This window comes from Typha latifolia, chromosome 15, assembly GCF_019914945.1.
Source record: "Typha latifolia isolate L0001 chromosome 15, TyphaL0001v2, whole genome shotgun sequence".
Taxonomy (NCBI): domain Eukaryota; kingdom Viridiplantae; phylum Streptophyta; class Magnoliopsida; order Poales; family Typhaceae; genus Typha; species Typha latifolia.
In genome coordinates this window covers 3,379,912-3,452,000 of record NC_133100.1, presented here as the reverse complement: position 1 = coordinate 3,452,000, position 72,089 = coordinate 3,379,912, and the positions used below count along the sequence as shown (strand labels likewise).

At 37.2% G+C, this 72,089-nt stretch overlaps 2 protein-coding genes across 2 annotated transcripts; one reads left to right on the top strand and one right to left on the bottom strand.

Annotated features, from left to right (window-relative positions):
* The first annotated feature begins 41,581 nt into the window (after positions 1–41,581).
* Positions 41,582–51,441, top strand: LOC140801591 (probable calcium-binding protein CML22). Its single transcript, XM_073156767.1, has 5 exons — positions 41,582–41,757; positions 50,181–50,429; positions 50,593–50,795; positions 50,910–51,084; positions 51,168–51,441. Exons 1-5 carry the CDS (start codon positions 41,742–41,744, stop codon positions 51,275–51,277), a joined length of 753 nt encoding a protein of 250 aa, XP_073012868.1. The 5' UTR covers positions 41,582–41,741; the 3' UTR covers positions 51,278–51,441.
* A 1,535-nt stretch (positions 51,442–52,976) lies between these two features.
* Positions 52,977–55,782, bottom strand: LOC140801910 (receptor like protein kinase S.2). The gene has a single exon (XM_073157278.1). It carries the CDS (start codon positions 55,589–55,591, stop codon positions 53,135–53,137), a length of 2,457 nt encoding a protein of 818 aa, XP_073013379.1. The 5' UTR covers positions 55,592–55,782; the 3' UTR covers positions 52,977–53,134.
* Positions 55,783–72,089: the final 16,307 nt, after the last annotated feature.

Sequence of the window (72,089 nt, the reverse complement as noted above, 5' to 3'; positions counted from 1 at the left end):
TCTAGAGAGAAGATAGGAGGCAAAAAATCAATAATCCAATTCCATTCTGAAGTTGGGTGCCATCCACATAATTATAGAGGCAAGCCAACAAGTCCTAAAATAATAAATAACCCTAATTCTAGAGGATTTCCGGGATAGCGTTCAAACGCCTCCGATCGGGGGCGTTTGAATGCACAAAATACATTCTCTATATGTGCGAACGCGATGCAGGCATTCGAACGCGGGCGTTCGAACTCGCCCGACTGCGTTCGAACGCACGATATGCGTTCTCTGTATTTGTGAACCTAATGCAGGTGTTTGCAAGGGCGTCCGAACGCGACCCCTCCTACGTTCGAATGCGACATAATACATGAATTTTATTTTAATAAAAAAAAATAATTAATGCAATAAGAAAAGATCCTAACTAAGTGTATCACTGTGTTAGTATATATGACCATTGATGAGTCTGATTACGATGAATGTAACAAAGACTACTTTGATCCTATACCGATATAGTTGATGGACGAAATTGTTTAGATATACTCTAAGGTTATGATAGCAAATTATTGAGCTCATAAGTTAAACACATTTATCAGATTACTAGTAGGAGATTGTTGGATTAATTTATATTAATTTCAATAATTGAGCCACATATATAAATAATTAAAATATGTATGCTATTATTTAAATAAACCTAAAATTAAGTGATCTAATTAATTATTAATTAATTGGCTTAAGGGTAATCATAGAATTTATATGTATATACCATTATATAATTTCTTATTCTATGAGGTACAAAATTAGAGATAAAAGAAAACTATAATTGTCAAAATGTGGTTTTCACTTTTAGGGGTAATGGTCCCTATTTTTAGCTTAGTGACTTTTCTCTCATGTATCTTCTCTTCGGAGAGAATTTTGTGATATTCAATACGAACAAAAGAGAAAGACTATTACAAGGATTATCTCCCGCTCTATTTCCTCCTTTAATGAATTCTGGTACACTTTTGCAAATCTAATCTCCTTCTACTCATGGTTTTAACATGGATATAAAACATATTACTTTTAGGAATTGAATTAAAAATATTTTAAGATTTGTGATCAATCTTTAACAACAGCTGCATCAAATGTAGGAAAAAAAATGATAGCAATCACCATAGAAACCATTTTACTTACACATAACAGTCCGACCAGGAATGAAAGAAGTATGTCCTCCTTCCAATGCACATGACATGACATAGTATTTCTTAAAAAAGTATATATATATACTACTATTATAGCAAAGAGGAACAAATTAGTTGACAAACTGAGCTAAAAAAGTCAATTAAAGTTGATAAGAAAAAAACTTACCTCAGCCCCTTCCTTCTGACAACTGAACTCTAATATCATTTTTAAGTTGATTACTATATATTTATTAGATTCTTCTCTTAGAGGCAAGTGCTATAATATTACATCTTGGTTTTCAAACGATTCCAACTCTTTCTACCGTATACAAAATTATATTATCTCCTTATTGTTTATAAGAATAAAATTGTACAAGATCGTGCATGCTATCACAATTCTTGCTTGGAACTTAGAAGTGTATAGTTGCATTTGTCGTAACATCTTGAGTTGTTATTTCCATATGCTAGATTAAACAGAGTTGGGTATGATGATGATTAAATAGGTCTATTAGGTGGTATGTGCTATGTGCATGTTTGTGTAAGCTTATGATATCATTTTCTATCACGTTTAATTAGCATTAATGTTGTATCTTTAGGCATGTGTACTACGTTGTGCATTAAGTACTTGTCAATTATCCTATATTTTACTTGCCCATCATTGAGTTCATCACCTTCAAGTGAGAGTTTTACAAACTAGATGACATTGCCAATATCATCGAAGAGGTTTCATATTTTCAATATATGGATTAGATGAGTATGTTGCTCATGTGTGGCTGATGAAATTTTGAGTATTTATAAATGTGTATTCCGGAAGTTTGTTGTGACGTGATTATCTTGACTTATCTTTCTCTTACAAATTATCTATGGTAAACTTTGTAAAACACTAGTCCCTAATCACGTAAATGTCACGAGCCTACATGGCACGTGCAAGGCATAGGGCAATGTAGTTATAAGTTGCCGAGAATCAAAAACCTCTTGTATCAATACTATATTTTAACCATCAACATCTAAACAATGAATAACTCACATAAGGGTATCAACTCCAAAAAGTCTAATGCATTATATAACAATAACTCATCTAATGTACGAGACTAACAATAGTCTACTTCTCGAACGCTACCAAGATCCCTAGTGGAGCATCCTGCTCAATCTACTCACTTGTGTTTTTTAAAATGAAAACAGGAGGTCATGAGCTAAATGCTCAATGAATAGACATTATCCCAAATTAGTAATGCTAAATCGAAAGAAAATTATATACTCAATAATATAAATAAAAAATGAGCATTATGTCATGAATGAGTATATAAATATATCATCAATAATTTATAAAGGTATAATAGATATCATGTCATGATTGATCAAATATGTAATTCTTGTCAATATATAAATAAATCTCTAGTCATACCATTATCATAACTCACTCAAATATAATATGAAGGATGCATGTCAACCATAACTATGCTATGATATCAAATGCAACCACATATAATGCATGATGATCACTCAATAGTTAAGTATATGAGACGACAATTGAATCATATGCATTTCTCAATACTTAGTCATTAATTTTATCTATAAATAATATTATTATACTAGATAACCTCCACCATATACAATATGCGGTCTCACAAACATGCCTGAAACCTCAATCACACACCATCAATCATATAGGTACATTAGTTATCCATCCAAACTGGTGTACTAATCTAATAATCTAGCTGATAGATAGTACATGCGATACCCAGCATCTCAATAACAATATAAATATATATAGCTAACCATCGCTTCCAACGAGCAATGTATATCATATAGCTAACCCTTGCCTCCATTGAGCAATATATATCATATAAATAATCCTCTCATTTAGCGAGCAATATATATCATATAGCAACATATATCCAGTATCCCTGTGCTTTCTATCAACTACTTCATTATGCTGATTTATAATTTTCTTCTAAATGATAGATCATATATATTTATCTAGTAATGTAACAAGTCATACAACTCAGAAATTTAAGTTGTGAGGAAGTCAAAAGAAGTACAATGTAATATAGTTTCCAATTATATATCTATCACATACATACTCATGCTGCAGATCAACTCAACATAAAATATAGATAATCTATTCATCTCTGATTATTTCTATATATCATCAGCATATTTATATCCAAGATCAGTTTAATCGAATAAATAATAAAATATGCTTAAATATAATTTTTTTATCTAGAATCATATAATTGTGTTGGAGGCCAAAACCGAATGCGTACATATAAGTATAATATATCATAATATAAAAAAGCTCTCTAGAAAGTAAGATTACTCACCATAACTGTCGTTACTAGACAACCACCATTCACATTTGCTACACCGATGACCAGTCCTCGGTAACAAGGTCCACAGGGTCTTAAACAAGGGGGTTGGGATCTGAAATTATTTATAATACATAATGTTAGTCTTTTTACTAATTATAATTAATTCGACTATAAGATAATTTCTCATTATACTCACTAATTCATTCTAAATATTCTATTTGCTTTACAATCGATATTTCACCCTCATATTACCATTATATACTGCACTTATTTTATTATTTATTAATCATAAATATATAATGATATCATTCCAAAACATAACAATTGATTATTGTTTCTTTGATAAGTACCAAAATGAAATAAATAAAAAATGCAACCACCTTCATATAGGAGTAAATATATATCTGTTTGTATTTAATTTGATTCTAATTATTTAGAATCAAATTAATTTAATCTCAATAATTATTATATCTAGTGATACGACTCATGTCGGATTGGATCCAAAATTGCGACATTGGGTTCTTGGGGTGGGCCTATTTATCTAGTTTGTGTTTACTTGAGAGAATAAGGCCTTTTGCCAGGGTCGTTCGAACGCTAGGGATCTGCATTTGAATGGACCCGTTCGAACGTCTGCACGTGCTCGCAATGAAAGAAAACAGTATTTACATATTCGAACGGGATTGGGCGCGTTCGAGTGCACCGCGGCAAGAATTTTTGGTTTATTAGGGTTTTAATTTGGTTGTTTGGGTCACAAGGGTGAGCCTCTATAAATATGTGGAGGAAACCTTAATTGGAGTTAATCTGATAATTGGAACGACATGTTGCCCTTATCTCCCTCCTTGCTTTAGCCATTGGCGCTCTCTCCTTACTCCTTTCTTCCACCGCCCAAGTCCTTAGTCGACTTCCTCTAACTCCTAATCCTCTTCTTCTACAGTAACTTCTACCCTTTTAAACCAAAAGAGTTTTTCTAGCACCTATCTAGCCATTGAAGGGCTAACAAACTAGGGTTCATCCGACCTTCAATCACTATTCGGTTGATATCTGAAGAACTAGCCATCCAAACCCTGCGATCTTAGATTCATTGGAAAGCTCTCTTCAAAAGCCACAACATATCCAAAATTCACTTCGAAAGTCACATCATCAAACCAATCTAAAACCATTACAGATTAGATCAAGCCGGTTTGTAACATCTAGCTATGATTAATGTAGTAATTATATTACATACTTTTTGCTAATCATGGTATAACTAAGCGGCCATATGGGATTGGAATGGCCACTGTTGGCCTCTTGTCGGTGACTTAGTCCGCTAAGGGCCCCGAGTTGGATAGAAAGAGAGAGAGGGATATAGAGAGAGAGAGAAAGAGGGTAGGAAACTCATCAACGGGTGAGAGGGTCCACGACGTTTCTTCCCAACAGTTTGAGGTTGGTGGCTAATCTAGAGGGAGAGAGAGAGAGAACCGAGAGAAGAGAGAGAGAAAATGAGAGAGAGGGAGAACTAGGGTTGTGGTGTGGCGGCGACCAAGTGCCTAGTGGGCTTGGTCCCACCTCCACATATTGTCGTGGCGTCGGCCGGTGAGGGCTTGGTGGGGGTGCATGGCACCTCCACTGTAACTCCATTCATGTAGCAGGCTGGGCAAGAGGTTGGCCACACAGGTTGGCCACGCAGTGGCTAGTCCCAACGTGCCCAACCATAGATTTTTTTTTAGAACTTTGGTTATTACATTTTGACTTATTATATAAATACTATCTTGAAATATTAACTAATATATCACATGAAAACTAGGTAGATTCTATCCTAGTGAAGATCACATGTGATTTAATAATGGATGTTTCATTTAGATTTCAATCTAATATTAGATATGTGATATATAAATTATAATGTCAATAGTGTTAACCATATCGAGCATGATCCTCATAATCCTCTCAATCCAAGCTCTTTTTGTTTTAACAGATTACTCAAAATTGCCTCAGAAGAATTAGGCAATAATGATATTGCAGAAAAAATAAGAATGAATGATAATCATTCCATGTTAATATGTTTCATGTTTAGATATTTTGTACAACCGTAAATTTACTGTAACTAAGCAAAAAAGCTTGTATAGGTAAGGACTCAAGACAATATAAGATGTGAGATTATTACAATCAATCCTCTCTTCCTTATTTTCTTTCAAATAGTACGTGACAAGTTTAGGTGCATGCGAGGTAAAATAAAAAATAAAAAATAAAAAATAAAAAATTGTCAACATACATACGAGTCCGACACCTAATTTGGAGGCCACTAAACTCACAATCAAAGACAATCATGTGCTTCAAGAGTAATACCACCTTCATCACTGGACTATTTGGGTCCACATGAAACAGCGCAACCGGTACTTAAACAAAGAAAGAGAAGTTTACGGTGAAGAAGTCGTGGAATCGAAATCCCACTATTAAACACGTCTTCATCTCCCACCAATTAGACATTTGATTTGTACAAAACCTACCGTCACACAGCACCACAATAGAATAGTGCTTGCGGTGGTTGGTGTGATATATCTCAGTCGGTGCTTACACCACCCTTTAAGCATGACTTTTCCAAAGAATTCATCCAATCACGGAACGCTGGTCCCCACTGTCATCATAATGGAAGATATTGACATCAGCATTTGTCATCTTCCTGATTAACATAAGGTAAAGTTTTTTCTTTTCCAAACTAGTAAACTGTTTTTGTCAAGATGAACCATATCTTAAATTTAATATCAAAAACATTTATATCATTAGCTTAACAATTACATGTTAAATTGATCTACAATTTACTTATAAGATGAGCCACCGATACGTTCAGTGTTTCCCTAATGTTCAGCAATTTCTTTTTTTCAAGAGGTGCTAAATAAAATAGCATTTTATATGATACTAAAGTTGAGTATACTGAGTCTATATCTTTGTAATTTTTTGAAATGTGTTACCTTATAACAGTAATGTTAAATTTTTAAAGACTCCCCCTCCCCCCGCCCCCCGCGTAAATTGTTGGGGACTTTTGGATAAGATGCTAAAATTGAAAAGACTCCGTGCCAATCATGTGTATTCATGTCGCGACATGATTCTAGAATCTCATCTCTGTCGGTCTTTTTACCGAACTAGCCCTGCTCGAAACTTATAGGTCAGTATTTTACTTATAGGTTTGCACTATTAGACATAATCTTTTCAAACGAGAACGTGCATAAAACACATCAAATCATGTACAATAAAATATATCTATCTAAAATCTAAAATGAAACGTTCCTATAATTCAATTGATATGAACCGTTTTAAATTTAATATTAGTTACTCTACTCCAAACAAAAATATATTATACTCAAATTATAGATAATAAAATTGATCGAAATATACAAAAATCAGGCACTTTCCTCTAATATATGATTTCAAATTCTAAATTCAACCAAAAATCTATTATGTGCCACTATGTAAATATAGGTCTACTTAATTTAGAAATTAAATCTAACATATGACAAGATAAACAAAAGTATTTAAGATTTGCAATGATAGCTTTCACATTTAAGGTAAGTTAGACCGATCGTCGAAGTATGCCTTAAAGAGTCAGTTTTCTGAAAGATTAACATGACTTTAACGTTATCCATCAAGGTAGCACTTTTCAATTGCAATAAGGCTACGGTCGATCTAATATGATTAAATATGGAAAATATGCAACCTACAGGATATTTTGGATGTTTGGCCAAATTTTAGATTTCAAATGTGTGCATTGTTACGAACTAAATTTGGATTGATATGGAGGTAAGAAAATTATAGAAATTTTTGTAGTGGTGGCCTCACGAGTTCTGGATCTAATAACTTTAGTTTCTTATAAATTAGAAAACTAGATAAAAAGTTAAAAATAAAAGTGTTGAGAAAGGTTATAACAAGACAGAAAAGGAAATATCTGACATTGCGGCAGTCGTCGGAGGGTGGTGCATAGCTAAGGGTGGTAATGGACTACTGCATAGTAGGGTGGCTCATGTTTGATGATGGTAGCTAATGTTTGGGTGATTTGAAGGGATTTAGGTCTATGATCTATTCCTATAAAGATAAGAAAGATCTAACAACTACTATGGAAGATAAAGGCAATATTAATAAATTGGCTAAACTTAAGATTCATTCGGTCATAATCAACTTAGGATTACTCCTATTTATAGGAGTAAAGTTATAGCGGATTGGATTTACATACAGATTATCCACTTTATTTAATACATAAAGTAATAAGGTAAATCTAACTAAGTTAATTTGACTCGACGTGACTCAATTGATGCAGCTGACTTAACCTATGTGCTCAGATCATAACATGCATTCTGTGCTTTTAAACTAACAAGTAATAATCAAACTATGACATGTTCTACCCATGAGAATAATGTATGACTTATTCATACTACATATTAATATGACCCCAAATAGTAAGTTTCTAAAACAAAATCCTTTTAGTATTTTTTATTTTTGCTTTTATTCTTTTGAAAATAATAAAAAATAAAATAAATTCAAAATGAAGGAAAAAAAAATAGAATCTCGACCACATTCATATGAGAGCAAAATCCGTCGAAGAATATCAAAATAAAATCTAATAAAATCCATGAAACCCAAATAGTGACCAAAATATGAAAACAATAAAATCAACCTAAAAACTCAAAGCTAGGGTTATAGAATTTTCATGAAAACCCCATAGCTCCATTTGCCTTTAGTGGATCACTCGCAACGATCACCCTAGTGCATTTTCTCACCCACACTGCTCATGTCTTCATAATCTGCTTACTATTTACATTTTGTGGTCTCGCTAACACAGCTCATGATTGACTCTGACTTTTTGACAACTTTTTTTGCCTCTTTTTTATTTAATTCCCAAGATAGAACTACACTTACTATACATGTAGTCATAACCAAATCCTAAGTGTATATGGCAAGTATTTATGTGAATAAAGCATCTATCCCTAGTGTGACCTTTAATGCCACATTTATGGCACATAGGACTAAAACTTATTCTAACTTGATCATTCCTATTCACCTAATGGTCTCACAAACATTGGGGTAAAATATACATCACCTTACTTTTCTGAAGTTGATGGTGTATCCACGATGGTGAATCCAATATAGCCAAGTCTCTCAATGTTGGTCTTCATTTGTGATCTAAAGAGTTGTTTTAGCTTGACCGAGTCATCCTAAGATTTATTAAGAGTGGAGTTAGTCTTACAGATTTCATATTCAAGTCTTTTTATTTTATTTTTCAACTAAATTCTCTTTTGACTAACTACTTCATGCATTTTACTTCAAAAAAAGAATTCAAAAAAGGATGAAATTTCAAATTTAAGAGAATGAGAAAGAGAGAGAGAATCGTTTAAGTTTTCATGTAGAGTCTTCTTCTTGTCTTTCATCTTCTCAAGCTCTTCTTTAAGATTTTCAATTTGGTTTGTGAGATATGTTTGTTTAATGTTGGCCACTTTAAGCTTCTTCATCATTTTCACGTTGGAAATATTCAATCTATATGATTCATGAAAGAGAGTATTGTATGCTATCTGAATATCCATCCTGACATCCTAATCATCGTCCTTATCATCCATATTTGTCTAAAATAATCTCACAAGATATATTAGTAGCTAACAAAGAAGTAAAGGCAATATATTTGTTGTCCTGATCCAAGTCGGATTCTTCTTCCTCAAAGTCATCCAAGTCATCCCAAGTCGTTTTCATGACTTTAATCTTACTTTTCTGGATTGGACACTCATAACACTTCCACAAAGACATTCACGAGTGCAATATCAAAATTTTTAATAATCATAGCACTTTACTCATTAACTTTAAGATTTTCTTTTAGATTTTCCAATTTTGGAAACTGGACTCATAGGAGTAGAAGTTTCTTTATTTGTCGACTTTCCTTTTTTAGAGTGCCTTCATTTCATGTTCCCTGCCATATAGAACTGATAACTGTCAATTGACTTTAAGAAGACTCTTATTCTAGTTTTGTAATAAGGATAGTTCGAACCATCACAAAGAGGTCTAGTAGTAGATTGACTTTTCCTATATAAATCTATATCTCAATAATCTCTCTAACTTTTCCTATATAAATCTATATCTCAATAATCTCTCTAAGATAAGGGATCGAAACCAGCTTTAATACTAACTAATAATTCAGGGAGAGATAGAAGTACTTCTAAACCGAGTGGGTTTATAGATATGGAGATAGATATCTAAAAATTCTAGGGTAAACCCTAATTTACATATACGACCTCTTACATAAAAACTTAATGATAGATAATAAATCATAACCACGGATCATTTTTACTAAGATTAAATCAACCACTAATAAAGAGCAAATACAAGAATCGCTTACAGATCATCCATTGAATCCCACATTTATATTTGAAGATCTCTTATTCGCTAAATCCCGCAATGAATTGCTTCATGTGGTTGGTTGTACCGATCTCTTTGACCCTTGATATCATACAAACTTCTCTTAGTATCCCTCAAAAAATAAGTTGTTTCAAGCACAATGATGAAATGATTAAGAATAATATTTAACTACTCAAATCCTTTATCTTTTTGATCAATGAAGAACTCTAAACCCAATCTTGAACTAGAGCTTCAATTCACGTTCTTCAATCAAGTCTCCTATTCTAGAGTTCAAGGACTTATATAAATTTCCAAAATAGATGAAAAACCTAGTTTACGTCAGTCTACAGTAAGTTAGCTCCGTCAATGCGGTTGAATGTCCTTAGGAACTAGATAATTCATCAAAGGTTGTTCGACTTTTGAATGCCTATAATGTGTTTCTACTCTTAGAGAAATGCGTTGGAATGCCTTAAGAGCCATTTGAATGCCCGAAGTAGCTCACTGTTCTTGGACTTTTGCATTTGAACACCTCCAAAAGTCATTCAAACACCAAATAAGTGCTTTTGCTCTTAGGATTTCACGTTATGATGCCCAAGAGGCCATTTGAACGCTTAAAGGGCTCTTCGAACTCCAGAAATTGGCTTATGTCCTCAGGTAGGACTATTTGAACAACTCCAAAGGTCGTTCGAACACCAGACCACTAGAATATTGGTACAAAAGACTTCAAATCAATCGTTTATATTATGCTCTTTACACAATCTATCAAAACAATCAAAATAAGATTTGTTTACATAATTGCCAACTAAATAATGTTACAATCTCCCCATTTAGCAATTTAATAACAAAAATTTGTAATCTTAATACAAGTGTCTATAATACAATCGCCTATTGAGCATGATAGAAAAGACAAAATGCCAATCACTCTCAACATTGAAGAGAAAAGTATCGATACATGTTGGTGTAGAAAGCCTAGAGGTATGCAAGCTGACGTTCTTGCTCAGCTTTAACTTGTTGAATTTGAGTTATCATATCTACTAATGTGTCAAATTTTTCTTCAAGCTAACCTAGTCGAGAACTAACACTAGTGGCATCCTCAGCTTCTTTAGATTCATGCTCAACATTAGGATTTTTAGCACTCACCAAGGGACCCAAGGGACAGGCCATAGGCTCTAAGAAATCAACAGTCACTTCATATCGTGTACATAACTCTGTGACAAAAATTATGAAAGACAAACTCTCCACTAGAGTCAAAAAATGTGTAGCAGCCTTAATGCAACGATATATCATAAGAGGTAAGTCAGTTGGAACACCAGTGCAATAGCATGTATTAGATATGCATGATGCTTGTAAAGTTGTGTTTTTTGCGCTTTGGAAGTAATATTAAAAGAGCAAACTAAAGTTAAAATTCTATATATTTTAGTTAAGGATGCATGACTAATCATATTTTTCCTTACGACATCCTGAATATTTGGTTCAGTGATATGCTCATATGGGTAGCCACCCGATGGACATGGGAGATTGAAAATATCTACAATATCATTTAGCTTTTAAAACAATCTCTATCCCACATACAACTGTCTTGATGCCATTGGTCACTTCACACAATCTCTACACATGTAGTTCTAGAAATTTTCAAAACATTCAATCATTTTCTCTTCCTAAAGATCATACCCAAATAGACCTAACATAGAAAATTTAGAAATTTGAACCAGCTTGTTAGGTTTTTAATTGTTGGCAATTGTGTACAAAATATTTTAAGCGTATTTTTTCATGTATATGAGCTTTATACAAGTCTAGAATATCTCTGGTTTGAAGAATTGCAAAATTATTAGAGAAAAGCTGTTGAGTTCACACTGCGTTCACAAACGCGTTCGAACACGGGTACTTGCGTTCACATAGACCAAGGGCTGCATTCACAAACGAGTTCGAACGCGGGTATTGCGTTCACACAGACTAAGAGCTGCATTCACAAACGCATTCGAACGCGGGTACTGCGTTCACACAGACCGAGAGCAGCGTTCACAAATGCATTCGAACGCGAGTACTGTGTTCACACAGACCGAGAGTTGCATTTACAAACGCGTTCGAACGCAACCTGAAGAATTCAAGTTGTCGCGTTCGAATGCACTCGGGCCTGTTCGAACGCACCTGAGATCAAGTCATGCCGTTCGAACGCACTTGGGCCGCATTCGAACGCACCAACGAAGTTTGAAAATATTGGACTTTCATGAGTACGGATAAGACTTGGATTTGGATCTATCTTAGAGATCATATATAAGGATTGTGATGCCCTATCTCTAGGGTGGTTGAAGAAGCATTATTAAAGGAGACTTCTTAAGGCTACATCAGTTCTTCAACTATAAAGTTGTCGCATTCGAATGCACTCGGGCCCATTCGAACGCACCTGAGATCAAGTCATGCCGCTCGAACGCACCCGGGCCGCGTTCGAACGCACCAACGAAGTTTGATAAAATTAGACTTTCGTGAGTACGGATAAGACTTGGATTTGGCTCTATCTTGGAGATCATATATAAGGATTGTGATGCCCTATCTCTAGGGTGGTTAAAGAAGTATTAAGTGCATCTCCAAAAAGATTTTTGATTTTTTTTAGACTTTTTATTTTAAAAAAAAGGGCGTTCGAACGTAAATTTTTGAGTTCGAACGCGGTGACTGGCGCGTTCGAACGCGCAGACTGGTGCGTTCGATCGCACTCGAGGATTCTTTATATATTGCGTCTGAACCCAAGGGTTTTCATCTTCCATCTTCCAAACCCTAGAAACTCTTCATTTTCTCCCTCTTAAATCTTCAAGATCTTGGTCTTTTTCATCAAATTTCTCTCTACAAACCCTTTTAAAGGGTAGTTCTCCTCCGGATCTAGCATCTTTCGGCCGAATTTTCTATTTTTTATTCAATTACGTCTTTTGATCTTGATTGATTTCGTGCGTTTTCGAGTTTTGATCACGTTAAAGTTACTATCTTGATGTTTCTTGTATGATTGAACGTGATATATTAGTGTTTTCAAGTGGATGATGGATTTCATTTAGGGCCTTCATGATTTCTTGCATTTTTTGGATTTCTTGCTATCTTTTTGTTTGCTTTGGGCATGTATTGAATCTTGCATCTTGTTTTTTCTCAAGAATGCTTACAAAAGCTGCAGTTTCTAAGAAACCTAGGCCGCCTTTCTCACCTACTTTGGCTCCCAAGTTTTCTACATCTACGGCTGCAGGGCGATACAAACACAATTTTGACACTCGACTTGTTATTTCTGAACGGCCCGTGGTCATTTCTGATTTTTCTGCCTTGGGATCGAATAGATCTTTACTGAGCGAGGATGGTTATCCGTGTGTCGGATGAGCGGGACTGCGTATGTGGAAGTAGTTAGGGAATTTTTTACTAATGCCACGGTTGTAGAACGCTGTATATGTTCTACTATCCGAGGGGTTTCGATCTACTTAGACTCCGATGTTATTCGTGCAGAACTCCAACTTCTTGATGGTGAGTTCCAGTATCCATCGTCTGCTCCACTTCTTGATGTCAACGAATATGCTAGTACTGTGTTAATCAAAGGGGAACGTTGGAAGGGCAACATGATGCCTCATGCGAAACTGACATCAGTGGCTCGCATGCTTCACCTGCTTTGTTTGTACAACGTCACCCCCAAGACTCGCCATTCTAGTATTAGTCCTGATCGTGCCTTCCTCCTTCATGCAGTGTTGTCGGGAGTTTCTGTTGATTTGGCTGCGGTGATCTACGATTTCATTCTAATAGCTGCACAGAAAGAAGCGCCCCGTGAAGGGTTGCCGTTTGACATATTTATTACCAATTTGTGCACTCAGAGTGGAGTGCGAGTGGATGCCTCGGAACCTTCTCTTACTTCGCAAAAATTGTTGGATCAGATTACTCTTCCACCGTTGGACGTTCCTCACACCTCGACATTTCTGATGACAGTTCGGATGATGACTCATCTCACACTAAGGGGGAGTTACCACAGTTCTCTGACCGTTTCGATCAGCTTAGCACTCAGGTGCAGGACCTCCATTCGGTCGTGAATGATTTACGAGCTGAGCAAGCTCGTCAGGGGACCATACTCTACTCCGTGTTGTCATTTCTTCATCGTCAGTTTCCTCCGAGTTCCTAGTCTTTGGCATTTGTGTCAAAAAGGGGGAGAGTGAGTTTAGACGTGTGTTTGGAGTTTAGGAGTTTTCTAGTGTAGGGGGAGCAATGGCGTAGGGGGAGTTTACTAGTTTATGTTTACTGCATTATAACTTTGCGTGAATACCTGTGAACTTTGTTTGCTTGAGTACGTGTGAACTACTTGCTTGATAACTTGTGTTTGGATTGTTATTCATTTCAAGTTATTTTCACTTGATCTTGGTTTGGTATATTTTTATTTGCAGGGATTGATGTGCTAAAAGAACTAGACTTGTTGAATGCTCATTTTGAATTCTTTGTAATATCTTGTAAACTAGATGTTTTGTCACAAATTGCCAAAAGGGGAGATTGTTAGGTTTTTAATTGTTGGCAATTGTGTACAATATATTATAAGTGTATTTTTTTATGTATATGAGTTTTATACAAGTCTAGAATATCTCTGGTTTGAAGAATTGCAAAATTATTGGAGAAAAGCAGTTGAGTTCACACCGCGTTCACAAACGCGTTCGAACGCGGGTACTTGCATTAACACAGACCGACGGCTGCGTTCACAAACGAGTTCGAACGCGGGTACTTCATTCACACAGACTGAGAGCTACGTTCACAAACGCGTTCGAACGCGGGTATTGTGTTCACACAGACCGAGAGTTGCGTTCACAAACGCGTTCGAACGCAACCTGAAGAATTCAAGTTGTCGCGTTCGAACGCACTCGGGCCCGTTCGAACGCACCTGAGATCAAGTCATGCTGTTCGAACGCACTTGGGCCGTGTTCGAACGCACCAACGAAGTTTGAAAATATTGGACTTTCATGAGTACGGATAAGACTTGGATTTGGATCTATCTTAGAGATCATATATAAGGATTGTGATGCCCTATCTCTAGGGTGGTTGAAGAAGCATTATTGAAGGAGACTTCTTGAGGCTACATCAGTTCTTCAACTATCAAGGTTCCACTCATCTACAAAACTTAATCTTTCGTCTTAAGGGCTATCTAGATGAAAGATCAATCTTGAGGGTTACTGAGGTTGGACTTTAATCATGAGAAGCAGTGAATCATGGGTTCTAGCGAGCAAGACTGAGAGGAACAAAGTCGTTTGGATCGACGGGTTGTTTTGTGAGTCAGTCTTGTAACTGCTACTATTCTAGTGATTGGTTTTGATCCGAGTTTGAATCCGTGATTTTTTTCCGTTTAGGATTTTCCACGTTAAAATCTTGGCGTTAATCTCTGCTTTCATTCTTAATATTTCTACGGACTTTTACGCGAACGAGTGATATCATTGCCTAGTATTTAGATATATACTTGTGTCTAGGGGTTTTTCACAGCTATTCAGCAAGCATAGGGCAGCAATTTTTTAATCTTACTTCATTTGCTGGAGAAGTGAACCTTGGTCTATTAGATGAAGATCCACTTTGACCACTTCTACCAGAATTATTTGAAGCTAACATTTTTGTTTTAGGCATGATCCTAAGACATAAATAGTAGAGAATAAGAAACTAGATAATACAAACAATTAAGTATGATAATGCCCCAAAAATATGAATAGAGGGAGGATTCAAAAGGAAATCCAAGTATAGATCTGCCAAAATATTTCTAAACTCAAGGTGCGAGATTGTTAAGAAAATGGTGAATGAAAAAAGGGAAAGAGGTGAAAATTGAGAAAACTAAAACTTACGTGAATATTTAAGTATGCTCTTATATTAATTGAAAAACGTAAGAAACGTCCTGGGAGATGAGATCTATCACACACTGTCAATAATAATGTGTGGAAAATAAAGCGTAAAAAAGACAATCGCAAACACAAAAGTTTTACGCGGAAAAATTCAAAACTGGATAAAAAAACCATGGATTCTAATTCGGATCGAAACCAATCACTAAAATCTGTGGCAGTTAATAAGAAGCTTGTAGATCACCCGTCGATCCCCATGACTCAATCTATACCAACCTTGCTCGCTAGACTCCGCAACACACTGCTTCCTATGATAGATTTCCAAACCTAAGTGACCCTCGAGATTGATCCTTCCGTCTCAATGACCATCGAGATGTAGTTCTTCTAGATCAAATGTAAATGCGTTGAGATGAGAACGATTTAGCATGTTTCGTCTAAAACTGAGAATTGTTCTTCAATAGCCTCTAAAAGGTGATCTCTTAATTAATACTTAACGGTCCTTAATCTAAAGGTTAGACTAAACCCTTTTTTATTCTTAGAGATAAGATAAATATCTCTTACAAGTAAAGCCAAATCTAAGTCAAATCAGGTCTCACATAACTCTAGAAATTGCAAATTACACCAGTTTGTTTGAACACAGTGTGAATGCCTCCAAGGCGCATTCAAACACGGCTCGAGTGCATTCGAAAGCCCTATTCAAACAGTAGACTAAACAGTTGAATGCAGAGTGTCTGTTCTTGTGTCTTTAGGTAAAATTTCATACTTCTTCAACCATCATGACACCATTTGAGCACTTCAATAACAATTCTAAAATCGTTACGAATACTTTGACTTTAAAATTAATCTTTCACTTTAATATTCTTCATCAAATATCTCATACCTTGTGCATATGCTTATATATAAAATTTAGACATATTACATGAATATAAATTATGTTTTAAAATATAATTCTGTCAATTACATAAGTACAAATAAACCTAACAAAAACTTTTGGGAAGAAGTTAAAAACTAGAAAGTGACTCAGCGCCTATGGTTTATTTAACCCTAGGCCATTCGAGCACCTAATACGGTGTTCGAATGCCTGACTAGTTATGGCCACCATCCTAGCTTCCACAAAATTATTTTTTTCAAGAAAATACCACTTAAATTTCATTCCAAGAATTTGAAACAAAGAACAATAAAAAAATTAATGAAAGGCAAGAGAAAGATTAATCCAAAAAAATAATAATTTGTACTTAAAATCTAAAACGTAGCCCTAATCCACATATGAATCCTAGATCTAAACAAACGCATAAGTCAAATCAAGGTTAGTCAAAATAAAAAATACTCCTTTAGCTCCAAGGTTCGTTAACCATTTTTTTTTTATTTTACTCAATAGCGGCTTTCACTCTTCGTGAGAGATAGCCCTTTTCTTGTTAGGAGAATAATAGAGGTAAATTCTCCCCCTAAAAGAATAATCAAATTTTAAAGAGAATGTCAAACTAGATAATTATTAAATATATAAAACGGCTTTCACATTCGTCACTAGGTACAATTTTCTATAGATCTACACTATTAAATTGGATAATGTAGTTTTTTTTCTACTAAATTAGCTAAGAATTAAGAGAGTACAAAATATATGACAACCCAAGATAATTCATATCTATTATGTTTGCAATCAAAGAACAAATATGAGCAGATCTAAGTATCCAATAAAAGTACAATGTTTGCAAAGTTAATCATGGATAAAAAAATGTATATGAGAAATCTTGCCCAACAACAATCCAAAAATTGTTCAAGGTCACAAATTAAAAGAGTGCAACCCGTAGGAAAGAAGATAAGTTAAACAATAAAACACACCAAATTTATTTTAATATTTTTTATATAAAAAAAGAAAACAAAACAAAAAATACAAAAAGAAATTACTGAACTATGCAAACCCCTAAAGATTTTCTAAGATAATCAATCTTTGGACATCTAGAGGTTTGGTGAAAATATCACTAAACTTCGTTTGAATGCATTCTAAAGTAATAGCTTTTTCCTCTATCAATTCACAAATAAAATGATGCCTAATGTCAATATGTTTTTTTCTAGAGTGTTGGATTGTATTCTTAGAAATGTTAATTGCACTCATGTTGTCACAAAATAGTGTCATGGTCCTTGTTCAATCTTGTAATCTTTAACCATCTGTTTCATCCAAAACAACTATATACAACAACTACCTATGGCTATACTCTACCTCACAAATGAGATACTGAAATATCATATTGCATTTTACTATGGCAAGCAACTAAATTATTTCTGACATAAAAACTCCTGCCAGAAGTGTTTTTTCAATCATTTGTAGAACTGACCTGTACATCTGAATAACCAACAATAGAAGAACTAGTATCTGAAGTATACCAAATTCTAAATTCTGCTATTCCATTTATTATTGTTAAGTGAGATTCTTTAGGACAAGACTAATACCTAGCACAAATTCCAACACCGAAAGATATATCTAGCCTACTAATAGTTAAGCATAAGAGACTACTTATCATACTTTTATACAAAGTTTGATTCACATCTTGACCAAATTGCCTTTGCAAATTTTTGTACTCGTACTCATTGGTGTTCTAGCATATTTCGAAGAAGTCAACCCAAATTTCTTCACTAAAATTTCGAGCATATTTTAATTGAGAGATAAAATACCTTCATTAGATTGAATTACCTGAAGTCCTACAAAGAACTTCACTTCTCTCATCATACTCATTTCAAATTTACTTTGCATTAGAGAAGCAAACTGATACACTTAGTTAGGATTTTATCTAATTAGCTAAATCTAGCTCTGCGTAGCTTCGGAAAAATATTTGTAGAATATTCCACACATCCAAATAATATAAACTAGTTGGATAAGGTCTACAACTTCTAGATCTATAACTTTTATATTCCTGACTTCTCCAGATTCGGAATATATCTATGACAAAATGAAAGCTTAATCCAAAAGGTATTCGGAGAAGATAAGGAATACTAGTTTAGTTAGTTTGTTAGGATTTCATATTGTTTTAAGACTTGTTGGCTAGCTCTATAAATATGTGGATGGCACCAAACTTTACATGGCTATTGGATTATTGATTTTTTTCCTCCTATCTTCTCCCTAGACTTCTCCCTCCTCCCTCTTTACCATCCTTCCACCTCTACCGTTGGCAAGGTTTCTTCTCGCTTCTAATCTCCCTCGACTGTCAAGCCACCCCTCTTCTTTGGGATCTCGACCACTTCGTTCCCTTCGTCTACTTCCCTTAATCACTTTCACAATCCACCCTCATCTCCATCCATAACCCTAACATCCACTCCACCTGTCACCACAACCATCACCCACGTTATTCCATATTTTCGTCCCTGCTACAGTTCGAATCTACGAAGAGAGTAAATATCAAAGTTGTAGATTGGAAAGATATGGATCCAACCAAATTGGTTTCATAATTTTTTAACAACCAGAGAATATATAACAAATATTTTCCTATAGTTGTGCGAACTGAGTCTTGCAATAAATTAGAATCTTTAAGGAATTGTTCCGTAGCCGATCTTTTGGTTCTAGATCCCATCAATTTGGTATCCGAGCCCTATCAATTGGTATCAAAGCCCTATCAATTGGTATCAGATCAGGCGAACCTCAGACCTGTATTAATAGTTGAAACAAGAAAGATGACATCAACAAGGAGACCTATGAAGAGCACACCGACAAGGGAGGACTCAATGCACGATGATTCTAACCGTGAGGCAGATTCTCTTGGAGCGACCATGGCAGGACCAAGTCAACCAACGTCTATGGGTTCGAATATGGATGAACTAAGGGGCATGTTCCAAACATTGTTGCATAGAGTTGACAATATACAAAAGGATCACAATGAATTCAAGGAATATGCCGTGAATCGATTAGGTTCGTCATCTCCTCGATGACGAACAGAGTTTCAAGAAGGACCAGCGGTGAGACCCCATTGAACCGATACCCCACAGGTCCAGGTGCATCATATGAGTATCAATGATCCCCTCCTATCCATGCCTTCACATCATCCCCCACTGGTGCGCTTCGTCGATGAGGAGGATTGGCACTATGAGGATGAGCTTGATCCCTATGGAGATGGTGATGGACATGCTCGAAGATTTAGAGAAGGTTATTAACATGCACAAAGGTTTAGACCTGAACCAAAAATCTTTTGCAAACCTGACAATGCTATTCGGGGGAAAACCGCACGTTTGGATTTTCCAAAATTCTAAGGCAGTGATCCAATGGATTGGGTATTTCAAGTTGAATAATATTTTGATTGTCAAGGTACAGCGAAAGATGCAAAAGTTCAGATGGCAAGCTTTCACCTCCAAGGAATGGCATTGCATTGGTATAGATCAGTGTTCTAAACCGATCGGGAGTGTAATGCTTATCGATAGTCCTGAGGAGGATAATGCGATTGATGATGATGGAGAGTGTCCATAAGAGACCCATGAGGAGACCGTTGAGCAGGGCGTTGAGGAAGATATCCAAGCTGAAATATCGATGCATGCATATTCGGGTACTTCTGCGCTGAGGACGTTACGAGTAGATGGACTCGTTAGAAAGCATTGTGTGCACATCCTCATTGATTCGGGGAGTACACACAACTTTCTAGACAAGAGGTTAGTGAGGAGATTGGGTTTGGATGCCGAACCGACTACGGGGTTTGACGTTGTTGTTAGAGACGGCATGAAGCTGAGGGCGGAGAGCTTGTGTCGCTGAGTCGGAATACGGGTGGAAGGATACAACATCATTGTGGACTTGTATCCGTTGGCGCTACGAGGAGCGGACGTTGTCCTTGGTGCGCAGTAGTTACGAAGTTTGGGACCCGTCACATTTGATTTCTAAAGCATGTGGATGAAATATAAACAAGGAAACAAAGATGTGCAGCTTGATGGTGTACGGATTTCGCCGATTCTTGTGACGCAGTCTATGGTGGGGTTGCTTGGTGCGTATGATTTGGCCTATCTTCTTCAGTTAGGACCAACAAGATATTAGCCTCAAACGAGTTCAAGTTATATAATTGAATTGTCTAATTTATTAGATAACTTTTCTGGACTATTTCAGGAGCCGTAGGAGTTGCCACCGAGAAGAGCGACGGAACATCTAGATGTTAGAGCAAGGCCTCATACAATCAAGTCATAGTTCATACTCATCCCCCATGCTATTAGTGCAAAAAAAGGACGGAATATGGCATTTTTGTGTCGACTATCCAGCACTAAACGCTATTACTGTCAAGGACCAATATCCTATTTCGATTATCGAGGAGTTGCTGGATGAGCTTGTAGGGGCGACTATATTTAGTAAGCTTGACTTGAGGAGCAGACGTTGTCCTTGGTGCTCAGTAGTTACGAAGTTTGGGACCCGTCACATTTGATTTCTAAAGCATGTGGATGAAATATAAACAAGGAAACAAAGATGTGCAGCTTGATGGTGTACGGATTTCACCGATTCTGTCAAGGACCAATATCCTATTCCGATTATCGAGGAGTTGCTTGATGAGTTTGCAGGGGCGACTATATTTAGTAAGCTTGACTTGAGGGCCAAGTATTATCAAATTAGAGTTCACCTAGCGGATGTGCATAAAACTGCATTTCGGACTCCGGACAGGCATTACGAGTTCCGAGTGATGCCTTTTGGTCACACCAATGCTCCAGCTACCTTTCAAGGCCTCATGAATGATATATTTCAGCCTCTCTTGTGAAGGTATGTCTTGGTATTTTTTGACGATATTTTGGTATATAGCAGGACTGAATTGGAGCATTGGCGGCATTTGGAGGACGTGCTAAATTTGTTGGAGCAAAACCAATTGAAGATCAAGAAGTCCAAGTGCCTATGGGGAGTACCAAAGGTGGAGTATTTAGGCCACATCATTTCAGCGGATGGTGAAGCAGCGGATCCTCAAAAGGTTGCATGTATGACCGCTTGGCCTATTCCTACTACTACCATCGAATTGAGAGGATCTTTGGGGCTGACTGGTTATTATCGATTCATCGCCGGATATGGCAAGATCGCTGCTCCTCTCACTTCTTTGTTAAAGAATGACTCTTTTAGATAGACGGATGAAGCCACTTTAGCCTTTAAAAAATTTAAAATAGCAATGATAACGGCACTCATTCTAGCGCTACCGAACATCACTAAAGAATTCATTGTTGAATGTGATGCGTCGGGTGTTGGTATAGGAGCTGTACTAATGCAAGAAGGACGTCCTATTGCCTATCTTAGTAAGGCTTTATCGTAAAAATCTCAGCAAGTATCGACTTATGAGAGAGAGATGCTAGCAATTCTACATGTCGTGACAAGGTGGAGGCCTTATTTGATCGGTAGACGATTCATTATCCGAACCGATCAGAGGAGCCTTCCATACTTTATGGGACAGCGCATACACACTCCAACACAGCAGCAATGGGTCATAAAATTGCTGCAGTATGTTTATGAAATTCAATACAAGAAGGGAACGAAAAATATAGCGGTTGATGCACTATCGCGCCAACCCGATATCGCTGAGCTTACAGCCTATTCATCTCCACCTTTCCCTTCCTTGACGAGCTGAGGTATGCATGTACATCTGACCCAGATATTTTGAGATTGGTGTAGGAGCTTATGGATGATGTGGAGCGCCGTCCAGAGTTAGAGAATCAAGGCGGTTTGTTGTAGGACCGCGAATGCATTTGGGTGTTGGAGCATATTGGTCCGGTTGCATATTGTTTGGAGCTACCAGAGGGGTTGAAAGTGCATTCTGTCTTCCATGTTTCATTGCTGAGGGAGCGTATTGGAGATCATGAGATTGTTGGACTAGTTCTACCGGAGCCATTGGAGGAGATAGAGATCGTAGAGCTAGTTTGAGTACATACTAGACGCCGACGACGACATTGTACCAGATTGGAGATAGATTCTAGTTGAGTGGCTTGGCAAGCCATCTGATGAGGCGACATAGGAGTTGGAAACTGATATCTTGGAGTGTTTCCCTGACTTTTCACCTTGAGGGCAAGGTGGGGGAAGCGTGGTGGGCTGATACACTTAGTTAGGATTTTATCTAATTAGCTAAATCCAGCTCTGCGCAGTTTTAGAAAAATATTTGTAGACTATTCGACACTTATCCAAATAATATCAAACAAGTTGAATAAGGTCGATAACCTCTAGATCTACAACTTTGATATTATGATTTCTCCAGATTCGGAATATATCTATGACAAAATGAAAGCTTAATCCAAAAGGTATTCGGAGAAGATAAGGAATATTGGTTTAGATGGTTTGTTAGGGTTTCATATTGTTTTAGGACTTGTTGGCTAGCTTCTATAAATATGTGGATGGCATCCAACTTTACATGGCTATTGGATTATTGATTTTTTTTTGCCTCCTATCTTCTCTCTAGATTTCTTCCTCCTCCCTCTTTACCATCCTTCCACCTTAACCGTTGGCTAGGTTTCTCCTCGCTTCTAATCTCCCTCGACTGTCGAGCTACCCCTCTTCTTTGGGATTTCGACCACTTCGTTCCCTTCGTCTATTTCCCTTAATCACTTCCACAATCCACCCTCATTTCCATACCATCCATAACTCTAACATCCACTCCACTCGTCACCACCACCATCACCCACGTTATTCCGTATTTACGTCCCTCCTACAGTTCGAACCTGCGAAGGACGTAAATACAAAAGTTGTAGAATAGGAAGATATGGATCCAACCCAATTGGTTTCATAATTTTCGAACTACCGGAGAATATCTGACGAATATTTTCCCATAGTTGTATAGACTGATTCTTGCAATAAATTCAGATCTTAAGGAATTATTCCGTAGCCGATCTTTTGGTTCTAGATCCCGTCAATTTGGTATCCGAGCCCTATCAATTGGCATCAGAGCCCTATCACAAACACTTGAGTTCTATATACATGTACCACCAAAAATAATATCATTAACATAAATATGTGCTACAACAATATTTTTTCAGATCTCTCATTTTAAACAAAGTTTTATCGACTCCCCATCAAATGTTATCTGAATTAATTAAACAAGCTGTAAACTTTTCATACCAAGCTCTAGGGGCCTGTTTCAATTCATAGAGAGCCTTCAATTTGTAAACATGTAAAGGATAGTGTGGGTTCTTAAATTTATTAGGTTGTTCTATAAAGACATCTCTCATTTTAAACAAAGTTTTATCGACTCCCCATCAAATGTAATCTGAATCAATTAAACAAGCTGTAAAGTTTTCATACCAAGCTCTAGGGGCCTGTTTCAATCCATAGAGAGCCTTCAATTTGTAAACATGTAAAGGATAGTGTGGGTTCTTAAATTTATTAGGTTGTTCTATAAAGACTTCTTCACTTAAAGAATCACTCAAGAAGGAACTTGTGATATCCATTTGAAATAATTTAAATTTCATTTGACAAGCAAGAGCATATAAAATTTGTTTAGATTCTAGTTTTGCTGTGGGTGCAAATGTTTTATCAAAGTCTATGCTTCTACTCAACTATATCCCTAAGCAACTAATCTAGCTTTATTCCTAATTATCATACTATTTTCATCTGTCTTATTATGAAAAGTCCACTTGGTACCTATAATGTTCACATCTTTATGTCTAGAAACAAGCATCCATACATCATTATGTGCAAACTATTCAAGCTCTTCGTTCATAGCATAGAAAAGTTCAAATATAACATAGAAAAGTTACATCATTGTACATTTGATTCCTTGTTTTCATTGGTTCTTGAATGTGTTAGTAGATAATTGAGCTTAACACGTGTGGATGGCTCCAATTAAATTTGATCTTGATTCACTTCTACTTTGGGAGGTTCAACTTCTTCTTTGCTAAGATTCTTTGTAGGTGCGTGCAATTCCTTTGGCTCCTCCTCGGCAACATCAATATTTCCTCACTGCTTCTCAAATCACATTTGATGTCACGATCTCGAATCAAATTTGGTTACTCCCAAAAACTCTAAAATATTTCACATTAGGCTTTTTTCCATTCCAAATTTCATAAGCAATTTGTTTTGTTCAAGGTCTAAAATAACCTCGATTAATCGCATACATCACAATATTCATGGCCTTACCTCAAAATCTTTGAGGAACAAGTTTTGCATGTAACTGATAAGTCTACGAGACGATTCCTTCAAGATCTGGATTTATTACAAAAAGCCATCCGCGCAACTGAGGGAAAATATTCACCAAATATTATCAAGTAGTCAGAAAATTATGAAACCAAGTGGAAGGAATCGATCCGTAACTTCCTGATCTACGTTTTTTTTATTTATGCCCTTCATAGATTCATACTGAAACAGGGACGAAATTATGCTTTAGTGCAGATGATGGTGGTGGTGACGAGTGGAGTGGATGTTAGGATTATGGCTGATAATGGAGATGAGGGTGGATGGTGGATGTTGTTAAGGATAAAGTCGAAGGGGAAGAAGTGGTCGAGATCCCAAGGAAGAGGGAGGACTCGACAGACGAGGGAGATTAGAAATTAGAAGAGACCTTGCCAACGGTAGAGGTGGTAGGTTGATAAAGAGGGAGGAGGGAGATTAGGGTAGAGAGAATAGAGAGAAGATAAGAGGCAAGAAATCAATAATCCAGTATCATAATGATTTTGGCTACCATCCATATCTTTATAGAGGCTAGCCAATAAGCCAAAATATAATTATTAACCCTAATTCTAGAAGATTCCCGTTGATCGCAACGCACAAAAAATGTTCTCTGTATGTGCGAACACTATACAGGCATTCAAACGCACATTTTGCTTTCTCTATTTTTGCAAACCTGATGCAGGCGTTCATAAGGGCGTTCAAACACGACCCCTTCCGCGTTCGAACGCGACCTACAGGAATTTTATTTTAATAAAAATAAATAACTAATGCAATAAGAAAAGACCCTAACTATATGTATCAGTATCATAACTCGAGCCATCTCTTGCACAACATGATTTTTTCTCTCTACAATACCATTTTGCTGACGAGTTTTTGGAGCAGAAAATTCATGTTTGATGCCATTGGAATCACAAAATATAGTGTATTGTTCATTCTTAAATTCTCTTCCTTGATCTGAATGAATTTTAACAATCTTAGAATCCTTGTCATTTTGACGTTGCAAGCACAAGGATTTAATGACATAAAATACTAGATTTTTCTCTTAAGAAAGCGATCAAGTCAATCTAGAAATATCATCTACCAAAAGAAAAATATATTTCTTTCTTTCGATACTTTTAGTTTTAGTTGGGCCTAAAGATCCACATGTATCAATTCTAAAGGTCTTTTGGTAGTGAAGGAGTCAATCTTTTTTGAAAGGACTTAATCTATTTTCCTATTTGACATGGTCCGCATACTCCTTTCTTTTTCACATTCAGTTTTGATATGCTTCTAATAGATTCGAATTTAGTTAACTTAGATAAGTCGTTAAAATTCACATGTCCTAATCTTTGATGCCATCATTCAGAATCATCCAAAAATACAGAATTGCACTTTACAAGAGCATTTAAATGAACACTATAGCAATTATCCATAGTCATAACACCATATATCATAGTATTTCTTTTTTGATCTATAATTAAGCACTAATTTTTTTAAAAATGCACTTCGTAATGATCATCACACATTTGACTAAAACTTAAGAGATTTGCTTTTAAATCCTCAACATAAAGAATATTTTCTAATCTCGGTAATATCATGCCCCTACTCGGCACAAGCATGTGCACGCCCATGCGCCCACACGGCATAAGCTGCACACGCAATAGGACAAGCAGGGCCACCATGCACAAATACATCCATGTGCTCACATAATTCATCATAAAATAAATCATGACATCATCAAGTTAAACCTGTTAATATATCCATATCTATATTAACAACAACCATACTAGATAGCTACATAATTTGGTAGGTCATAATCTAGCAGGGCCTACATAAGCCATGATAAACCATCAAGATACAACAAAAATCACCGATATATGATTATACTATAACTTAACATGTATTATATAATTCATCATCTGATATAATAGAATATAAATATCTAATAAGGGTACAACTCAATATCTATATAAACTATCTTCTATACCATCTCGTGTCTATAGCTCACCTTATTTTTACTCTAATATCTTCTTAGGATATCTCACTTCACTATCACATACCACAAAATTGGGGAGGGTGGGGAGGGGTTTAGAAAAAAAATAAAGAGAGTCATGAGCTAAAGACTCAGTGAATAGACCTTACCTCAAATCAGTGATGCCAAATAGAAGGTAAATCATATACCGGATATTATGAATCAAAAAGAAACATGATGTCATATATGAGTATGTATATATTTATCCTCGAAAATATATATATAAATAAAATCAATATCATCTCATTAATGGGCATATTATACCCTCAACTAAAAATATATCTCATGGTAAAATTATAATATAACTAAAAATATATCTCACATAATATAACAACATATGATGTATAACAATCATAATTAATTGATAATATTCACATCAATAATGATACATGGTGCATGCCAACTACAAAATAATCATATATGTCAAAGTTAGATATAATCCACATATCTCACACTATCACCATTATCCTCTCAACTCTAAATAACATCCACTAGGCTGGACCACAGTACCAGGCCCCAAACTTGATACCCATCATACCACAAGCTCAAAGCATACATTGTCATATACTAAGGGTATCTCTGAAGATAATTATACCCTACCAAATGCTAATGGTATCTCTGAAGATAATCATACCCTACCATCACCATATCTCAGTATATCAATGATAGTTGTACCCTATCATACGCTAAGAGTACAATTATCAGCCATCACCATACTCTATCATAAGCTAAGAGTATGTCCAGTACTAGTCCGAACTAGATACCATTCCAGCCATCACATCACGTATACATGTATTTTCATAATTTTCTAATACATGATAGATCATACGTATATATCCAGTATTACAATAGATCATGCAACTCAGAAATTTAGGTGGTAAAGAGGCTAAGAGAAAAATGATGCAATGTAGTCTCCAACTATCTATCAAACACATGCATCCCCATACTAGTCTATCACATGCATACTAATGCTAGAAATTATCTCGACATAAACTCATGATAGTATAGTGATCTCCAATCATCTCTACATATTACTAGTATATTTATATTCTAAATTAGTCTAATTAAATGCATGATAAAATATACTCAAATAAAATATCTCTAGATAAGGTCATATAATCATGCTAGAGGCCAAAACATACATATACATAATTATATAATATATCTTAATTTGAAAAAGACGTATAGGGGATAAGACTACTTATAGTCTGATCAGATGATACAAAACACATATCCCTCAATTGCGCCAACTGAGGGTCAATTTATCGCTAACTGGATCTATGGTGTCTCACATAAGGAGTTCGAAATCTAAAAATATTTAGGTAACATAAAATTAGTTATTTATCTAATTAAAATCTATTCCTTTAAAATATCATAATTTATTAGGTTTTAGAATTTCTACTTATCTTTATAACTAGTTAGCTGTACATTACAAATAAATGTTTAATGTTAAGAATATACTATTATTATAGAAGGTCAGATATGAAATAAGAATAAAAGGGTTGCCCCTTTTTAGATAAAAAATAGTCTAAGTATGACATTATAAAATAAAATAAAATAAAGGCTAAATATATAAATATATATAATTATAATTATAAATAAACATATAAATATAGATAAAAATCTAATTATAACTAAGTTGTCGTTCTCACTCTATCTTGATTAATTAGGAACTATGTAGTCTTCACTTTATAAAATAATAAATAAATAAGCCTACTATTTTATTTGTTACAAAATAATAATAGATAATAAATTATTAGAATTGCTTAAAGTGTATATCATAAGAATATTAGTATACATCTATATATCTAATGATTATAATTTATGAAACTATTTATTAATCTAATAGAAATATAAATAAATAAATATAAGTATTACTTATATTTATATGTAATAGCTTATAACGTAACTAATTATTAATTATACTAATTATAATTAATAATAAAATTGCTGAATATATATATTATAATTAAAATAATTAATGTCTAAATAGTCTATTTGCATTAACTAAGAAAGAAATACCTAAATAAATAAACAAAATTAAATAAAAAGAAAGAGCATTGCCACCAGTGCTGAGCTCGGCCAGCACTGTTGTAGAAAGAGAAGGAGAAACTGAAGAAGAAGAAGAAGAAGAAGAAGAAGAAGAAGAAGAAGAAGAAGAAGAAGAAGAAGAAGAAGAAGAAGAAAAGAAGAGAAGAAGAAAGGAAAGGAAGGGGAGGGAGGAGGAGCTGGGCCAGTGGGAGGGGCTTCAGCCACTGCTGGCCAACTAGTGGCCGAGCTCTCTTCGGCGGCTCAGTTTTGACAAACCCGAGAGAGAAAGAGGAAGAAAGGGCGAGAGAGGAGGCTCACTACTGTTAGTGGAGGTGGTAGTGGCAGCTGTAGGCCAACGTCGGTAAGAGTGTTTGAGAGAGAGAGAGAGAGAGAGGCAGTGTTTGGCGCGGGAGGGGGAGGGGGGCTCTACGGTGGTTGCGGGCGTCGTTGTGCCCAACTGGCTTGGCTGGGTTGGCTGGCCTAGCAGCTAGGTGCCTGTGGCGCGCCCAAAGCCTGCCACGGCAGGTGAGAAAACTTCTCACCTATTGGGCTTAGCTTGGGCACGTGGCTAGCCACAATGTGGTCGGTCGCATCATGGCCAAATGATTATTTTTTTGGTCTTGGTTGTTATAGGTAAATTGATACAATTCAAACTTCACCGATGTCGTCTCTAGCATGGATAAACTTTAGAGGTGTCTTTTATTCTTGTTTTAGTGTTTATGTCAGGAGAAAAAAAAGTTTTCTGTATGTCGCATTCGAACGCGGGTTGGGTGCGTTCGAACGCATTTGTGAACACTTGCATCGATTCGCAAATAACAGAGAATGCAAAATGTGCGTTCCAACGCAATCGAGAGTGTTCGAACACGACCGGTTTCTAGGGTTAATAATTGCCATTTTTGAATTGTTTGGTTAGCCTCTAAAGGTGTGGATGGCAACTGAGGAGTCATTATTGAATGAATTGAGCTTTGCCCTAGTCTTCTTCTTCTTCTTCTTCATCTTCTTCTCTCTCGTTCTCTTGTTCCCCAGCGCCGCCGCTTCTCTCCCTCGACCGACCACTCACCGTAGTCCCTTAGAGGCGGCCCACTCCTCTCCCTTCTTCCAATCTCTCTATTACTTTGCCCTAACCCCTTCCATCATCCATAATCCTTCTACCACCACTTACCCACTGGTGCCACCCCATTACCATCGGTCTACCACCATCACTCATCATCTAAGATCTTGTGCCTCTATCCATGAATCCATTGATGGACTCCTCTGACGTTTGTCTACTTATCTGACGATATCTATAGATCCACCATCCAAATAAAATTTCACATCGATTCGACGACTACAATTTTCGAACTTCTTTTCCAAAGTTTCATGCCAGATCATGTTCAGATCTAAAAAATAGGATAGATCTAACCTTACCCCAACGAGAGACCATATCAAGAGTGGTATCAGAGCCACCATTTCTCGGACACGCGCTTCCTATGACGACAACCAGAGCCATGGCTGCACGGCGAGATGAGGAAGAAGATATTTTCCCAATAGAGGGGGAAATGGCTGCGGGAACTTCCACCCGCGGAACCGCCCGACCAAATTTGAATACAGAAGAGCCTAGCGTTCAAGCCATGATTGGGTCTTTTTTCAAACAAAGGGCTGATACACTTAGTTAGGATCTTTTCTTATTACATTAGTTGTTTGTTTTTATTAAAAGAAAATTCTTGTAGGTAGCGTTCGAACTCAGGTGGGGTCGCGGTTGAATGCCCTTGTGAATGCCTGCATCAGCTTCGCAAATACAGAGAATGTGTAATGCGCATTCGAACGCGATCGGGCGCGTTTGAAAGCCTACATCGCGTTCGCACATACAGAAAACATCTTTTGTTCATTTGAACGTGATCGGGCGCGTTCGAACGCGATCGACGGGAATCCTCTAGAGTTAGGGTTACTTATTATTTTAGGACTTATTGGCTAGCCTCTACAAATATGTGGATGGCAGTCAATTTCATTATGCAATTGGATTATTGATTTATTGCCTCCTATCTTCTCTAAATCTCTCCATCCTCTCTCTTCACAATCCTTCCACCTCTACCGTTGGCAAGATTTCTCCTAACTTCTAATCTCCCTCGACTGTCGAGCCACCCCTCTTCTTTGGGATCTCGACCAATTCATTTTTTTCGTCTATATCCCTTAATCACATCCACCATCCACCTTCATCTCCATACCCATCCATAATCCTAACATCTACTCCACCCATCACCACCACCATCACCCACATTATTCCATATTTTCATCCCACACCGATGAAAGTTGTAGATAGGAAGATACGAATCTAACCCACTTGGTTTCGTAATTTTCTGAATACAGAAGAATATTTGATGAATATTTCCCATAATTGCGCAGACTACTTCTTACAATAAATTCAAATCTTAAGGGATTGTTTCGTAGCCGACCTTTTGGTACAATAACTCATCAATTTGGTATCAAAGTCAGGTTAACCTCAGACCTTCATTAATTATTGAAACAAGAAAGATGACATCAACAAGGAGATATATGGAGATCACATCGGTGTGCTTCGTCGATGAGGAGGATTGGCACTTTGAAGATAAGTTTGATCCCTTTGGAATGGTGATGGACGTGCTCGAGGATTTAGAGAAGGTGATCAACATGCACAAAGGTTTAGACCAGAACCAAAGATCTTTCACGAACCTGATAATGCTATTCGGGGGAGAACCGCATGCTTGGACTTTCCAAAATTCCAAGACGGTGATCCAACGGATTGGGTGTTTCAAGTTGAACAATATTTTGATTGTCAAGGTACAGTGGAAGATGCAAAGGTCCATATGGCAAGCTTTCACCTCCAAGGAACGGCATTGCATTGGTATAGATCGGTAATTCATGGTTGAGGATTTACCGAATGGGCTAATTTTTGTAGGAGAATTACACACAGATTTGGGACAGCGACATATGAAGATTTTGCTGCCACATTATGCAAGATGGTTATGAGGACAACCATATTGGTGTATAGCTGAGTTTGAAAAAGTTAGTAGTCGACTTGAGCCACCTTGGCCTTAATCGACATAGATGAGCACATTAATTTCAGAGCTGTGGGATGGGATATAGGTGGATGTTTGTGTTATATGTCCTATCACTTTTGAGGAGGCCTTTGAGAAGGCCGTGAGGATAGAGCAAAAAGCATAAGGCTCTAAATATGGCAGCGAAAACCAATTGGGGCAACCGAGATCAACGGTTTGCACTAAGAACATCGTTTGGAAATTCTGCAGGTTTAAAAACAGCGGCTGCGAGCACTAGACCACGACCACTTCTGAGACCTTCCGATGTTAGAGGAGGCACAAAACCCCCCGTTCGAACTCTCACACCTGCCCAGATGGAGGAGCGAAGAGCGAAGGGTCTTTGCTTTCGATGTGATGAGCGTTTCACCCCCGATCATCGGTGTTCTAAATCGATTAGGAGTGTGATGCTCATCAACAGTCTTGAGGAGGAGGATGATGAGGTTGTTGATGATGGGGAGTGTCCAGAGGAGGTCCATGAGGAGGCCATTGAGGTGGGTGTGGAGGAAGATATATCCAAGCTGAAATATCGATGCATGCATATTTGGGTACTTCCGCGCCAAGGACGTTACGAGTAGACAGACTCGTTAGAAAACATTGTGTGCATATCCTCATCGATTCGGGGAGTACACACAACTTTCTAGATGAGAGGTTAGTGAGAAGATTGGGTTTGGATGCCGAACTGACCACTAGATTTGGTGTTGCTATTAGAGACGACACGAAGCTTAAGGTGGAGAGCTTGTGTCACCGGGTCAGTATACGGGTGCAAGGATAGGAAATCATTATGGTCTTGTATCTGTTGGCGCTGCGAGAAGTGGACATTGTCCTTGGTACTTTGTGGTTACAAAGTTTGGGACCCATCACATTTGATTTCCAGAGCATGTTGATGAAATTTAAATAGGGAAACAAAGATGTGCGGCTTGATGGTGTTCGGTCTTCGCCGATTCCTGCGATGCAGCCTATGGTGGGGCTGCCTTGTGCATATGATTTGGCCTATCTTCTTCAGTTAGGGCTAGTAGGAGATGAGCCTCAAACAAGTTCAATTACTACTATTAAATTCTCTAATTTATTAGATAACTTTTCTGGACTATTTGAGGAGCCACAAGAGTTGCCACCGAGGCGAACGGCGGATCATCGTATAGAAATTATACCCGATGCTGCACCGGCGAACGTGAGGCCATATCGGTATCCACATGTGCAAAAAGAAGTTATCTCCAAAATGGTAGCTGGGATGTTAGAGCAAGGTCTCATACAACCAAGTCATAGCTCATACTTATCCCTCGTGTTATTGGTGCGAAAAAAGGACGGGATATGGTATTTTTGTGTCGACTATTGGGCACTAAATGCTATTACCGTCAAGGACCGGTATCCTATTCCGGTTATAGAAGAGCTACTAGACGAGCTTGCAGGGGCGACTATATCCAGCAAGCTTGATTTGAGGGTCGGGTATCATCAAATTATAGTTCACCCGGTAGATGTTGACAAAACTATATTTCGGACTCTGGACGAGCATTACGAGTTCCAGGTGATGCCTTTTGGTCTCACCAATGCTCTAGCTACCTTTCAAGGCCTCATGAATGATATATTTCAGTCTCTCTTGCGAAGGTATGTTTTGGTATTTTTTGACAATATTTTGGTGTATAGCATGACTAAATTGGAGTATTGGCGGCATTTGGAGGACATGCTGAATTTGTTGAAGCAAAATCAATTGAAGATCAAGAAGTCCAAGTGCCTATGAGGAGTACCATAAGTAGAGTATTTAGGCCACATCATTTCAACGGAGGGTGTAGCGGCGGACCCACAAAAGGTTGCATGCATTACCACTTAGCCTATTCTTACTACTACCACCGAATTGAGAGGATTTTTGGGGCTGATCGGATACTATCGCCGCTTCATCGCTGGATATAGCAAGATCGCTGCTCCTCTCACTTCATTGTTGAAGAAAGACTCTTTTAGATGGACGAATGAAGCCACTATAGCCTTTGGAAAATTGAAAACAGCAATGACGACGGCACCCGTTCTAGCGCTATCGGACTTCACCAAAGAGTTCATTGGGGAATGTGATGCATCGGGTGTTGCATAGGAGTTGTACTAATGCAAGGAGGACGTCCCATTGTCTATCTTAGCAAGGCTTTATCTCAAAAATCTCAGCAATTATTGACTTACGAGAGAGAGATGTTGGCAATTCTGCATGCGGTGACAAAGTGGAGGCATTATTTGATCGGTAGACGATTCATTATACGAACCGAACAAAGGAGCCTTCTATACTTTATGGGACAGCGTATACACACCCCAGCACAGTAGAGATGATGGGTCACAAAATTATTGGGGTATGATTATGAAATACAATATAAGAAGGGAACAGAAAATAGAGTGACAGATGCACTATCGCGCCAACCTGATACTGTCGAGCTTGCGACCAATTCTTCTCCTCCTTCTCCTTCCTTGTCGAGTTGAGATATGCATATACATCTGACCCAGATATTTTGAGATTGGTGTAGGAGGTGATGGATGATCTAGTGTCACACTCCGCCTAGAGACATGACAAGCCATGTAACCTGAGATAATAATCCCAAGAGACATGAAGCCAAAGAAAACAAAATTTATTATATCAGAAATAAAGTCAAGGATTTTAATTATATATATAAAATAATCTAACTATAATAATATCTAGATCATTCATAAGGTTCAACAACTAGTAATCTGACATGAAAGAAATTCTAAATAACTAGAATTAATTTATAAACTCTTAATGTGGAGGATTTCAATCTTGAGCTTGGTCTCCAGAGTCCAATTTTGAATTATTTTGATCCGCTCCTAAAAAAAATAGATGTTTAATGAGCTCAACGCTCAGCAAGTAATCTCACTCTATCTATGAATATATCTAACGAAAGAAAATCAACTAGTGATAAATATAATATAGTGCACAAAGAATGATAACTCATATGAAACATTTTCTCAAAATATATATAAGATTTTTTTGTCTTCAAATGCATGAATTATGAATATTGCAATAACTTGCAAATATAAATAAATCACTCTTAAAACAGATTTTATATATGTTGAAATTAATATCTTGGATACCCGACAAAACTGATAAAATACCATATTGTCTCATTAATGGGTACTCTAACCCATGGCCACATCGCACTACCTAGTCACCATCGAGATGGCACCCGGGACTTTTCTAGATAGTCGATCCGTCTAGGGTCTTAGTAGGTACTTTGCAGTGCCCTACTGGCTTTTCCACTAGCCGTTGAGTAAGATTAGAGTCACCGAGACGAAAATCCAGGAATCTTTTCCCTAATCCTGCCAGAGTCACTTGGTAGCATGCCGCAAAGTACATTCTAAGAATCTTTTCCCTGGACTTATCTCTCAAAATGGGTTCCAAATATCTCTTTCACCGGTATAATTTATACTGACTCAAACCAAATCAAATCATGATCACATAGTTCTGGATTCATAACTTTTATCAAGAATTCATTATACATAAGTTAAATAATGCATAGATGTCAATGCATTTTAAATCAAGTAATTTAAAACTCGTACAACACTCTAATATCATGTTAACTTTTACATCCTAATTAAATAAAAATAAAATAGAGTAAATATCAAAAATCCAATCCATCTCATTATCAAAATAATAATAATAATAATAACAATAAAATAAATTTCTAATTCTTAATCATAAATTCTAATAGTAAATAAATTCTTATCACTGGTATATATATATATATATATATATATATAACTCAATAAAATATACCTATAGGAAAGATCACTAAATTCAAACACCTTTAACAGATTTTTAATTAATAAAGGAAATTTATTACTAATTTTTTCTGCATTAATAAAATAAAATATGAATGAGAAAACTTGCCTCTCACGTTTATTCAAATAATTTTTTTCTGCATTAATTTCCTTTAAAAGAAAACACTCTTACCGAGGTCCCCTTTTTCTTCCCTTCTATTGGCTTTACTGTTTCCAGTATCGAGTACCGTGTGTACTGTAGCAACAGACCCTTCTCTCTCTCCTTTCTTCTTCACTTCCTTTCTTCTTCTTCCTTGCCGCCGTCGAAGTACGCACCTTCTTCTTCTCTTTAGGGTTTTTCTTCTTTTTATATAATATTTTTTTCTTTTGGTCTAGTATAAATATATATAAGAAGATAATGCGGGTTTAGTTAGTTATATATATATATATATATATATATATATATATATATATATATATTCCTAATAAGATTCTAATAAAGATGAGTGCATTATCATCCTTATCATTATTAATGTTTATCTTTATTTATCTATTTATTTATTTTATTTTATTTTTGGTTATTACATCCGGAGCGCCATTCATAGTTGGATAACCGAGGCGATTTGCTGCTGGACCGCGGATGCATTTGGATGCCCGCAAATGATAGATTGCGATAGAAATTGTAACAACCTATCCTAAAAAAAATTATTATTAATCTTTGCATAGGCACGACGTGGCCGGCCACAGTGTGGGCAGCGTGGGGTAGGGTGCCACGCACACCCTCGCGTCGCCACCGCCAACTCCCCCGCCCCACCGCCTCTCTCTCTCTTTCTCTCGCACTGTCGACCCGCCGCCGCTGTCGTCGTGCTGCCGTAGGTGAGCCTCCTCCTTCTTCCTCTTCTTTCTTCTCTCTCTATCACTATCTCTCTCTATCGCATGAGTAATAATCCATTGAGTATGCTTGGGATCGGAGTATGTATTCAGTAGATTGGAAATAATTTACTTAACTAGGTTGTATCATATTATCATAGGTGATTATGGCATTACGATGTTATATTGTTGTAGCTAGCAGGAAAAGTGATAAATTTGGATAGCTTGAGATATTTTGGAGTAGAATATGATTCAAGCAATAGATGACAACACTTTTTATATTGTAGAATGAATGTACTCTTTCTGGCAGACCAATAGTATTATTGATGTGTATAGACATGGTATGATTACCTAACTGACCTAGATCTAGAAATTTTAATTTTGTAAGGGAGTTACTTGTGGTGATATAAGTTATAGATTTGAAAAAAATAAGATTGCACAGTTGCCGATTTGAGTAGAAGGTGGTGAAACTAGATATGCATTTTCTTAAAATACCAGTGTGATTTAAATTTCGGGGACAATTTTTATAAGGGGAGAAGGAAAATGTAACAACCTATCCTAAAAAAATTATTATTAATCTTTGCATGGGCACGACGTGGTCGGCCATAGTGTGGTCGGCTTCGTGCCCATGCAATGGGGCAGCGGGGGGGGTGCCACGCACCCCCTCATGTCGCCGCAGCCACCGCCAACCCCCCCCCCCCCCTCGCCGCCTCTCTCTATCTTTTTATTCTCCTCTCTCTCTCTCTCTCTTTCTCTCTTTCTCTCTCTCTCTCCTTCCCATTGCCGACTCGCCACCGCTGTCGTCGTGCTGCCGCAAGTGAACCTCCTCCTTCTTCCTCTTCTTTCTTCTCTCTCTATCACTATCTCTCTGTCTCTCTTTCTCTTTTTCTTACTTTGGGCTCTGGCCCGTCGGAGCCGAGCCGCCTGCAAGAGGTCGGCAGCTGGCTAGCCACCAGCTACCAGTGCCCTCCCCGCCGGCCCAGGGCCGCACCTCCCTTCTTCTTCTTCTTCCTCTTCTTCTCCTTCTTTGAAGCCTTTCTCAAATTAGGATATATTATATATTATGTACATGCATGTTTTGGCCTCCAGCATAATTATATAACTTTATCTAGAGATGATTTCAGTCAAGCATATTTTATCATACATTTAATTATGCGATCCTGGGATATGAGTATGATGATGATAGATAGAGATGATTAGAGATGACTATACTGTTATAATTTTATGTCTAGTTGATCTGTAGCATGAATATGCATGTGATAGATTAGTATTGGTATACATGTGTTGAATAAATGGTTGGAGATTGCATTGCATTATTTTCCTCTTGACTTCCTTACCACCTAAATTCCTAATATACACGACTTGTTATAGTATTGGATATATGCACATGATATGTCATATAGAAATAAATGCATAAATCTTATTGATAGAAAAGTTGATAGAAAAAGTATGAGGGTACCCGAGTAGGCGCCAGGGTTAGGGTGCCTGGAGTGATGATTATAAGTCAAATCATACGCATAAGGCAGCCCGGTCTTTGTTTCCTTGTTTAAATTTCATCCATATTATCCGGAAATCAAATGTGATGGGTCCCAAACTCTGTAATTACTCGTAGCGCCAACGGATACAAGTCCACAATGATGTCGTGTCCATATACCGACCTGGCGACACAAGCTCTCCGCCTTAAGCTTCGTGCCGTCTCCAATAGCAATGTCAAATCCCATGGTCGGCTTAGCATCCAAACCCAATCTTCTCACTAACCTCTCGTTTAGAAAGTTGTGTGTACTCTCCGAATCGATAAGGATGTGCACACAATGCTTTCTAACAGGTCCGTCTACTCATAACGTCCTCGGCGCGGAAGTACCCGAATATGCATGCATCGATATTTCAGCTTGGATATCTTCTTCCGTACCCACCTCAATAGCCTCCTCATGGACCTCCTTTAGACACTCTCCATCATCAACAACCTCATCATCCTCCTCAAGACCATCTATAAGCATCACACTCCCAATCGGCTTAGAACACCGATGACCGGGGGTGAAACGCTTATCATATCGAAAGCAAAGGCCTTTCGCTCTTCGCTCCTCCACAGAGCAGGTGTAAGAGTTCGAACGGGGGGTCTTGTGCCTCCTCTAACATCGGAAGAAGGTCCCAAAGGTGGTCGTGGTCTAGTACTCGCAGCCACTGTCTTTCAAACCGCAAAATTTTCATCCGGCATTCTAGGTGCAACTCTATACATTGAAATCATTGTGATCCTTTTGAATTGAGTCAACTCTATACATCAATGTATGAAACATGCCCCTAAGTTCATCTATATTCGCACTCATGGACGTTGGTTGATTCAGTCCTACTATGGTCGCTCTAAAGGAATCGGCCTCACAGTTAGGGTCATCGTGGATTGAGTCTTCCCTTGTCGGTGTGCTCTCTACAGGTCTCCTTATTGATGTCATCTTCCTTGTTTCAACAATTAATGGAGGTCTGAGATTCGACTGCTCTGATACCACTTTGATAAGCTCTGATACCACTTTCGTAGGCTCTAATACCACTTTGATAGGCTCTGATACCACTTTGATAGGCTTTGATACTAATTGATAAGCTCTGATACCACTTGATAGATTTTCGAACTAAAGATAAGCTACGCAACGATTCCTTCAAGATTTGGATATATTAGAGGAATCAGTTTGCACAACTGTGGGAAAAATTCGTCAGATATTCTCAGATAGTCAGAAAATTAGGAAGCTAATTGGGTTAGATCTGTAACTTCTTGATCTACAACTTTCGTATTAATGCCCTTGCAGATTCAAATTATAGCAGGGACGAAAATATGGAATAACGTGAATGATAGTGGTGGTGACGGGTGGAGTGTTATGGATGGGTATGGAGATGAAGGTAGATTGTGGATGTGGTTGAAGGATGTAGACGAAGGGAACGAAGTAGTTGAGATCCTAAAGAAGAGGGGTGGCTTGACAGTCGATGGATATTAGAAGTTAGGAGAAACCTTGCCAACGGTAGGGTGGAAGGATGGTGAAGAGAGAGGAGGAAGAGAGTCTAGAGAGAAGATAGGATGCAAGAAATCAATATTCCAATAGCATTATAAAGTTGGCTGTCATCCACATATTTATAGAGGCTAGCCAACAAGTCCTAAAACAATATGAAATCTTAATTCTAGAGGATTTCCATCGATCGCGTTCGAACGTGCCCGATCACGTTCGAACACACCAAAAGACGTTATCTGTATGTGCGAACGCGATACAGGCGTTTGAACACGAACGAATGTTCGAACTCGCCCAACCGCGTTCGAACGCACAATATGCGTTCTCTGTATTTGCAAACTTGATGTAGGTGTTCGTAAGGGTGTTCGAACACGACCCCACCTGCGTTTGAAGCGACCTACAGGAATTTTATTTTAATAAAAATAAACAACTAATGCAATAAGAAAATATCCTAACTAAGTGTATCAAAGAAAAAGAAGAAAAATAGTACGGGGTTATTTTTCTCTCTTATAGTGTCTCGTTAGTCCATAATTAATAAATCTCAAGCACTTTACCTATATGGGAGAAAGCTACAAATTTTAATATTGTATCTAAATATATATGTATAATATATTTACACATACCAAGCTATAGTAACTAATTGGAGGCGAACTCGGCGAGGCGAGATAAGCTTGAACGTGGCTCATTTGGAGCTCAAATTGAGTTTGAGTGGCTTGCGAGCCGGCTAGCCAATTGGCACCCCTCCATAGAGGTCACACTAGTTTTAACCTTTTGGGGTTTTACAAATCACATCCTATATTTATATTTTTTATGAATAGTACTCGGTTTGAAGGACTTTATAACATGACCTGTTAATTTTTCCTGAATAATACACCCTTATATTACTTTGGCTAATAACTTTAACTTTGTTATATAGTTTACACAACTCTATTGATTAAATTATTGAAATACCCTTATTAAAAATTCTGATCTAATCCATACTAGCTAAATAAAAATCATCTTCCCAAAACTAAACCATACCCTACTAAATCTAAACCCTACTTCATTAAATCTAGATCGTCTTTCTTAAAACTAAATACTTCATTAAATCTAGATCGTCTTTCTTAAAACTAAACCTTACTCTAAGCATCTCCAACCGGGCTCCAAAATTCCAAAATTGGAGCCCGATGGAATTCCAACCGGGCTCCAAAACTCTAATTTGGAGCCCAATGGAGCTCCAATCAGGCTCCAAATTTGGAGCCAACTACAGTAAAGCTCCAAATTTCGAGTCCCATCTAAAAATTTGGAGCCCAACTCCAATACTATTTAACATTTGGAAATGCCAATTTTATCCTATAAAAGTTTAATCTAAAAATTTTAATTTCGTCTGTATCTTTTATTAAATAATTTAATTAATTAAACTAAATATATAATTAATTTTGGTAATTAATTTTTAATAAGAATAATACCATTTGAATGCTCTCATCGAGATTTTTAAATTGTGTCTAATATTAAATTATTTAAGTTATTTTAAATATTTAATTTTATTTCGTGTAATATTATTTTGATGTTTTTAATTAAAAAATAGTAATTTAAAATTATTTATGAAACTATTGAATATTAGTTTTATTATAAAGATATCAACGAGAGTATTCTAACTATATATTTTTTATAAAAAAATAATAATATTAAAAAGACTTTTAAAAATATAATATATAAATATATATATATATATTAATTAAATAATAAATATAGAACCCGGTGCATTTGGAGTGCACCAGCTTTGTGCTCCAATTATAGAGCCTCCCTTGGAGATGCTAATCTAAATAGTCTGCCAAAACCAAACCCTACCCTTACAAAATTAAAATCCTCTTCCCTTAATCTAGGGATAAATTATTTAGTATATTTTAATAGAATATTCTTTTATTAGTACTTTTTTGTTTGATTATGGTTAGGTAAGTTAATTCAGAGTATTATAGGAAAATTATACGAAGAAAAGGGACGGAATACAAAATGCTTAAAAAATAGGGTGTTAATCAGAAAATAGAGAAAATATAGTGTGTGATTCCATTAATTTTAAGAAATTAAGTCAGCTTGAATCCAACTTAGGCCAGGGGCATCCACGTCCCCTGGGTCGTGCTCTGACGGGCGCTTTCGGCATTGGATTCTACGAGTCGAATAACTCCTTTACAATGCTGCATTCTTTGTTCCTCCTTGCCATCTTCTCGATCCAGGTGCCCAAAGAGGGGGGAGAGAGAGAGAGAGAGAGAGAGAGAGAGAGAGAGAGAGAGAGAGAGAGAGAGAGAGAGAGAGAGAGAGAGAGAGAGAGAGTTCTTGGAGCTTGGTCGAGATTCGCCATGAAAGAAGCTTCAGGTAACCTTCTTCCTCTATCTGCAATTTGTTATGCATGAACAGATACTACTATAAGCTTTTGAAGTTCTTGGAATTTGGTATCATGGAACGTTTTACAAGATGTGCTCTACTTGCTCATTTGTTCGTTCTGGAGATAAGAGTAAGATCATATGAGAGATGAAAGAAGCAAGGATGATTCTTGAGAAGATGAACTGAGATGAAGTTACTATTTGTCCAATAGTTTAAGACAATAACGTAGATGGAATTTTCCCAACATGCCTACAATTTCCATTGCCTTTCGTATATAGAAAAACTTCAAATGCCTTCTCTTTCTCAGAGATATGAATTTATGCATTTAAGAAACTCGAAAAAAGCTAATTAAGATGTCTAAACTCATATTGAATGCCTTCTTTCATAACCATTGCCTAAAAGGTTGATCTGTTTCGTCCACAAAATTTTACCTTTACTTTGTTTCCTATTCTCGATCTATCATCAACTTACTTAAGATAACTTGACCAACTAGCTATATGGGGAATGAGAACTTAATTCTTCCGTAGTAAGTCTTAAAAATTAACTATCTGTGCAATGACTTCTATTCAATTTTAGATTTAAATGCCTAAGAAAAGATTTTCTTTCACGTAACTATGAGATCCAATTCAAAGACCCGCATGTGTGGCTACAGGGCATATTAGCCACATACTTTCTAATTATCTTCCTGGTAATTTGAGCTGTATAGGTAATCTACCCTAGAGCATGCTGCTTTCTCATTACATTCATATTGTCCCTGATCTTGTGACGTTGTAGATTGAGCTAGTAGATTTACATGGAGCCATTTAAATATCACACTAGTGTTCAGTTGCCAATAAATAATTGATGCCTATCTTTGTGATTTACTTCTCCTATTCAAGACCACTTCTTGTTGACTATCACATATGAAAGTTTAGTCTCGCATCGGAAAGTGTGAAAAAAAAACCTAATAGCTTAAATTTCTAGGTTGAGTTAGGTTCAAGGTTTTATGTCATACCCTATTTTACTTGGAGTAAACAGTTCAGTGAGACTAATTTAATATTTCTAATAGGCATGCAAGCTCTTACGGGTGAGTCATGGTAATGCAATAATCACAGTGTAATGCGACTAGTGGAGTTAAAGCTCTAAAATTGAGCTTAGGCATGCATCATTGGTGTACAAACTTAGTTACATTCGATGGAGCAGTGGTGGAGTGTAACCGAATCGAATTTGGTTGGATATGTACAAAAATTGGATCGGTATCCGATCTATTTATTATTAAATTATATCAGACAAATTCAGATTCAAATCCAATCGAATAATGGACTGGATTTGGATTCTTCATAAATAACCAGTATACAATGAAATTAAAAATATATATATAATAATCTTATTTCAAAGCAATAAGCTATAGCTTTTAACACTCAAATATGATGGTTTAATAGCTAAAATTTAGAGCATAATATTTTAATCATATCACCAAACACATTACAAGTTTAACATATTAAACAAACATAATTGTAGTACAAAGGTTATTTTTCAAGAGAACTCTGAAGCGTATATAGTTAGGATTCGCTATGAATTAGGATTCGGTTGGATTTGAAACTTCTGAAACCAAATCCGACCTATTTATTATATGGATAGAAAAATTGAGGTCCAACTTTGTGTTAGACGAAATTGGAGCGAATTTAGTAATGAATAAATTAGATTCAGTTAGACTTGATTTAGGAATGATGGTACTTGGTATTGAAGAGTCGAACTCTTGTGGTTAAGAGTAGTAGATTGGACTTGAAAGTGTTTATATAAACTTTTGAGCACTCACCTAATAATAGCTTAAGCTTTTGGGTTGAGTTAGGTTCTAAGATTTCTATCAAACCCTCCTTTTATCTCCCAACACTAAGATTCTTTGATCTCCCAACACTTCTTCATAGGTCCTACATTGATATAGTACAATAAAGATATTTGGCATAGAATATTGACACAAGAAGAAGCCTATTGCTTTTTAATTCTTGTGCTTTTCTTAGTGACCTTAGTGTCAGGAGATCATGGAAGTCATTAGCAACCATTTCGAGAACACTAGATAATTTTATGGTTCCCATTGTTCTTGATGAAACAACCATGATCATATAGTCTAAATAATTGATTTTATTCTTTTTCTCACAACCTTACGTATTGCCCTTTCTATACTATGATGGGTGAGATCGAATCTGATTTATGGGCATAAAGGCAATAATATACTCTTGATTAGATTGATAGTTTGTTTTTAGATATTTTTATTGACTCAAGTCTATTTTTATATATTTTCATAACTTTTGTAATTGAATCTATTTTGTGCTCAATTTAACACCTTTTGAGTAAATTAATGCAACAATAGCCACGTTGATCCCTAGGGCCCCGTACTAACACGCCCCTCCCTACCTGCCACTAGCACATACTGACCGGCTTTTGAGCATACTTTAAATTTAAAAAAATAGTGTATTTAAAGCTATTTTTTAGGTCTTCAGCACATCAATTCTTAATTTTTGGTTTGAATATATATATAATAAAATATCCATTATATTCTTTTATCCTTAGATTACTTTTATAAATGACATATTTTATTAAAGATAGAATAATAGTCAAATAGAAACATTATCCAACATATAATATAATTAAATACATTCATTAATTTAAAATAATTTAATAATTAAAATTAAGTTCTAACTAAATGTAGAATAATAGGGATGATTAAAGACTACATTTACTAGCACAAGAATATTACGAAAATATTGTGTCAAATACTGTCAATAATTTTAAAAATCTTCCATTGATAGTATTGCTCGTTATAACGTCTTATATAATTTTTATACAATATTATTTTTGCAGTTCTCTTTTCATATAATATGGATATTAAATATATATGAGAACGACCTACACTAGCATAGACACACCATGGATATATGCACATTATGGATATGGGGTGTTATGGCTCTAGTTGATATGATTAATATACATTAATATACTGGCAATAAAGATGATAAACTCATATCATCTTGTAAGCACATATCTTGTAAAAGCATATCCTAATCTGAGTCTTTTTGTCTTCTTGGAATTCCTCTTAAGTACCTACGTCCATGCAATACTTCCCTAGTAGTCTAAGTCTCTTATGCATGCTCTACAGTCCATCCTTCTATATCTGTCACTCCAACATCTTCAGTAACAAATATATAAGGTCGAGAAAAATCTCCCTCCTTATCAAGCAATGGATCATTCTAATTATTAGCAGTCTGCATTCACTCTATTATAAGATTCTTCTCGTACTAAAAAACAAATGTCCATAGGGTTCAAAATCTCCTCATCTCTCTCCTGATTATCAGTTATGTGTTATAGACATAACCTCATATTTTAGTGGGCATATACCAATTTCTCCAAGCGTGCATATGAAAAATGATTTCTAGTTTTCGTATGAATTAGTGCAAAAGTTGAGCAATGATGCTCACATCCATTAGATATGAACAATAAGCTTCTTAAGATAGGGAATTGTACATGCATGTTTGTCACATGATAAAAATAAAAAGGTCCCATAGAACATTTTAGGTTTACCTTACTAATGGATCCATTTCATATCAATAATCTCATTTTAGATCAGTAAAGTCCATTTCAGACCTCATGTGACCTGTGCCGATCGACCCACTTCATGTCAGTTGGCATGACCTTTCTTGAGTTAGTATTTGGTAGGTTTTGTTAGTACTTACATAAGTAAGGTCCCTTTAACCTTATACACTAGACATTTGATACAAAACTTTTTAAGGATTCGAATAAAAAAATGTCAAATCTGGAATTACAACTCAAGAAACTATGACAGATTGTAACTTTTGATTTCATAGGCGGAATTGAATGTGTAAATAGTCAAAATCTATGAGAAGAACTAGGGAAAGATGATGTGGCAGTGGTTTGATGAAAAGAGGTGATTTGGTAGATGAAAATTGAGGATAATGATTATGTGGTTAAGATGTCAGATTGTAAAAGATGTACATATGGATACAATGGGTTGTCGTGAGGGTGAATGGATGAAGAGGGAGAAGTCGGCTAGCCTCAGGAATGAGAGGAATAACCAAAAAGTTAGACGAGAGAATTGAGGGAGAATAGAGCTCTAGAGGGTTAGAGGAATATAGAAACTTGAGAATAAGTTGTCAACCAAAATAATTCATGCATTCCTTTTTTCTAATTAGTGCTGCACTCCACATATATAGATGCTAGTCCTAAATTGACTCATACTAGGTAGGATTTGTCTTAAAAGCTTATGTGACTTAGCTAAATTAATTTTTTTATCTAGCTTGAATTATTTCTTCATTATGCCAAAAATAGAGTATGAATCTAAGGGAGCCTCGAATATGAAAGTTTTAGATCAGGGCATCACCGATCTTTTCCAACTAATTTGATAATATTTAGATATCTGACGAATATCTTCTAAATATTTTGTCGAAATTGCACAAAAGTTAACTGAACTGAACTGAACTTAGCTAATTAAATAAACTCTAACCTACTTAGACTCTAACTAAACTAAATAAGAAAATAAAATAATTAGGCTCGATCCAATAAGCTTAATGTCCTTACGGTGTGATCCGATCTGACTCCGATTACATCAACATTTAAATTTGTTTAGGGTTTCTTATGCACTCATTATAGTAAGTCCTACGGGGTGGAAGTCTTTTGTAATGATAGCTATGGTTTTGTTTCAAAGAAATAAATAAAGAGATGTTCTCTTCTATCTGCCTATTTTGTTTCAAAGAAATACATAAAGAGATGTTCTCTTCTATCTTCCTACATGTGAAGCATAGACTGGTCCGATGTCAAACACGACGGTGTAATTCTGACTAGTGACCGGTGGTTTTCTCTTTCATCTAATCTATTGTCTTCTCATCCTTCTTTTCTTTATTCTTTTCTTCCTTTGTTATTCTCTTCCTTCTCTGTATATCCTTTTCCTTGCTACGTTCTTCTTATTCTTCACTGCTGAAACAAAAGAACTTCTTTTAAGTTTTGGTACTGCAAATTATTCTGCCAATACTATAGCAAACTGTACCATCGGTTACTGTAGCCATCCACACATATTTTTTTAATCAAATCTCAGATGTGTTAGATTTTCCGCTTATGTTCTTGTTCTTGTTTTTTTCTAGTCCATTTTCTATTTTGCTATTTGCAAATTTATATTTGTTTCTCTTATCTTTTGGTCTTCTTCCTTAATCCTTTGTTCTTCGGTATCCGTTCTACTTTAAAATATTTTATGTGTCTTGATCAATATATATCTTTTTAAAATGGTTTTGGTTGTAAATTCATGTCTGAAAAATATTAAAACATTTCAAGGATTCAACTTTGGTACACTTTACTATGATAAATGAATTGTCAAGCCTTCTGACTCTGTTGATTTGCTATTTTTGAAGGGAGAATAGCTTTCGCATTTTCCAATGACTTCTGATTTGCTTCTTTTCTTTAATGATGTGATAAAAGTAGGTTACTTTGCATAGGGGCTACCTGTTTAAGTTTCTGGAGTTGAATTTGTGAAGATGACGAGAATAAGTAACCATTAAGGCAATATTTTTCAAATTTGCGATTTTTAAGCCGTCCTTGCACCAACTTCTACGACTCTAAACCCGATCATCGCTTTGTGAAAGAAGAAAAGAAATTATTAAGAAGTGAAAGAGATGAAAAATGGATCAAGGACTAGTGAGAAAAGAAGATATGGAGGACTAGAAATTTTGGTTTTAAATCCAAATTCAATTAAACCAACTAGTTTCAGTCAGTTTTGAGTGCGCTGAGATCGGCAAGTCTAGGTTTGATCTTTGGTGTTTCGTTAAACAGGTTCAATTTTTTGGTATATTAATATGTTTGTGCTGGAAAGAGAAGAAGGTGAAGTTTTGTGAAATACATTTTTAAACAAATATAGTCAGAAATAGTGAAATCTGTGCTGCAGATTATTACTTACAGTACATATTTCCACAGGAAAAGGGTGATTACTGAAGGAGGAACAAAGTAGAGAAGATAAGTGACAGATACAGAAATGAGATAAAGAATGAAAGAAAGAAAGGAGGAAGGAAAACTTAAAATTTTCTAGAAGGCAGTGGTAGTATGTAAATTTAAAATTTAAAAGTTAAAATTTTCAAGAAGGTAGTATGTAAATTTCTAGAAGGATAGGACATGCACTCTGACTTTCTTTACATTTTCTAACAGTGGAGTTTACAAAATGTAAAATTTATAAAAGCATGTTATAAGTATGCCACTAGACGAAGAAACCAATGATCTTATTTGTTCTATTTATTTTTTTCTATCAAGAGTTTACGTCAAAAAGGTGATTTAGATGGGTACTCTAATTGTCTGTCCACCGATATTTGAGAAAAATAGATTATCTTATAGGTCAAAGTTGACTTGAAGATAAATATTAATTAATTGAATCATAAACTAAAAGATTGTTTCCTTACAGCTACTTTACTCAACCCTCAGCGACATATAGTAGACTGTCCAAACTTATTGCTGAGAAGGACAATGATGTATAACAAGACCTAGAAGGGATGGCTGATCTAAAGTAAGGAGGTTCTAGGGACATTGTCGACCATGGTTTTTGTCCAAGATGGAATAGTAACAACCGATACTTATTGAAAGCTAAAGCTGAAACTCATTTGCCAAGGCCAAAACTATCAAAATATCTACTTTTGACATTTACTTTTGACCACAATAGGTTAAAACTAATCTATTTTGGCTTAAAATATTAAAACTGAAACTAACCGAAACCGAAACTTTAAGCCATAGTTTGGACTAAAACATGATGTAACTAGGGACTTCAAAATCTTGGTTTTTTGGTATCTTTCCTATAGTTACAGCACTATGTTCCTAAACCTTTGGAAGCTTTTGGAACTCGATAAATATATATGTTATCCATGTCACCACAACATATAATTCAAAGCCCTGCAGGAAATGAGTTCATTAATGCACAGGTCCTTACAAGTTGACCAAAAGTATAGGATGATGCTACCTAACGCTTGAATTTGTCAATGCGAGGATCCTTTTATGTACCTACCATACAATAGATTAGAAAGAAATACATGGAATAATATAATCTTCATATTGTTCTCTTCATTTTCTTCCTTTTCTGTCTTGATCTCTATATCTTTTTGATACCTGTGAAATATTTTTGAGAATTTCTGATTCACTCGCTCATCCTTGATATATATCATATTATGTTGATACCCTTCCCTGCATTTTTTTTTTTTGTAGAAGAACATTTTCAACTGTTCTGATAATACTGGTATATACTCTTGACTGTGTCATGTGGCGACTGTTACATTTACAAAGAGCCCCTTCATACTAATTTTTACTATAAAAACCTTTGGAGGCATAACAGTTGAACTCAAAGTTTGTACCCAACTTCTTCTGTGAGAATGACTCCAATTGATTGTTTTTCTTTTATCAAGGTTTTAAGTATCTGTACTAATATTGATCATTAAGAAAATAATATATATCCTACCATATTGGCCATTGTATTAGCCGTTTCAATTTTGAACTATTTTTTAATTACATAAATTCTAAAAGATATCATAAAAGATAGAAAAATTTTAGAAGTTGAGGAAAATAAAGATAAAAATAATTTACTCGTATAAGATAGCAACAACATAATACAAACAACAATATCAAATTCTGCCAGTGAGTATATGTGCCCTTTATAGATATGGTTTGGTGAAGGAAAAAAAACAAATAACAACAAAAAGAAAAGGAAAGAAAAAGGAAGAAAACAAAAGTGGGTTGAAGGAATAAAACAAATAACAACAAAAAGAAGAAAAGGAGAGAAAAAAAAAGTAAGAAAACATAAAATGTGGCACTCAAGACATCAAGAGATTATAAATTGTATTCACGTTAAATACAACTTATGATATATTCCATATATAGTTTGCGTAAAAAAAAAAATTGAAGTTTTGTGTTTACAACCAACATGACAGATACGTATCAGCTGATAGAGCAGATATTGAGTTGATACGGACAAACGGATAGTAGGCAAAACTAAGGAAAAACTAGCTTTTGCCATTATTTTGGATCAGTAAGGGCCAATAATTCGAACCATGGTATTTTATGCCTAGTGTAAATATTGATGTCCTCGGTTCTCTACAAAATTATTCTTGTACTATCCATATAACTTATTTGCACATCATCTCAACTCTTAAGAGGAATAATAAGTTCCTCTCGCAATGTCCAATTTCACTGTTTCAATCTTAGGAGCATATTGAGTGCCATGGAAAGTATCTCACAAGGATTATGTTGAAATGGCCATGAAGATTCATGAATTTAATTATATTCTTGCAATTACATGTCAAACTTTTCTTCATCTATCGAATTGTAATTCGTAACATGAGTCTTTACTGTATAAGTTTATTGTACACAGTAAGATGTCACTATATCTATATTTTTATCAGGATTCTTTCACCCATGTCATACTTTGAAAGCATTGTTCTATGGAACAATGAGTTCTGCAATTCCGAACTTTAGTTCTTCGGTCAAGTGTGGAAGGCAATATGTAAATCTCGAAAAGAAAGTGGTTGAAGCTATTAAGGAAAGAAGGAAATCAAGACAAAAGACTTTCAGATCACTAAATAGCATCATCATGAGGTTTCCTCAGTTCAAGGAACAGTTAAAAAGCATCAAGGATGTGTTTGAGCGATATGGTGAGCTTGCATTTATTTGTTGACCATTGTCTAGTAGGCAGGCATTGGAGGTATGGTTAATTTGGTCAGATAAAATCTTTCTGGACAGACTATTTCATGAAAGATGTCACTGCCATGGCATCCTTTGTGCTTTTAATATTTCTGTCTATATTATGTCTTATAGATGAGGACTCAAATGGCACAATTGACCATCAAGAATTGAAGAAGTGTTTCACCAAACTACAAATTCATCTCTCAGAGAAGGAGATTGATGCGATGTACCATTATTGCAACATTGATGGAAAGAAAGGGATACAACAGAGTGAATTCATTGTTCTCCTTTGTCTCATCTATCTCTTGATGAAGCCTGCTTCTGCATCGCATAATGTATTTATTGCACAACTAATTAATTCTATATCTTTTTTATTGAAAACTTAAAATCCAATGGACAAAGAATAATCATTTTACGTGCTATTTCCTCTGGTATCATGAATTTGCCAGAATTCAGAGATCGGATTGCCACAACTCAATTCCACTTTCGATACATTGGTTGAAGCATTCTTGTTTTTAGACAAAAATGGTGACGGAAAGTTGGAAAGGGAAGATGTTGTTCTGGCACTGAATGAAGAGTCTCCAAAAGAGAAGTCCCTATCTCGCATCACTGCCAGAAGATTTAGTATCTCCTCTGTTTTTAACTTTTACTACTCTTCATGAGTTTGGAAACTTGTGCTTTAAACCTTTGTACCTTCGCTGATGCAGATGAGATGGATTGGAACAAAGATGGTAAGGTGGACTTCAAGGAGTTCGTCTTTTCTTTGACGAAATGGGTTGGGATTGAATCTGATGATGAAGAGGAGGAACATCACTAGATGAGGAGGAACATCACTAGGGAAAATCCGCAGCACTTCCTGCTTGCAATGTGCTCATGAGATGTAAACCTCAAGGTGTAATGTAAACTAATATTGTTTTAATTCCAAAAGAAAAAATAATAATTATAGTAATAAATAATAATGGTTTATCACTTCCTGCATAACTGTCTTTATCATGTGTGGTAATGGTGCTAATTTTGCTCATATATGTAATCAGGCTACTATTATAGATATGGGCATTGCTGGACCTTTTTTTACCTTAGTTGGATGTCTCTGTTACTCTTTTCTTTTTGTCATCATGGCATTATTTTGTATTTCTAATGTCTTTATTTGGATGTCCCTTCTTTTCTCTCAATTTTAAAATCATAGGTTATAAACCCATCAACTCTTTTCTAACACCAATCTCTTTGTCACAATCGCCAACATCGTCCTCTTCTTCTTCCTCTTCCCCGTTGGCCTCGAGCTCGACCTTTGTACAATCCGTTGCAGCAAGAACGCCCTTGTCGTTACCTTTGCCGGCATTTCCCTCCCCTTAAATACAACCTTATAACCACTCTCCTATTTAGAGAGAGTAAAAGTATTTTAGTGGCATCTAGCATCTTAATATATATTGCAATTTTTTCGGTCGAGCTGTAACGGAGTTGAGTGGGCTTTTGGTATTCTGAGCAAGTTGAGCTCAAGCCTACATTATTGAGCTTGTCTCGCTCCAGCTTGAGTCATTTGAATTTCGAGCTGCTTTACACCCCCGTATACAACATTATAAAACTATTCGTTGTTATTTCATTTTTATCATAGAAATTTATTGAGTTTGCAATTTTATAGAATTCCTCCCTGTTTATATAAACATAAGATCACTCCCTTCTAAACTTTGAGATACAAGACGTTTTTTTTATGATACTGTACCAAATCATAAGAACTCCTGTGATAAAAAAAAATTGGGACAATAAGGAGTTTTTGTGAGACATGCTTACATGAATCCTTAAATGAAACGAAACCTCATGGGAGAGGTCCTCCTAGGTTCTAAGGAAAACTATTAATTCCTTGTTGTGTGGACTTTGGCTGTGTATCATTAGTTAATAGGCCAATGTGATCTCTGTGTCAAGGAAGTCCGACTTTTGGTTAATTCGACCTCTCGTTGTTATTGTGATGAATGACTAGGGCTGTGGGACTGTGAGAGCTGATATGAAACGTAGCTGTCGATTTCTTGCGTAAATTCCAAGTATTAGGACAGGCTATCTAACAATATGACGACCCTTATTAATCACAAAGAAGTAGACAAGTATCTTAACAGATCCATGATGGAAATTATTTAATCCATCTGATATTAGAACCGAAAAACGAAACGACTTGATGAATAAAAAAATAACTTCCGCATCCTTCCTTGTTCAACCCCTTCTAATTAGTTCTTAATCCGTCAATGTCCAAACGCGTCATTCTTACCAAATATGTGGACAATTCCATATTCCTACCCAGTCGGACAAAAGCTGCAGATACGAGTCATTATCTCAAACCTACCAACCTTGCGGGTCATCCTTTCTTTTTTTTTGTCCGTCATCTTTTTCAATAAAGGCCCTATTTAGTACTCTGCTATCCCAAAGCAATCTAATTAACTTGCAAGTAAATTATCATTACTGTGGGATTCAACTCACTTGACGAAATGGTATTCACAAGAGAGATCATGAACAGAAACATCAACAAATATTGAAGAAGTTAATAATATCTAATTGAAACAACCATCAAACCTAGTATATGATTGAAAAGCCTCGATGCAAGAATTGCAGATTCCAGAGATTTAAGTCTAACATCTATGACTAATTTTGTTCACAACAATCACACAATTTGACATAATTGAAACCGTTACTGTATCCCAAGAGCTTGGATTCTTCTAATCAAGTTCAGAGCAGCCGCATTCCTCCCATCCCAGTCATCTCTCCTCTCTTTCTTATTTCCCAGCATCTTCAGCAACTCGTCGTTCCCATCTAATATGCTCGCTATCTGCTTCATGCTCGGCCTCGCGTCGGGATTCGTGCGCGTGCACGCGATCCCCAGCCTCACCAGCCTAGTAAGCTCTCCGTGATCGAACTCCCCGTCCAGTCTCCGGTCCACCAGCTGGCCGAGGGGCCTCTTTCTCGCCTCATAGTTCCACACTTTCTTCACCAGGAGCACCTCCGGAGATCTGAAGTCAACGGCCATCACCCCACTCACGACCTCGAGCACCACGACGCCGAAGCTGTACACGTCGGCTGTGGTGGTCGCCTCCCCTGACTCGACATACTCTGGCGACATGTACCCGAAGATGCCACGAGCTGGGGAACAAGTTGGCACGTGGGGATTGCCATGCTCGTTCCTCGACAGGAACTCGGCGAGCGCGAAGCAGCCGAGTTTGGGGTTCATGTCAGGGTCTAGGAACACGGCGGAGGAGGTGATGTGGCGGTGGATGACCTGCTCGTCCCATTCTTCGTGCAGGTAGAGCACGGCGGAGGCGAGGGACTTGACGATGTTATAGCGATGGCGCCAAGAGAGGACTGAATTCTTCTTCTGGTGGTGGTGGAAGAGGTAGTGGCTGAGGAGGCTGCTGCAGGAGTAGTCATAGACGACGAGCATCTCGCCTTGTTCGGTGCACCACCCACGGAGCTGCACGAGGTGGCGGTGGTGGAGCCTCCCCAGGTTGCGGAGCTCGTTGGCGAACCGACCCCGGAGAGCCGGGCATGTCTTCATTCCTAGCCGCTTAACCAGAACGTGGATACGGTTCTCCAAGTAGCCATGGTACCCGGTCCCGAAGTCGAGCTCTGCGACCATTTGCAAATCCGAGAAGTTGTTCGTTATTGCGACGATCTCCTTGAAGGGGATGTCTCTCGCTGTGTCGACGTTGGGGATCGAATTGTTCGCAGAGCGGAGGCTGTCGTTGCTTCCGCCAGAGCCGTTGCAGCCGCCAGAGCCGTTGTCTGCTGTGAGGAATATAGTGGTGCCTGGGGCGGTGTGGTAGATGGAGTTGGATAGAGTAGTAGTGGATGAGGAATTGGTGGTGGAGGAGGAGGAGGAAGAGAGGGAAAAATACTGAGGTTGAGATTTGAAAGATGGTAGTTGAGGAAGGTTGGAAGAAGTCTCTAAGAGCTTCTCCGCAACCCATCTCATATTTGGGCGGGAATTGGGGTCGTGAAGAGAGCAGAGAAGACCGAGGTGGATGAGCCGATTCATCTCCGATAGCGGATAAGACCCGTCGGGAAGCTTATGATCGCCGGCGCTCAACAGTTTATTCTCGTCCGACAGCCGCCGCACCCAATCGAGCATAAAAATCTGCTCATCGGGGTATGTCAGATCGACGGCGCGCCGACCCGTCGCCACCTCGAGAACCACAATTCCGAAGCTGAACACGTCGGACTTGGCCGTCCCCGGGCCTTTGCGCTGGAAGCTCTCCGGCGGGAGGTACCCTATTGTCCCTCCGATCCGGCTTGTTTCCGACAGCCGGAATTGGTAGTAACTGCTCACCGAAGCCGACCGCATCGACATCGACGTCTCCAGCTCGCCGCCGCCGCCACCGTTGCTGCTGTGCTCCAGCCACCGCGCTAATCCGAAGTCGCCGAGGCGGGCGTTGTACTCTGAGTCGAGCATCACGTTGCTTGTCTTGACGTCCCGATGAATGATCTGGGTGTCGAGTTGCTCGTGGAGGTAGAGCAGCGCGGCCGCGAGGCCAGAGACTATCCGGCGGCGCCGTCGCCACACGAGGGGATCCCCAGAGGAGGCGGGGGCGAAGAGGAGGCGGTCGAGGCTGCGGTTGGGCATGTAGTCGTAGACGAGGAGGAGGTTGTCGTCGTGGACGCACCAACCACGGAGGCGGACGAGGTTGCGATGGCGGAGCTGCGCGACGGCCACGAGCTCCGCCGCAAACGACTTCTCGAATCGTTCGCCGCGGCTGGAGACGCACTTGACCGCCACTACCGTGCCGTCGCTCGGCAGAACGCCGCGGTACACACGGCCGAATCCGCCGCTGCCGAGGACCTCCTTGTCGCTGAAGCCATTTGTGGCGATGTAGAGCTCGGAGTAGCTAAAAATCCGAGGGTTGCCGCCGTCCACCTTCTTATTCGGATGGTCATTAACCCCCGCGATGTCTGCGAATTTCGTCGAGGCGTCTATGTCTGCGTCCCGTACGGCGCAGCCGCACAAGTGGCGGCTGTAGAACCAGCGAAGGATTCCGCGAGAACAAGTCCATAAACTGCGAGCGATGTTCATATTCGACTTTGTTGACAGGCGGTGATCACGTTCAATTTCATCATCATCAAGCGGTAGGATGAAGCAGAGGCGATTCAGCGGCATGGCTGCTCTCTTAGACTCTGAGACCTCAACTATGCATGCATGCCTTTCTTTGTTGCTGCTTGGATATTAAGAAGTGAATTTAATGGTGGTGAGGAGGATCGGAGTAAGGGTGGGCAGATTGGAAGAGGTGGGAGCAGTTGAATTAAGATGAGAGGAAGAGGAACAAGGTAGGAGCGTTTGGTATTCTTCACATAAATGGCTATACCATGCGGTTGACTTTTGTGGCTCAGGTGGGCCAAACGCAAAAAGTATAGATGGATTCCGGCAACGAGATAAAATAAAGGGATTTTTACATAATTACCCCTAAAAACTTTTAACGATTAAATTTATACTGAAATTTTTATTTCAGTATAACTACAAAAATTTAAGAGGATTGGAGTTTAATATAATAAAATTTATATTATTAATAGGTTTATCCATCTAACATAATGATTAAATAGGTGATTTTTGTAATTACTAATTCAATTTGTTTAATCTGAGTTTGGACAACTCATATAACCTGTTTAAATCTTAACATATTTAACTTGTCTAAATAAAGACCTACACTACAGTTCTATAGATATGGAAAATTATAATTACCAGCCCTTAATTGTTACTATTTGGAAAATATGTTTTTAATTTTCTTCTAGAATTTTAAAAAAAGTTTCTTCTAGAAAACATCCGAGGTGTGATCAAAGCAAAAGTCCACAAAAATACAAAACAAGATGGTGTAGTGGGTCTGTTTGAAAATTGTTTGGTATGATTATAAAAAACATAATATGACGGTGAATTTTTATCAAGAAAAATGAAAAAAAAATGAAAATATAGATAGAAAAGAGTTATCTACTTGCGTATAAAACGTAATATGATAGATAAGCATTTGGAAGTTTAACCTGAAACTTTTACCGAAGGTTCTATTCCTTTGCTATTGATTGAGACCGGCATAATTTTCTTTTATATATATATATTGACCACTGAAAACTTAATATTATCTTATATCATAGTATAAAAAGTTTGGACCAAAAATACAAAATATATACTAACTAATATAGGTAAAACTATAAATTATATAAATTATATAAATTAAATAAATTAAGTATGAAATTTGTAAAAATATAAGTAACTCCAAATTACGTAATGGAGAAGTTACATTTTAGGGTTTAGTCACATAATTACATTTACACCATTAGTGAAGTGAGCAGGAAGAGACAATCGTCAAGCTTTTCACTTCGGTGAACTAGCTTCCCAAATTTTTCCTTTTCTCTTTTGAGAGACTCTTCTATTTGTCTCTCCATTGTGTCGCAATACAATTTCTACATTACTTTATTCTCTATTCTCTATACTCTCCTGCTTCTTGTTACTGAAACCAAGTTCCTCTCCTCTCTGCTCTCGTCCTTGCTCCCCTGCCTCCAATCCCATTTTTTTCTCTTACGGCTACAGAGTAGGAACTACTGCAAAGATTCTCCAATCTACTAAAAGGAGAAGACAAGGAGGAAAATATCCCTATGCAATCAGAAAATGTGGTTCCAAGCTCCAACCCAAGTCTATGCATCTATGAGGATATCAATTAATGCAGGAGGCTTGAAGGCAGCATTAACCAAGGCCTAGTATCTTGAAAGACTAATGGAATTTATTGAGGTAGGCGAAAATGTCTGTCTTGTTACATTTGAGAATGAACATGATAAAAGGTGAGTTCTCGATGGCTCTCCTTGGATATTTAGTCGAGATCTATTCGTCATTGTGATAAGGTCTAATACCATTTGATAAACTCTGATACTAATTGATAAGCTCTGATACCAATTAATGAGGTCTCGAACCAAATATAGGCTACGCAATAATTCCTTCAAGATCTGGATGTATTATAGGAATTAGTCGTGCAACTGTAGAAAAATATTTACCAAATATTTTTTCGGTAGTCGAAAATTACGAAACTAAAGGGATTAGATCCGTAACTTTCTGATATACAACTTTCATATTGGCCATTCGCAGATTCGAACTACAACTAAGATGAAAATATAAGCTGCAAGCTCGACGGTATCGTGTTGGCACGATAGTGCATCCGTCACTTCTTTCATAAGTCAATAATTGCTGAGATTTTTGCGATAGTAGGAATAGGCCAAGCTGTCATACATGCAACCTTTTGAGGATCTGCTGCTACACTATCCACTGAAATGATGTGGCCGAAATACTCCACTTGTGGTACTCCCCATAGGCACTTGAATTTTTTAATTTTCAGTTGGTTTTGCTTCAACAAATTCAGCACATCCTCCAAATGCCGCCAATGCTCCAATTCAGTCCTGCTATACACCAAAATGTCGTCAAAAAAATACCAAAACTACTTTCGCAAAAAAGGCCAAACTATATCATTCATGAGGCCTTCAAAGGTTGCTGGAGTATTGGTGAGACCGAAAGGCATCACTAGGAATTCGTAATGTCTATCTGGAGTCCAAAATGCAGTTTTGTGCACATCCGCCGAGTGAACTCTAATTTGATGATACCCGACCCTTAAGTCAAGCTTGCGAATATAGTCTCTCCTACAAGCTCATCCAACAACTCTTCGATAACCGGGATAAGATACCGGTCCTTAACGGTAATAGAGTTTAGTGCCGGATAGTCAATACAAAAATGCCATCTCGGCAACCATAGCATGGGGGATGAGTATGAGCTATGACTTGTTTCAATGAGGCCTTGCTCCAATATCTCGGCAACCATCTTAGAGATAACTTCTTTTTGCACATATGGATACCGATATAGCCTCATGTTCATTGGTGTAGCCCCGGGTACAATCTCTATGTGATGGTCCGCCGCTCTCCTCGGTGGCAACTCCTGCGGCTCCTCAAATAGTCCAAAAAAGTTATCTAATAAATTAGACAATTCAATAGTAATACTTGAACTCGTTTCAGGCTCATCTCCTACTGGTCCTAATTGAAGAAGATAGGCCAAATCATACGCACAAGGCAGCCCCAACATAGGTTGCATCGCAAGAATCGGCGAAGACCGAACACCATCAAGCCGCACATCTCTGTTTCCTTGTTTATATTTCATCCACGTACCCCAGAAATCAAATGTGACAGGTCCCAAACTCTATAACCATTGAGCATCAAGGACAATGTCCGCTCCTCGCAACGCTAACGGATACAAGTCCACAATGATGTCATGTCCTTGCACCCGTATATCGACCCGACGACACAAGCTCTCCTCCTTAATCGTCGTGCCGTCTCCAATAGCAATGTCAAATTCCATGGTCAGTTCAGCATCCAAACCCAATCTCCTCACTAACCTCCCATCTAAAAAGTTGTGTGTACTCCCATGGTCGGTATATGGGTGGTATACCGACCTAGCGACATAAGCTCTCCGCCCTAAGCTTCGTGCCGTCTCCAATAGCAACATCAAATCTCGTGTTCGGCTTGGCATCCAAACCCAATCTCCTCACTAACCTCTTGTCTAGAAAATTGTGTGTACTCCCCGATTCGATGAGGATGTGCACACAATGCTTTCTAACGAGTCCATCTACTCGTAACATCATCGGCGTGGAAGTACCTGAATATGCATGTATCGATATTTCAGCTTGGATATCTTCCTCAACGCCCTCCACAACGGCCTCCTCATGGGTCTCCTCTAGACACTCTCCATCATCATCAATCTCATCATCCTCCACAGGACCATCAATAAGCATCACACTTCCGATCAGTTTAGAACATCGATGACCGGAGGTGAAACACTTATCACATTGAAAGCAAAGGCCCTTCGCTCTTCGCTCCTCCACCTAGGCAGGTGTGAGAGTTTGAACGGGGGGGTCTTATGCCTCATCTAATGTCGAAAGAATGTCTCAAAGGTGGTCGAGTCTAGTAGTCGCAGCTGCTGTTTTTAAAACCGCAGAATTTCCAACAGGCGTTCTAGGAGCAAACCACCCATCTCGGTTACCCCAAAAAGTTTTCACTGCCATCTTTAGAGCCGTATGCTTTTGTTCCCTCCTCACAGCCTTCTCAAATGCCTCCTGAAGAGTTGTAGGACATAGAGCACGAATATCCGCTTATATCTCCTCTCGTAGCCCTGAAATAAATGTACTCATCAATGTACGTTCGGGCCACGGTGGCTCACAACGACTACTAACTCTTTCAAACTCAGCTTGGTACTCCAATACGGTAGTCCTTTGAACCATCTTGCTTAATGTGGCAGCAAAATCTTCATATGCCGCTGTCCCAAATCTGCGTGTAATTCTCTTATAAAAACCAACCCATCCGATAAATCCACCACCACAAATTACCGATCTATACCAATGCAATGCCATTCCTTGGAGGTGAAAGCTTGCCATCTGGACTTTTGTATCTTCTGTTGTACCTTGATAATCAAAATATTATTCATCGTCTTGGAATTTTGGAAAGTCCAAGCGTGCGGTTCTCCCCCGAATAGCGTTGTTAGGTTCGCAAAAGATCCTTGGTTCAGGTCTAAACCCTTGTGCATGTTGATCATCTTCTCTAAATCTTTGAACACGTCCATCACCATCTCCATAGGGATCAATCTTATCCTCAAAGTGTCAATCCTCCTCATCGGCAAAGCGCACCGATGCCGCACGCCTCTTGGGTTCCACCACCGTCGGTCTTAGGTTTTGTAACGGAAGTGGGGGATGATGTGAAGGCATAGGTAGGAGGGGATTATTGACACTCATATGGCACACCTAGACTTGTGGGGTATCAGTTCTATGGGGTCCCACCGCTGGTTCTTCTTAAAACTCCGTTCGTCGTCGAGGAGATGACGAACCCAATCAATTCACGACATATTCCTTGAATTAATTATGAACATTTTGCATGTTGTCAATTCTATGAAACAATGTTTGGAACATGCCCCTAAGTTCATCCATATTCGAACCCATAGAGGTTGGTTGACTCGGTATTGCCATGGTCGCTCCAAAGGAATCGGCATCACGGTTAGGATCATCATCATTGAGTCCTCCCTTGTCGGTGTGCTCTCCATAGGTCTCCTTGTTGATGTCATCTTCCTTGTTTCAACTATTAATGGTGGTCTGAGTTTCGCCTGTTCTGATACCAAATTGATAGTCTCTGATACCAAATGATAGGCTCTGATACCAAATGATAGGCTTTACTATCAAATGATAGGCTCTGATACCAATTGATAGGCTCTAATACTAATTTGATAGGATCTGGTACCAAATGATAGGTTCTTGTACTAAATGATGAGATCTGGAACCAAAAGATCGTCTACGGAATAATTCCTTAAGATCTGAATTTTTATTGTAGAAAGCAGTCCGCACAACCATGAGAAAATATTCGTTAAATATTATTCTGTATTCGGAAAATTATGAAACTAATTGTGTTGGATCCGTAACTTCCTGATCTACAAGTTTCATATTGCCCTTCGCAGATTCGAACTATAGCAGGGACAAAAACACGGAATAACATGGGTGATGGTGGTGGTGACGGGTGGAGTGGATGTTAGGGTTATGGATGGGTATGGAGATGAAGGTGGATTGTGGAAGTGATTAAGGGAAGTAGACGAAGGGAACAAAATGGTCGAGATCCCAAAGAAGAGGGGTGGCTCGACAGTCGAGCGAGATTAGAAGTTAGGAGAAACTTTGCCATGCTGAAATGGGAGGAGGGAGAAGTCTAGAGAGAAGATAGGAGGCAAGAAATCAATAATCCAATTCCATAATGAAGTTGGCTGCCATCCACATATTTATAGAGGCTAGCCAACAAGTCCTAAAATAATATGAAACCCCTAACAAACCAACTAAACAAGTATTCCTTATCTTCTCCGATTACCTCTCATAATAAGCTTTAATTTTTTTTCACAGATATATTTTGAATCTGGAGAAGTAATGAATATAAAAGTTGTAGATCTCGAGGTTGGCGACCTTATCCAACTAGTATGATATTATTTGAATATATGTATAATATTTTACGAATATTTTTCCGAAACTGCGCAGAGTTGTATTTAGCTAATTAAATAAAATCATAACCTACTAAGACTCTAACTAAACTAAATAACCAAATAATGTGATTCGATTTGATTCGATTCGTATCAGGTAATCATATTGAAACCTACCGAATTACTACAACCTTTACCTATATCGAACCGTGTTTGGAAAGACATTTCTATGGATTTCATAGAGGGTCTTGCGCTGGTACGTGGCTATTCTATTATCTTTGTGGTGGTTGATAGATTGAGCAAGTATACACACTTTTCGGCATTGTCACATTCGTTTTCAGCCAAGTTGGTGGCTGAAATTTTTATTAGAGATGTTGCTCGGTTATATGGCATGCCACGCACGATTGTCTCAGATCATGATCGTGTATTTATGAGCGAATTTTGGACGGAGTTTTTTTAGATTGCAGGGGACTCGATTGAACTTCAGTTCGGCTTACCATCCACAAACAGATGGTCAAACCGAGGTGGTCAGTCAAGGCATTGAGCAGTATTTGATGTGTTTTGTTGGAAAGATGCCAAGACGATGGTTGCAGTTCTTACCGTGGGCGCATTCCAACGGGAGCTTGCTCGATTTGCAGATTGGTCCGACTCGTAATTCACTTCTGACTGCGGTGTTCTCGATATCATTTTCTTCAAGAAGGGAAGGGAGTGGTCTTACAACACTGCCTACCATAGCAATATTGGCATGACTCTATTTGAGGTGGTGTACGATACACTCAATTAGGATCTTTTCTTATTGTATTAGTTATTTATTTTTATTAAAATAAAATTCCTGGAGGTCGCATTCGAACGCAGGTAGAGTCGCGTTCGAATACCCTTGCGAACGCCTGCATCACGTTCGCAAATACAGAGAACGCGTAATGTGTGTTTGAGATAGAGGAGGGGGAAACGGTTGCGGGGATTCCACCCGCGAAACCGCCTGACCAAATCGGAATATGAAAGAGCCTAGTGTTCAAGCCATATTGGGTCTCTTTCGAAACAAATAGCCATCAACAACCAGATGATGATGGAGATGATGTGGGAATTACGGGCGACAAGGGAAGCCATGGCGAACGGGAATACACCATTGACTCCACGACGCGAGCCCACCCCCATTAACCTGCCGCCACCGGTTTAGAATTTACAACTACAAGAGCCTTTTCTGCCACAACCCTATGGGTAGAGTCAGGCAAGGATGGTTCCACCAGGCCCAGTTGCAGGTAAGCCCATCCAACGAGTGAAGCACTATGGAGATCGCCTTGGAGATCTAGATCTGTGCATGGGGCAATACGAACCGGAACTGCGTCGAGTTAATCAAAATCGAAGGAGGGATCATCAACCATTCATAGTACATCCTTCTCCGGTTAGACAAGGACTTGGATATGATCCGGATCGAGACAACGGTATCCGTCGGCAAATCATGCGTCTCGAATTCCCCAAGTTCAAAGGTGGCAATCCGATCGATTGATTGTATAGGGCGGAGCAATTCTTCGCATACTAGGGTACAACGGAAGAATATAAGGTGACGTTTGTGAGCTTCCACCTTGAAGATGCAGCACTTCGATATCACTCGGCATTTTGGAGCATTAGGGTTGAGGACTTCGATGCTCTCTTCTCAAAGACGGTGCAAAGGATCACGGTTGGGAAATACCAAGAAGAATTTGAGAGGATAAGTAGCCGATGCCAACCCCATGGACCGATTGGAAACTTCAGAGCACCGTCATCTCCGGGCTGCGGGGAGACATACAAGCCCTTAAAGGCCTAGAACCTTAAAGGATGCCTTCAAAGATGCGGTGCTCATGGAAGATAAACATCGGGCTATGAAGTTACACCTGAAATAGAATTGTATGAGCCAAGGAAGCCGCAATCTGGTTCAACCAACCATAGTGGCAGGAAATGTTACCGGTGTACCAAGAACCGTTGCTGCAATGGTGCCTCTTCGAGCGCCCCTGAAGCCATCCCAAGATGTGAAGTACACATCTAGAGGTCCGAGACGAGCACCCACACTTGCTCAAGTGGAGGAACAAAGAGCCAAAGACCTATGCTTTCGTTGTTATGAGAAATTTGTACCCGCGCATCGCTGTGCTAAACCGATGGGATCGGTGATGCTAATTGACAAATTGGAGGACGCTGTGGATGAGATTGCAAATGAAGATGAGGGTGTGGCTGGATAGCAAGGAGGAGTAGTAGAGCAGCGACCTATGCAGGACATGATGGCCGAGATCTCCCTCCACGCCTATTCTGGGAGAACTGCACCAAGGACTTTGCGGGTGAACGGTGTAATCAAGAGAACCATAGTGAGAATCTTGATCGACATTGGGTCCACCCACAACTTCATTGACAAGAGGCTTAATAGGAAGATTGGGCTTGAGTCGGAACTCACGGAAGGGTTCGCTGTGACGATTGGAGACGGCACCACATTGCAAGCAGATTTCATTTGTGGAGGTATGGAGTTGAAGATACAATGCCAAATTTTCACATTGGATCTTTTTCCGTTGGCCTTGCGAGGTGCCGACATTGTTTTGGGGACTCAATGTCTTCAAAGCTTGGATATCATGGATCGCTTCCCCAATTTCAAACCTTGAGGACAAGGTTGCAGAAACGTGGTGGATTGATACGATTCGGACTTCACCGATGTCGTCTCAAGCATGGATACACTTTATGGGTCTCTTTATTTTTTATTTTAGTGTTTAATTCATAGAAAAATAAGTTTTTGATAATTTGAGAAATGTGTCTAGGAGATAAGACTACTTACACTGATCAGAAAACGTAACCCACGTTTCCCTTACATTCGCCAATCAACCGAGTGACACTCATCGCTAGCAAGGTCCACGGGGTCTCAAATAAGGGGTTCGGGATCTGAAAATGTTCAAGTAACATAAAGTTAGTTATTTATCTCATTATAATCCGTTCGAGTAAAATATGATGATTTATTAGATTTTAGAATTTCTACTTATTTTTATAACTCGCTAGATTTTTAATTATAAAATATAAATATAAATACAGATAAAAACCTAATTATAATTAAATTATATCTTGATTAATTGGGGACACACACGCTGCCCCATTGCATGGGCACGAAGCCGGGCACACCGTGACCGGCCACGTCGTGCCCATGCAAAGATTAATAATAATTTATTTTTTTAGGATAGATTGTTACATTTTCCTTCCTCTCTTATAAAAATTTCGACCCCGAAATTTAAATCACATTGGTATTGTAAGAAAATCTACATATCTAGTTTCACCACCTTCTACTCAAATCGGCAACTATGCAATCTTAATTTTTTCAAATCTATAACTTATATTACCACAAGCAACTCCCTTACAAAATTAAAATTTCTAGATTTAGGTCAGTCAGGTAATCATTCCATGTCTATACACATCAATAATCTACCAGAAAGAGTACATTCATTCTACAATATAAAAAGTGTTGTCATCTATTACTTGAATCATATTCTACTCCAAAATATCTCAAGCTATCCAAATTTATCACTTTTCCTGCTAACTACAATAATACAACATCGTAATGCCATAATCACCTATGATAATACGATAAAACCTAGTTAAGTAAATTATCTCCAATCTACTAAATACATACTCCAATCCCAAGCATACTCAATGGATTATTACTTAATACTATCACTAGTACCAAGTGGAATGATAAATACAAGTTATTTCAAGAATATCTGAAATATTTAACTCATGCTTCTCTTTCTAACAAATAATGTCACTAATCTAAACATACTCAGCATCATCTAATATCCTCATAAAATATAGGCGATAGCACAAACTCTCTTATTTAAAGTGCACTGCTCATATGCTTAAATCATTATACAAATTACTAGATAAATCAATATAAGGGATCACACCTATCCATATAAAACTACAATATCAACATGTATTCATAATACATTCTTAAGAATAACATGCAGTACATCAAATTTAGCCAATCAATGTAAATCCTAATGCAACTTCAAATAAATTTATATCCTCTTCTGATTCTCCACATTATCTTCCTTCTTAATCTGCAATATCTTAAAGGTTAGATTCAAACTATCTCTAGAAACATATATGATAAACTTTATAATAATCTTTCTATTAATCACTTTCTATATCCAAACTATTCATTCTTCGATTCACATAACTCAAGTTTGATTTTTATCTATTTAATTACTATCGCTACTAGTATATCCACCAAAATATCACTTAATGATATCGATATTCAGATCCAAAGACTATCCACTGAGTTCTATTAAGTAATCCAATAATCTTTTCCATATCTCGACAGATATAATATTCAATTCATAATATTAATCTATTGTCACACAAATCTTTACTAATCCATCATACTTAATCATTAAGAATACATAAACATATTTTAGACAAATCCACAAAATCATTATACATGAACTAGAGCTACTAAGATTAATCTCCCAAATTGATAATGCTATTATAATCTGCTAATAAACTAACTGACATTAACTGATTCATATAGATCAGAAGACATCCAAAAATATAGATAACAACCTTCTCGGAATTGTAATTCATTAGAAAATCAAATTTTCACAACTATAATGAAACTAATCATGAAATTATTATCTCCCAATCAAGTATCTTTATTTTAAGACTCAAATGTAAGCTTGTAAATCTTTATAATTATTAAGATCAATCTCGTCATTCTAAAAGGCTCACTCAATAATCTCTAGTAATAATCGAACCTAAAAATCAGCGGTCAAACAAATGCTAAAATAATCACTTTCCTATACATCATTAATATGTTTATCTTCTAATAGTATAATAAACATCTAGCGATACACTAAACACGATCCATCCTATGAAGCAATTAGTTTAATTTCTAAACCATCTATCAGTCATAACAAATGATTAAGTCTATAGGCTGTATCAATAACTCTATCAAGTTATCTCTCCAATTAGTATCATCGAAACAACTAACATGTCATAGCACATAATATCTCAATTTAACATCTATGATTAAAAACCAATATATCTAATATCTAATTAAATCACTTAAAACCTTATATTTCTTCAAGAGTCTTAATTTAATATTCTATCACATCCTCTATATAAGGTGCATCACATATACTGAACAATTTAATCTTATAGCATCAATAAAATCCTTCTATAACATTATTAATATCACCTAATAATCATAAAAAATAAGTCTGTATATTTGTAATCAAAATTCATCACCCAAAACACACGATCGTCATGCTATAATATCCTTATCCTCTAAATCGATGTCCAAAACTAAACCAATAATCGACATATATCTTCAATGTCATACAAGATATGTCATGAGGCTATCAACTTAGTATTTTCATCACCTTATATAATTCATTCCAATATTATTCTTTCCATCTAATCATATTCACATAATTAGCAACTTCTAACCAAACTTACTATCATGTCATCAAGAACTATATGCATTACGTCTCAACTACTGACATCACTCACAATCCATGTTATATTTCTTATACTCATTACCTATTTGGTAATTAACTCAAAGATTTAAGCGAGATGTTAATCCTCTAACAATATTGTTAGATACACATATCCCTACTAAATCACCTATCTTATCGATACAATCAAAATTTCATACCTAGTAACACAAGTATCTTGCAAATATAATTTATCATACTAGTCATCCGAAATTTTTTTTCTATATACAATCTACAATCATCTATATCACAACACATAATTTCTTTTCCACTATACAAAATCATCATATGTCTTACTCATCCATCCACAATCCATAATTATAACCCTTATAAAGATCAAAATAGTCTCTCTGCGCATATATCTCTTTACATCAATATCTTAATATCAAATATATCCATAAAAGATCAAAAATTCAAAAATATACTATATTCGCTCAAGATAACTTCAAATTTACTTATAATAATCCTTCTGTACAAAATACATATCTCCACATATTTACAAATTTCTACACTTTATCACAACATATGAACAAGTCTATATATCCAATATTATGTTCCATAGACTGACACCTCAATATCTATAACATCAATACATGATTTTAGTAAAACCTCTTCATATTCATTAGTTGCTTAGATAAATTATTAGTACACCAACATCTCAAATTATTTCTATTAATATCACCAATATCTCAAATTGTTTCTATCAATATCACTAATGTCTCAAATTATTTCTATTAATATCGTCAAATATCAAAACATAATAATCACAACATCACAACCTAGACCTCTATCTCAACCAATTAATATCAAACTCATTGAGATCGACTACTAACGTAATCCTAAAATAAACAGACAACTACTATACTTGATGGTTTGTCAGATCATCTTTAAACCTAAGCTCTGATACCACCTGAATTGTAATGCCCCCGCTCAGCACGGGCACGTGCACGCCCATGCGCCCACACGGCACTCGCGGTGCACGCGACAAGTCGGGCGGGGCCCGTCACGCATAGATACTCTCCTGTGCACATATAATCATGACATCATCAAATTAAACCTGCTAACCTATCCATGATCACATAATCCATCACCAAATAAATTATACTGTTAACTAAATAAACCTGTTAACATATGAATATCCCAGTCCACAATAATATACATTAAATCACTATATAATCTGGTAGGATCCACATAGGCCACAACAAACCATCAAGATACAACTAAAACAACTAATAGAAGAGTACACTATGATTCGACCTGTATCATACAAATCATCGTATAATACAAAAGAGTACAAATATCAAATACTCGTACAACTCAATTTCTATATATATTATCATCTATACCGTCTCGCATCTATAGAGCATCATGTCATGAATGAGTATATGAATGTATTCTCTGTTAGGTTTTTATTTGTTGGCAATTGTGTACGAAATATTCTAAGTATATTTTTTCATGTATATGAGCTTTACACAAGTCTAGAATATCTCTAGTTTGAAGAATTGCAAGATTATTGGAGAAAACCGTCGAGTTCACACCGCGTTCACAAACGCGTTCGAACGCGGATACTGCGTTCACACAGACAGAGAGCCGCGTTCGAACGTGCGTTCACAAACGAGTTCGAACGCGAAATCTGCGTTCACACAGACAGAGAGCCGCGTTCACAAACGCGTTCGAACGCGGTGCGTTCACAAACGAGTTCGAACGCGAAATCTGCATTCACACAGACAGAGAGCCGCGTTCACAAATGTGTTCGAACGCGGGTACTGCGTTCACATAGACCGAGAGCTGCGTTCACAAACGCGTTTGAACGCGGTGCGTTCACAAACGCGTTCGAACGCAACCTGAAGAATTCAAGCTGTCGCGTTCGAACGCACTCGAGCCCGTTCGAACGCACCAACAAAGTTTAAGAATATTGGACTTTTGTAAGTACGGATAAGATTTGGATTTGACTCTATCTTGAAGATCGTGAGTATGGATAAGATTTGGATTTGGCTATATCTTGAAGATCGTGAGTACGGATAAGATTTAGATTTGGCTATATCTTGTACTTTCGTGAGTACGGATAAGATTGGGATTTGGCTCTATCTTGGAGATCATATATAAGGATTGTGAAACCCTATCTCTAGTGTGGTTGAAGAAGCATTATTGAAGGAGACTTCTTGAGGCTACATCGGTTCTTCAACTAACAAGGTTCCACTCATCTACAAAAGTTAATCTTTCGTCTTAAGGGCTATCTGGACGAAAGATCAATCTCGAGGGTTACTGAGATTGGACTTCAATCACGAGAAGCGGTGAATCATGGGTTCTAGCGAGCAAGACTGAGAGGAACAAAGTCGTTTGGATCGACCGGTTGTTTTGAGAGTCAGTCTTGTAACTACTACTATTCTAGTGATTGGTTTTGATCCGAGTTTGGATCCGTTGTTTTTTCCCGTTTGGGTTTTTCCACGTTAAAATCTTGGCGTTCATCTCTGCTTTCGTTCTTAATATTTCTACGGACTTTTACTTAAGCGAATGAGTGATATCATTGCCTAGTATTTAGATACATACTTGTGTCTAGGGGTTTTTTCAATTGGTATCAGAGCAGGTTCTTTCACCTTTGAGAGAGATCAGATAGGCATAGATTTTCATAGAGATGGACCATCATCTATTAGACCTCCTATTCTAGATGGATTAAATTATGGATATTGGAAAGCTAGGATGAGAGCTTACTTGAAGTCTATAGATGAACGAGTATGGTTTGCCGTTGTGAACGGTTGGAGTCCACCAATGTACATGGTGGATGATAAACTTGCTGATAAACTGATAGAGTCATGGGATAGGTCAGACTATGAAAAAGTTGGATGGAATAGCAAGGCAATAAATGCAATTTTTAGTTGTGTTTTCTCGGAAGAATTTAGAAGAATTTCTACTTGTGAGATAGAAAAAGAAGCTTGGACGATCTTAGAAACAACTCATAAAGGAACTATGGCTGTAAAACTTTCGAAACTTCAGAGGTTGACTACTAGTTTTGAAACCCTGCGTATGGAGGAGAATGAGACATTTGATGTGTTCTATGCAAAGCTCAGTGATATAATCAACTCCAGTTTCAACCTGGGAGAGAAAATTCCTGAAAACAGAATTGTCCGTAAGATCCTTAGGTCTCTTCCAGAAAGGTTTCAGGCAAAAGTTACAGCCATTGAGGAAAGTAAGGATATCGATTCTATGAAAGTTGAACAATTGGTAGGAAATCTACAAACATTTGAGTCCAGTCTTTCAAAACCAAGGAAGTCTAAAGGGATGGCCCTATCCACAGTTGAACAAAATTTTGAGGAGTCTGATGATAAAGGTGATTTAGATGTTGAGATGTTGACCAAGTTTGTCAAAAAGTTCAATAAATTCTTTCAGAAGCCAAACAAGTTGAATGCTGAAAAACTTGATAAAAGCAAAGCCTTTGTGAAAAAGAAGAATACTGTGAGTTCAAATACAGGTGGTACCAACAACAATGTCAAACAGAAAAATAAGAATTCTGAGAATAAAGTTCAATGTTTTGAATGTTCTGGTTTTGGACACATCGCACAAGAATGCCCTAATCGTCTTAAGAAGAAGGGTAAAGCTATGAAAGTTACTTGGGATGACTCAGATGAATCTGATGATGATTCTGGAAAAGACAAAGAAAACTTTGTAGCTTTTGCCTCTTCTCTACTTAATATTGATTCCGTTATTGATACTGATAGTACAGATGATCAGGATATGTTACCAGTTGAAGAAGATGAATCTGAAATTCAAAAGGCATATAATGACCTGTACTTGGAGTCGTTTAAACTTAAGAAAAGCAATCTTAGACTACATCAACGACTCAAGATAATTGAACCAGAAAGAATTAAATTTGAAGAGATGTACAAATTGGAGCTTGAACGTGTCAAAGACCTTTCTGAACAACTTGACAATGCGAAAAATAAAATGAAAGCTGATGAAATTGAACTAGAGCGATTGAATAAGGAAGTGACATTTCTAAAAGGGAAGAACAAACTTGATGAGATTCTAAAAGCTCAGATCTCTGGAAAAGACAAGTATGGTGTTGGATACTTTGGTAATTCAAATAATAACAAAAGCGTATTTGTTTACGCGGGTATACAAAAGGAGGAATACCTGAAGCCAACAACCGCATTTACAAAGCAATCCTGGATGAACCCTTCTAAACAGAACTTGAATATACAAACTGGTGAATCTTCGACGGTACCAAAGGCAAACTCTAGTCACACTCCTCGACAAAAGGTTAGTAGAAAAAGGTTTGTTCCGACATGCTATCATGGCAGCATTCTAGGGCATATTCGACCTCATTGCAAACTTTTGCAAAAACCTAGAAGTGCTTTTATTTATGGGATGAAAACAAAGGCCATATGGGTCAAGAAAGGTGATTTGTTTACAAAACCTTTGGATTTACAGAGATTTGATGCACTCCTAGATTCAATAATATACTCTTGACATAAAAATATGATTTTTCTCTTGATTATGAGTTATTATAGTCAATTTTGTCATCTTGTAGTATATTGTTTCAATTTTGATTTTCTCACTCCCTCGACTTCTATAATAATAAAAAGTTTAATGCACTCATAACGTATGTGTATTATTGTGTGAGCATGATATCATGAATATTTTTTTTAAATAGCTCACTATTAACTTTGATTTGCACAGTTTGACCTCATGCTTAGTCATAAAAAATATGTTCATAAAAGATCAATGAAAAGGGCTACAATGAGTTAGTGTGAAAGCCGTCTTGTTTCGAGCCCAGTTTGACTCAGTACATTATATGCAAATTCAAAAAAAAAATATATGTGAATTTCTTCTTGCACTTTGTTTGATTTGTATTACAAGAAAAGGGCTACCTACTCATGTGTGAAAGTCATCATTGCACCTATATTGGTTTATGTATAAAAAATAATACAGGAAAATTCCTGTTATGTTATGGAGAATAAGTTGAAAAGTGTAAAATTTCAATACTAAGTCGGCTTGACTACTGTGTTGCATCATTGTTTATATAGAAAAGTTTGTTTAAAAAGATTGGTTCATGTTATCTATGCTCATCTTGCATATGCATATCGTTATGATCAATCAAGATTAATTTAATTTTGAGTGATGCATTAGAATTGATT

Coding starts and splice junctions, on each gene's coding strand:
- LOC140801591 (XM_073156767.1), top strand. Junction 50,796..50,909: donor CTGCTTCTGCATCGCATAAT/GTATTTATTGCA, acceptor TGAATTTGCCAG/AATTCAGAGATCGGATTGCC. Junction 51,085..51,167: donor CATCACTGCCAGAAGATTTA/GTATCTCCTCTG, acceptor TCGCTGATGCAG/ATGAGATGGATTGGAACAAA.
- LOC140801910 (XM_073157278.1), bottom strand. CDS start 55,591: ATGCCGCTGAATCGCCTCTGCTTCATCCTACCGCTTGATGATGATGAA.